Below are 72,089 nucleotides of genomic sequence, written 5' to 3' on the forward strand. Positions count from 1 at the left end.
TGCAGCATTGATTAAACTTGATATAATCAAACATTCAGCAGTGCTATTTAGTAGCTTTTCGTACATTTTGCAATATAAAATACATTTTTAGGCTTGCTTTATAGCGAATATAGTGGTCAAATGGGGTGTTCAAAAATATTATAATGTTTGCTTTCAAAACACACCTACAGTAATTAACCAGCTTTGAAACCAGACCTGTGCAGTCAATTGGCTTCCTAACAACATTCAATCAGCATAAATAGACTCCAAGGAACAGGGCACTTGAACACATGAGAGCGATTACTGTTACTCACCATGCCAAAGACAAAGGAAATCAGTCTGAAGGTCAGAAAGAAGATAGTAGAGGCTCATGATAAGGGGGAAGGCTACACTGCCATTTCCAAGCGATTCACAGTGTCTAGAACTGCTGTACTTTGCATCATTGCCAAGTACAAGGAGACGAATTCTGTAAGAAACAAATGTGGCCGTAAGTGCAAGATTTCTTGGAACACCGTTGTGAGGGCTCTTCATTGTACTGGGCTTCAGGGCCATCGTCCCAGAAGAACCCCTTTACTCAAAGAGCGGAACATCACAGCCCGACTGAGGTTTGCCTGTAAACATCTGAAAGGTAAAGATGAGATTTGGAAGTCTGTGCTTTGGTCTGATGAGACTAAACTGGGACTGTTGAATGTTGCTTATGTTTGGCGAAGAAAGGGACAGGCCTTCAACCCTAGGAACACAGTTGCCACAGTTAAACATGGTGGTGGGAGCATCATGCTGTGGGGCTGTTTTGCAGCCTCAGACACAGGGGGCCTCAGGCACAGGGAGCCTCAGACACAGGGGGCCTTGTGTGGGTGCATGGCCTCATGAAACAAGAACTATGTTGACATTGAGGGAGAATATGCAGAAATCTGCTCGTAATCTAGGCTGAGGTTGTCGCTGGGTCTTCCAATAAGACAATGATCCAAAGCATACATCAAAATTAGTCCAACAGTTCAAGGATAACAAAACCAAGATCCTGGAGTGGCCCACACAGAGCCAAGACCTCAATCCTATTGAGAATCTGTGGCGGGTACTCAAAGTGAATGTCCATGCTCAGAAACCATGCAATTTGGACCAGCTAACAATTTGCAATGGAAGAATGGGCCAAAATCCCTCAGACCTGTGCTCCCCCAACCTAGTAAAGAACTACTCTAAGAGATTGTCAGTTGTAGCTCAGAAAGGGTACATTACTGACTATTAATGGCCAGGGGGGATAATAATTCTGGATGTCTCATTTTTGCCCTTTCTTATTTCAACTCAGTCTATCAATAAAATATCCTAATTAAACTCAATGGACATTGTTTTTTTTTTTATATTGTATTTGTTTCCAATATAACAAACACTTCTTGCTAATGGTCATTTTCATGGAGAAATCAAGAGTTGTCTAATTCCATATGGGCGGCTAATAATTTTGGCCTCAACTGTAGGTGGTATGCAAGATGGATGGAACAGTGAATGGTTTATGACCTGGTTTAACTATATATATTTTGACAGAGGCAATGTATAAGTTTTCAGTAGATGTAATACACTATATTGCCAAAAGTATTGGGACACCCCTCCAAATCTTTGAACTCAGATGTTCCAGTCACTTCCATAGTCATAGGTGTATAAAGTCAAGCACCTAGGCATGCAGACTGCTTCTACAAACATTTGTGAAATAATGGGTCGCTTTCAGGAGCTCAGTGAATTCAAGCATGGTACCACGATTGGACTTATTGCACAGATGGCATCCTTTTGTGAAATTTCCTCGCTACTAAATATACCACGGTCAGCTGTTAGTGGTATAATAACAAAGTGGAAGCAATTGGAAACAACAGCATCTCAGCCATGAAGTGGTAGGTCACCTAAAATCACAGATCGGGGACAACACATGTTGAGGCACACAGTGCGCAAAAGTTGTCAACTGTCTTCAGAGTCAATAGCTACAGACCTCCAAACTTCATGTAGCCTTCAGATTAGCTCAATAACAGTGCGTAGAGAACTTCATGGAATAGGTGTCCATGGCTGAGCAGCTGCATCCAAGTCTTACATCACCAAGTGCAATGCAAAACATGGGATGCAGTGGTGTAAAGCACGCCACCACTGGGCTCCAGAGCAGTGGAGATGTGTTCTCCGGAGTGATGAATCACACTTCTGTGTTTGGCAATCCAATGGACGAATCTGGATTTGGCGGTTGCCAGGAGAATGGTACTTGGCTGACTGCTTTGTGCCAAGTGTAAAGTTGGGGTTGTTTTTCAGGGGTTGGGCTTAGTCCCTTAGTTCCAGTGAAGGAAACTCTTAATGCTGCCTGCGCAGCAATACACAAAGCAAGGTCCATACGGACATGGATGAGCAAGTCTGGTGTGGAAGAACTTGACTGACCTGCACGAAGCCCTGACCAATAGAAAACCTTTGGGATGAATTAGAGCAGAGACTGTGAAAATTCCCAGAAACACACTCTTAAACCTTGTGGACAACCTTCCCAGAAGAGCTGAAGCTGTTAATTGCAAAGGGTGGGCCAACTCCGTATTAAAGCATATGTATTAAGAATGGAATGTCATTAAAGTTCATGTGTGCTTAAAGGCAGGTGTCCCAATACTTTTGGCAATATAATGTATGTAATTGTTTGACATCATAATTTCTAGGTTGATCACAGTTCCTAAAAGTAAAAGTGGTTGTAAAATGCATTACAATGACTCAAAAATAAACCAATGGTTTATATATAATATTGACTGCAATTAATAGTGTGTAGCATAAAGAAAATGTGATTAAGCCAGAACCTTTCCATATATGGCAAAATGAATAGCCAGCCTTTTCAGCTAATCTAAAGATTACGGAAGGTCTGCCGCTACCGCGGGTAAGCTCCACAAGAAACAACGTCCCATCTGCTCCCAGTTCTAACTCAGAGATAGAAGATTAATGCTCACTAAGGTGGAATTCTTAAAGTATTCACAGCAAAATAATAATTATGATTATTATTACACTGAAACTGGATACAATTAATCAATAAATATTCATCTTCTCAGTCACAACATAATAATCCGGACCTCTATAAATGGTCTCTGATTTTACTGAAATTAGAACTCAGTATGACTGAAAATGGATTCCTACCAAAACAGCTGAACTTTACATGACACACTTAAATTCATATTATGGTGGCAAAAGCTCCACCTGCTGGAAAACATAAGAATTGTATTCACTCAGCAGACACAATATTCATTCTACAAAACTGTACTTGATTCGTAAAACAATAGAACAGAGTCAAAATGAAATAAATGTAAAATTCATTTTACATATTAAACAAATACAAACCTTTGAGAAATACATGTAAGGTTGTGATCATAACAATGCACCGACATTTAAATGAGCAACTTAGATAATATAGCAGTAATATATATCATATATCACACACACACACACACACACACACACACACACACACACACACACACACAAACATAGATATTTATTTATTTATTTTTAGTTCAAACAAGCATACACAGGCTACACAATCCTCTAAACACCTGTATAATAAATAAGCTTATTTTAGCCACAGGGATGCTGCAGGATGATTTTAAGCTGATGGTGGATCTATGTGAAATTACAGCCAGTGCATGAGGTTTTGTGTGCATGTGAGAACCCAGCAGGTTATCACATGAAACAGGACATCTGCCATCCTGTTTAAAACCAAGCATTAACCCACCATGAGTTATCTACATTTTTTATATTCTTTTAGCATTTTTCCTCAAGTAATGTCAAATAATGTGGCTACACCAGTCAATCTCTGATTGCCTTGAGTATAACTATCAGTTGGAACACCAACACATATGACAGACTGGGCGTTTATACTCCTTTTCTCTGGCCAGACACCGTACAGGAAAATTAATACATAGTCTTGCCAGACGTGTCTGTTTCTTGTAGATGACCTCAGTGGTGTAACACCTATTCTTGAGTGTAGCGGATAATCTCACTTAGGTCATAGCCGGTCACAGCGAAGGCATATCCTTCCCCATCGCAGAATTTAGCTCCACAGATCTGGGTGTCAGTGACACACTCGCTGTAGAGGTGCTGGATCTAAGGGGGGAGAAAGAGAGAGAGAGACTTAAAGTGATGGACACAGAGCAAGGAACAAGACATTGAGGGGCTACCAGAACACTGGAGGTGGTACAGCTGGGATTCACCTCCACACTGTTGGCCTCTGGGATGGTGGTTAGGTGCCAGACTTGCACCAGAGAATCCTCAGCAGCAGAGAGCAGCTTTGGAAAGAACCAAGGAGGAAGCGTCATACACTAAAATATTACAGCATAACATTACAAACAACATTAAAATTACTCAAAAATAAGTGCTGGTTGAAGGACTTATTGTTATTCTATGATGAGATAAAAATCTGTAGAACTTCTGCAGAGTCTACTTAGGCTTTGTGTACTATGGTATGCTGCTGTTTCATTTGTTTGCCGCTGTAAAAAAAAAAAAAAATTCCTTGTCGATGCCAATAAAGTCCATCCATCCATCTCTAAAATAACACAGATAAACATTTTATGTTGGTGCAAATGCTCAAAACTAATAAAAAAGTCTCGACTGTGGTGGATGTATGCAGAGGACTGAATCAGTACATTATTTTATTCCAGGCTGTCAGCGATTATGTGACAAGCTGCCTTACTAGGCCAGAGGAGGGCGCAATATCGAGGGAGTAGATCCAGCGGGCATGTGCGTTGACCTCAGCACGCACTATCCCAGTGACAGCCTCGTAGATGCGGATCTGGCCTGAGCCGTACCCAGCCACCACAGTGCCTTTCCACAACTTCACCGAAGAACAGCAGACACTGGAAAGTACACAATAGGGCAAGCGGCACGTTGGGAGGGTTTAATTGATATTCTTGCTTTGTTATAAGATGTTATGTAGCTCTTGCTCCTATACTGCTGATGCCAGTACTGGGACAAAATAAATGCAATGTAATGCAATATTCTAAATGCTAAAAATTAGAGTAAAAAATGTCACACACTTAATAACAACAAACACTGGTGCACAAATAAAGCAGACCCCAACCCACTGCCCCTCCTTCCGGTTTTTATCCACCTGCATTGTCCTATTCTTATTTTCTGCTTTAATTTCATTCCGAACATGCTTCCTCTATTTCCCTATTGGTCACTCACTCAAAACCTGGGATCTTGTTGAGCAGCTGGAAGTCTTCTCCAGACTTCCACACACAGAGCGTGCCTGAGTCGTCCGCCGTGACCAGGTCAGCAACACTATCCTGAGTGATCAGTTAAGGCAGATAGTATTCACCATGCTATACAGAACAGCAAGCAAGATGGTCATTAAGAATGTGGACTCCTTACCTTGCTCAAATCATAACTGGGTTTTGCCAATTATACCCTTAATTAAGCCATGCAAAACCTGAATTGCCCCAGTGAAATATGCCAATTTATTAATTGGTAAAAGACTAACTGCAATAAAATACTGTAATTACAAAATTACAATATATAACAACAGTGCTTACACAGGAAACAAATTTAAAATGCAGAACCGCTGTCATGGTCCTAAGATGTTTATTTAAATACTTTCAGGGTATTTGCTGCCTATGCTTACAGACACAATAACAGCTTTGTATGCTTCTTGTATAGTTCTTAAACTAACAAGTACTGTCCACTTTCTAGGGCAAGTAAACGAAAGACTGAGAAAGTTCTATAGCATCCCTGAAAAGTATTACAATCCTGGCGTCATTTGACCCAAGCCCAAGTTAAAGCTGAAGGTTATACCAGACTCCCGGAACATTCCGACGCCATATCTGTAATGGACTCCCTATGCTCCTCCAACACTTCTGACAGCATAATGTTGCTCCCTTTGCTGGGAATGTCAAACACCAGTATGAAGCCGGTTGATACTCCTGCCCAGAGAAGTGACAGAAAGTGAGGCAAGTCATAGTGCACAAAGGTAACTGTGGAGAGGGGAGATAGTTTGAGTAAGGTCTGTCCCATATTGAATTGGATGGAATTTTATGGCATAGTAAGATTTGGGCTTTGATGTTTGCTTTATATAAAACTTTATTTAGCAAAACAAAAAAAAATCACTTATTCATTTTATAGTGCAAGATGAATACAACTAATAATTCTTGATAAGATAGAGGTACTCACCGACACAGATAAAGTTTTCCTGTACAGCAGCGATTCCCCGAGCAAACACAGCCTGAGCTGGATGTGAAGAACTAATATTAAAACCTACAACTGAATTTAATGCAATTTATGCAAGGTCTATACTCTGTCTTTTATTGTAAAATCTTGCCATTAAAAAGACACTGATCTCTATGTCACTATTGTCACTCTACAGGCAGTTCCCAGGTTAAGAACGCCTGACCTATGGACAACTTATACTTACAAACAAGCTTATTATAATTAAAATTTGGGGAAAATACAATGGTTCATAACATGGAACACACACAATATTGTGACGCTTGTGAAAACATTGCATGGTTTTGCAGTTTGTCAGCTCGACATATAGTACAGTACCATATGTAGTTATTTTTATTACTGTATAATTATTACTATTATGTACTGCATCAATCTTTCCAATTTGCCTACAATTTTGACTTAAAGATAGACCTAGGGAAGGAATCTCTTTGGTAAGCTGGGGACTGCCTGTACTGATAATTGTAACAATTCTTTTTCATTTTTGTAATGTTATTTCAAAACACAATTACTCCATTGCACTTAACAAAAGTGTGCAGCAATACATTACAAGACATACCTGTTGGTGCCTCAGGTGTATCTAGGGCATGCCAGTACACCATGATGGATCCATCTGACTCATACATCTGGAAGCCAAATAAATCATTGACCCCATTGTCTAACTGTGCAATGGCTTTAACAGCACAATACAGGCCACAGCTCACACACCTGAATTCCCTTTTGAGAAGTGAGAACTAGCAGCTCACGGGAAGGAAGAACGCACCACGATGCCTGCAGCAGAAAAACAGATCACAACATCTCTTGTGACATTTATGTACCTTCTAACTCCAAGTGAGTTACAATTAAAATAATCCAATACAAAGAGTAGCTTCAGAGTATTTTTCTAGGTATTCAAGGGAGCAAAGTGTTTGAACATTGCTTCTTCGTGGTGCATCAAGGTCTTGTAAGTATCCAGATTTTAACTGGCAGTTAAAAACTGAATTTTAATAGCAGTATTTCCATTAGAGTTGACATAGTGGCTCCCTGGACACTACTGTTGCCTCACACATCCACAGTTGAGGGTTCAAATACCCGCTCTGTTCTGTGTCTGTGAAATTTGCATGTTCTCTCTATATTGCGTAAATTTCTTACAAATACTGCAGTTTTGTTCCGTTATTCAAAAATATGCAGTTAGGAGAACTAGCAGACCTAACTTGTTCTTAAAAGTGTGTGTCCTGTGATGGATGATGGCTCCATGGGGTTGGCTGCAGTACTGGATAAGTGGTTAGAGAGATAAGGGGGGATACACACATATTATTGTAGCTCCAAGTACCTGCATGATGAGTGAAGAACTAGAAGCAATGCTGCCCTCTTTAGACTGCAGCTGGCGATGGGAAAAGTTGAGGCCATCCCAGGAGGCACTGACCATGTTGACCACATTGGCATGCACCACGGTGAAGTAGGTGAGGCAGCGAGGGGCAATGCGGAGCACACTCAGATTGTTGTACAGAGCAGAGGCACTGCTCTTGATCTGGATGCTTTTATCCTTGTGATACATGTTTTCTTCCTGTTTATAAGGTCACAAAAATCAGAAAATGAAAAATAGTGCATGAACACTACAAACAAATTGCTTTCCAGTCAGAATATGTGATTTCATGTACACTACCGACCAGAAGTTTAGACCCACCCTCCGATTTTTTGAAAAATAAGACACACGGTCTTGTCAAACTAATATTACAAGAAAATATTAGAAATACAAACAAATGTAACAATGTTTTTCAATATTTTATAGCTTGTAGTAACACATTATTTAGCCACAAATGCTGAAACTATTGGTTTTGAAGAAGACCCATCTTTAATGCATTGACATTCACTTTGTGTTGGATTTGCTCTTGGCCTCTTGATTGTGTCTTAATAAACTAAATATCTAGTTAATGCACTGTCTGCTCCTAGTTTCAATCTTCTGGTGGATCTTCTTCAGTATCACAACTATTAAGTCAGAATTTTGATAAATATTTATTTTTATTTTTGTAATGGCTAGAAATGGACAGCAATCAATTGAACAGAAGGCTCAAATTGAAATTGAGTAAAGAAGGGTTCTCATCACCAAATGACCAGAAAATTAAATGTCTCTCAGCATAGAGTGACCTACTGTTGAAACAGAAACATGTTGACAGGAAGCAACAAACAGTTTGAGAAAAGAAAGTGACATTAAAGGCTGTACCATGCAAAAGATGACTGCAGAGGTCTGATGGCTGTGATTGATGTGAATAGAGGGAAACCTGTATCTCTTAATACAGTCCAGCAAAGACTGAGTGAGAGCAGCTGGACTGCATAGTCGAGTTGCTGCCAGAAAACCTTTACTTTGTGGTATTAACAAGTAAGAGACTACCATCAGCTAAACAACACAAACACTGGAGTATTCAGGACTGGATGAAAGTCCTTCAATGGAATGAGTGGGACCAACAAGTTCAAAGTCAGCATTTACAAATGAGACAGAACTGTTTGCATGTTTGAAAAGGTGCTGGGAGGGTTTGGATGCAAGTTATTTCCAAAAATGCTAGAAAGGATGTTGTGTGCTGCTGTGATAAATGCTAGCAGCTTTGTCATCTCCCCCCTGCTCCCTGGTTGTGTCTCAAATTTTAAGATTTGGACAGTATGATTCGGCACTTAACCATCTCTCCAATTTGACTCTCCCTACCGGCCCCTGGAGGATGGGCTTCCCCTTTGAGTCTGGTCCCTCCCAAGGTTTCCTTGCCACTTTCGCCTATAGCTTATTCACTGGGGGCTTTGGGTGGGGATGCTGTAAAGCGCTTTGAGACGATGTAATGTTGTGATAATGCACTATACAAAAATTAATTTGTTGTTGTTTTGAAAACCTTTGTCATAATTGTTTTAAAAAAGTATTTACTCAATAAAGATTTTATACTACATATACTTTGATGTGAAGCTCCTCAAGGACAATGCATTAATGTTTACAACGGTTTCCTATTGCAAAGGAATTTAGACCTTGTGATTAGTTATTCTGAGCCCAGGAACTGTTTTTGGTATTAAATATTGCAACACCAGTTTCATTTCACATGCTTTCTCTCATGAAGATTGAATATTCTGCCTGTGTCATCTTCCATTTGGGATCCACTGCCTTACTTCTGGTTGCCTGGCGATTGGAGGGAGTGTCAGCACCAGCTTGTCATCTCCCCCCTGCTCCCCGGTTGTGTCTCAAATTTTGTTGTTGTTGTTGAATATTATTTGGTGGTGGATCGGGATAATGAATGTCTAGGTATCTTTTTTGAATTTTAGAATCCAATATTTTCAGTCTCTTAAAAGAACAAGTAATTCATATTTTGGATGCCCTCCATCAGCATATTTTCTGCATTTAAATAGTCTTATAAGACGTCAACATTACCATTAAGAATATGCTTGTATAAATAATAACTTCTGGAAAATTAAATAAACTGGTATACTTTTACTTAAAATTATACTTCCATAGGCCGTTACTTTAGGAAGAAGATCTGTGATTCCCATGCTGAGAACATACAATTTAACTTCTAAGAACACCTTATTTTAAACGAGAAATTGCAATAATGTTCAATATCCAATGGGATACAGAGTTTGACGGCACGCGCACATTATACTTGGTACTTTTCAGGGATATAATCATTTTCATTCACCACTTATGTTACATGCTGGGTGCATGGCAAACCACAGGATTAATTTTACCAAACAGGATGTCATCCGTTAATATAGGTGCTGTCAATATTTCAGATAAATGATTTCGACTGAATCAGTTGCAACTGATATATACGTAGATTCCATTTTGTCTGGTAAAATCAACTACTACCAAGCCATAAGCATATACCAAAAAGATACACGTCTAGATATGCATGTTAACCAATACTGGTAGCTAGCTAGTTCGATTAACATTCTACTTACCCTCCCACTCTTGCAGTTGATAGCTAGCTATGCTAAGTAGATAGCAAAATTAGCAACGCTACCCACAAGTTTTCGTAGCAAAGAATAAAAATCGAATTTAGTCTCTTCTAATTTTCGTACGATCATGACGCCATGTATCACAAGCCAATAAAGCATTTTCTATAAATTAGCTAGTTAGCAGCATTTCACTGTTTTTTCCATGTTTCCGGATTAGCAAACACAGCACAAGGCTGCTATCCAGACTAATCTTCTTTCGCATCTTCGGGAACCATGACAACTGCTGCAGCTTTATGACGCCGGGGACTGAAGGCGTGTTTAAAAACGTCCGAGGATTGGAGCAGTAAACAGTGCAAGTTAAATGTTGATACCACGGGAATCTTCGAAAAACCTGCAGCACAACAGAGAGGTCCTGGAAATAAAATTGAATAATTTTCACCGGTTGACGTGACAGGCTTTAAAGGTGAGCTTTGAGGGAATTTTTAAATATTATTTTACTTGACGCAACGAGACCAGGTGAAAGACCATGGAAACGAGTTAATTGCAGGGTCCAAATGAACTATTTATATTATATTAAAACTTTGTTCAAAGGTATCGTAATATTTAGTGTACAATATCACAGTGGGCCTGCGTTCATAGTAGAATCAGTACTGTGTGAAACAAGGCATAATAGCTATATTCGTGCACCCCGGTTAGAGAATTTACATTGGCATGGTTTAGGTATTTACGTAGTTTAGGTAGATACAATGCCTTAAAAGCTAAAATGATAAAAACTAGAAGCCTTAATGAGAAAAATATACAAGACTGTTTATTCTTTATGAAACGTAAGCAGGTGGTCCCTAATTACATCTAGAATTGCTATGATACTATGTTTACAGATCTTTTAATTACAGTGATCCCCCGCCTATCGCGGAAGATGCGTTCCAGACCTATCAGCGATAGGTGAAAATCCGCGATACAGAAAGACCATATAAATAAACATTTTTTATAGTTTAAGCCTTAAAGTACCCCTCCCACACACTTTAAACACATGTAAACTTATTAAAACAACACATATGATATGTGGATGTCGGGCTAAGGATATGCGTAACATAATAATAATAATAATAATAATAATAATATTTAATGTATATGTATATATATCTCTCACTCTCTGTATACGTAATGGAATATATAAAAATAAACATTCATGGCTCTTATATTCTTTTCATCCTTCTTGATGTAGCGTGCCATCGATTCATTAAATGCATAATGGCGAGCGACGTCCGCGTAACACTTTCCTTCCCGAAGCATATCCGGATGTTTTACCTTCTCCTGAATGATCTAGGTCTTCCTCTGGCGCTTAGACTCACTACTACCAGAAGGCTTAGAAGTCATCGTAGCCATTGGGAGCCATCGTAGGGCTTAAAACAAAACGAAATTAAATCAGACCACAAGCAAGGTACGCTTTATGTAGAGAACTGTGACGCGTCGGTGAAAAATCCGCAATATAGCGGGGGCGCGATATAACGGGGGATCACTGTATGCGTTATTACAATATAATATTCCGTTTGTGCTTTGTAACTTTTATCCATAAACTCATTGCTTAAAATGTATTGTCAGTAAGCATAGCGGACCAGATCCTTAATCGAGTTATGTCGTTGCTCATTAATTTCATTCAGGATTTAGTCATTCGTAGTAGTGGCGGCAATTGCAAAATGCTGTATACCAGGGGCGTCAAAATGCAGTCCTGGAGGGCCGGAGCCTTGTGTAGCTTAGTTCTTTCCCTGTTCTTCTACAAATTATGTAGCTGTGTAGTAATGGGTCGTATTAAGTTGACGTCATTGTCCAAGGTACGCTTAAATGAAAACGAGGCGGTGGCCATTTTACCGGGGTGCGAGTGACAACAGCAGCAAGAAAACCCCGAATCTAAGTTTCTTCTGTAAACCTTCGGATCATAAAAATCAAGGCAAAGAGACCGAAGAGCTGCCGGAAAGGCTACAGAAAACGTAACTGAGATCCATCAATCGAAAGAACTTGAACGACCATACTGTCAAGAAGTGGCACGTTCTGTGTTCTGAGAATGGACAGTATCTCATTAAAATAAGCGTTAAATGTATTAAAAATGCATATTCGTTTCCTTTTGAGCACTTGGTAATTTGTATTTTGCTAGATGGAAAAAAATCAGATGGAGGCTAATTTGTAACAAAATAGAATGAGAGCCTGTCCTGGAGCCGGCATCTTATCGTGGTGGAGGGGTTTGCATGTTCCAATGATCCCAGGAGCTATGTTGCCCGGGGCTTTATGCTCCTGGTAGAGTCACCCAAGGCAAACAGGTCCTGGGTGAGGAAGCAGATGAAGTACGGCTCACAAGACCCCTAATGACGGACAACATTTTGAATCCGCGGTTTCCCTTGCCCGGACACGGGTCACCGGGGCCCCCCCTGGAGCCAGGCCTGGGGGTGGGACTCGATGGCGAGTGCCTGGTGGCCAGGCCTACACCCATGGGGCCTGGTCGGGCACAGCCCGAACAAGGCATGTGGGTTCCCCCTCCAATAGGCTCACCACCTATAGGAGAGGCCATAGGGGTCGGGTGCAATGTGAGTTGGGCAGCAGCCAAAGGCGGGAACCTTGGCCTTTGAGCTAGCTTCTGCAGCCGATCCTTGGCTGCAGAAGCTAGCTCTAGGGACATGGAATGTCACCTCTCTGATGAGGAAGGAGCCTGAGCTGGTGCGTGAGGTTATGAAGTTCCGGCTAGATATAGTTGGGCTCACCTCGTCGCATGGCTCTGGAACCATTTGTAGGGGGTTGGACCCTTTTCCACTTTGGAGTTGCCCATGGGGAGAGGCGCCGAGCGGGGGTGGGCATACTTATTGCCCCCTGGCTGGGCGCCTGTACATTGGGGTTTACCGCAGTGGACGAGAGGGTAGCCTCCCTTCGCCTTTGGGTGGGGGGAAGGGTCCTGACTGTTATTTGTGCTTATGCGCCAAACAGCAGTTCAGAATACCCACCCTTTTTGGAGTCCTTGGAAGGGGTGTTGGAGAGTGCTCCTCCTGGGGACTCTCTTGTTCTGCTGGGGGACTTCAATGCTCACTTGGGCAATGACAGTGAGACCTGGAGTGGCATGATCGGGAGGAACAGCCCCCCCCCAAATCTGAACCCGAGCGGTGCTTTATTATTGGACTTCTGTGCTCGTCACGGATTGTCCATAATGAACACCATGTTCAAGCATAAGGGTGTCCGTATGTGCACTTGGCACCAGGACACCCTAGGTCGCAGTTCGATGATCGACTTAGTAGTCGTGTCGTCAGACTTGCGGCCGCATGTCTTGGACACTCGGGTGAAGAGAGGGGCGGAGCTGTCAACTGATCAATATCTGGTGGTGGGTTGGCTCTGCTGGTGGGGGAGGAAGCCGGCAAGGCCTGGCAGGCCAAGTCTGGCGAATCCCCGTTAAGAGGAGTTTCAACTCCTACCTCCGGCAGAACTTCTCCCATATACCGAGGGAGGCGGGGGACATTGAGTCCGAATGGGCCATATTCCGCGCCTCCATTGTGGAGGCAGCTGATCGGAGCTGTGGCCGTAATCCCCGAACCCGCTGGTAGACACCGGTGGTGAGGGATGCCGTCAAGCTGAAGAAGGAGTCCTATCGGGCTTTTTTGGCCTGTGGGACTCCGGAGGCAGCTGATAGGTACTGGCGGGCCAAGCGGGATGTGGCTTCGGCGGTTGCTGAGGCAAAAACTTGGGTGTGGGAGGAATTTGGTGAGGCCATGGCAAACGACTTCTGGACGGCTTCAAGGAGATTCTGGTCCACCATCCGGCGGCTCAGGGCGGGAAAGCGGTGCAACATCAACACTGTTTATGGTGGGGATGGTGTGCTGCTGAGCTCAACTCGGAACGTTTTGGGTTGGTGGAAGGAATACTTTTAAGACCTCCTCAATCCCACCGACACGCCTTCCGATATGGAAGCAGAGCATGGGGACTTGGGGGTGGACTCGCCTATCTCTGGGGCGGAGGTTGCTGAGGTGGTTAAAAAGCTCCTCGGTGGCCGAGCCCCAGGGCTGGATGAGATTCGCCCGGAGTTCCTCAAGGCTCTGGATGTTGCGGGGCTGCCTTGGTTGACACGCATCTGCGGCATCGCGTGGACATCTGGGGCAGTGCCTCTGGACTGGCAGACCGGGGTGGTGGTCCCCCTCTTTAAGAAAGGGGACCAGAGGTTGTCCAGTTTGGTGACCTCAGGATTAGGTCTCTGCTTTTTGCAGATGATGTGGTTCTGTTGGCTTCATCGGACCGTGACCTTCGGCTCTCGCTGGGACAGTTCACAGCCGAGTGTGAAGCGGCTGGGATGAGAATCAGCACCTCCAAATCTGAGACCGTGGTCCTCAGCCGGAAAAGGGTAGAATGCTCTCTCTGGGTTGGGGATGGGGTCCTCTCCCAAGTGGAGGAGTTTAAGTATCTCGGGGTCTTGTTCACTAGTGAGGGAATGATGGAACGGGAGATCGACAGGCGGATCGGTGCGGCGTCAGCAGTGATGCGGGTGGAAAAGAGCTGATGGTGAAGAAAGAGCTGAGCCAAAAGGCAAAGCTCTCGATTTACCAGTCAATCTGCGTTCCTAACCTCATCTATGGTCACAAGCTATGGGTAGTGACTGAAAGAACAAGATCGCGAGTGCAAGCGGCCGAAATGGGTTTCCTCCGCAGGGTGGCTGGGCTCTCCCTTAGAGATAGGGTGAGGAGCTCAGTAATTCGGGAGGGACTCAGAGTAGAGCTGCTGCTCCTCCGCATTGAGAGGAGCCAGATGAGGTGTCATTCTAAATTATGTTAATTTCAACAGACATGTTCAGGCAGTGGCATCTTGGGGTTTATCATATATGGAAACCTTCCTTAGCGATAAATGAGACTAACTAGTTTTGTTCCTAAGGACAAAGTTAAATTCTATCATGTACTGTAATCGTGGGAGTTTTATAACCACTGAGCTCGTGTAAAAGGGAGAACCGACTGGTGAAATTGACGTTGCATATCATCTGCGTCACTGGTCACTGGTCCCGTTTGTATTTTTTGAGTGTATATCTAAATAATAGTTTCTTTGAGTTCATGTTCGGTACCCTACTTACTGTAAGACAAAGCTGACAATTCACGCATTATGACCATTTGTGACCTTCCAGCACAAAACTGTACGGAAGTCACATGGCGGTATTTTTAGATATTTTTTGAGGTTTTTTTTGTGCTCTCTCATTTGATACCATAATTATAATTTCTATATATTCATGGCCTATATTATAAATTTTTGACCCAAGTGCATGGTTTTGTGCTGGAGGGTCACATTTAAGAATGCGTTACAGTGCCTCATTGCGCCTGCATTTACACTTTATGCTTAACTAGATTACTTCTTTCAAATGATATGAAGTAATGCCTTAGTCCCATTTGCCTGAACAAAGTACAGCTTTTCATAGTCCTGAGCACTCGCTATATATTTAGTTTATATGAAACTTTCTTCAACATTGAAAAGAAATACAGAACTTTATGCATCTGTGCGACGGACGTCTCCGACATTCCCTGGTGAAATGGCCGCTACGCGCAAATCGTATTACGCATGTAACTTAATACAACCCATTAGCACAAGTAGTTGAATCTGGTGTGTTAGATGAAGGGAAGCCTAAAAATGTGTAGTGCTCCGGCCCTCCAGGACCGGATACGAATGAACACCGAACCGGTCCGTTGTGTGTAAAATAATGCATTTCTTTCAACGGGCGGGCATTTTTGTGATTATACATGTATTCTATGTGGTATTCATTCATTCATTAGGTACTATAATAACTTAATAACACTTAAGAGACACCTTCTCCATGCCAAATGTAAAATTAGTCGTAATAACAACAGCAAACAAAATGTAAATAGAAATTTTGGTCAGTATAAGTTCAAATAAATTCACAAGTACTTATAACTGGAAAATGTAACTATTATTGACAAGAGTATCTTTATATGTGTCTGTATTATTGCACATTTTAGTTATTCATATTTATTTCTAATTTAAAAAAAAATAAATTGGGGTATGGAGCCCCTAAAGCAAACTACAATGGGGTAAATGTATGAATACTATATGGGGACACTCATAAGATGACCGATTATAGTGGTTTATTTCTTGATTATAGTTTAGTAGTTTATTTTGTTGATGGCTAGTTACAAAGGATGAATCAGTGAGTAAACAGTAGAAAATCCTTTGCAGTGTAGTGTGTACAGTAATTGCATCATGTTCCTTAGAAGGAGCTCTTGCTCAGGTTTTGCTGCATTTATAATACTGAGGAACACAAAAACATATCATAAGTGTGTCATTGTAATCATTGTCAAATATGTTTTTTCCATTGCATTTTTTTTTTAATCTTCTGTGCACATTGAGATTATCTTGTCAGGTTTCTTCAAGTGACAATGCCTCGCTCGGTCAAGTCTCGAAAAATCAAAGGTCACCCCGTTCCAGTCCCCACCCCAAGTATTCCAGTTAAGAGCATCAAGGAACTGGATGTTATACGGGGTTCCCTCTTCATGCCCCAGTGGTGCAAACTGGTGGCGCAGGAGCAAGGAGAAGAAGTGGTGGTAGCAATTTTGGATAAACTGATAAACGATGTGATGGAGAAGTGCTATAAGATGCACCAGGAAAGGCAGGTGAGGACTATTCTGTGTATGTGTTAAGGTGTTTTGTTAATATGTTTTAAATATCCTACTTATGCATCCAAATTCATGTTGATGAAGGATCCAGTGCAATTTTTGAAAATCAAAATACACCTCTTGCTAGTATTCCATAAATTATTAGTAAAATTATATGTGTTTAATACATTTTTTAAAATTGATGTACTTATTAAAAATATTTCCCTTTAAAAAAGAGGGTATGTTTCACACTATTTTTTTCTGGTCTGTTGAAGTCCATGAATACAATTTTACTTTACATGTTTGACAGAACTTACCATCTTGAAACACCAAGAATAGAATTTATATGCTAGGTCAGTAAACCTTGAAATTGATTGTAACACTACTGGAAATAATAATATTTTTAATATGTACTGCATCTAGAAAAGTAAGTATTTGACAATGACAAATGTAGAATACAGAAACACTTCAGTTTAAATTATGCTAAATTGCCAGGTCTATAGCAGTCCTCCAGGTAGGTAATTATTAATGTTCTCTCTGTTTATCTCCCTCTATCTTTCTCTCTGTCTCTCTCTGTCACGTTGGTCAAGTTGGTACCCTTTGTAGGTTCCTTTGCGCGAAACATCCTAGTGAAGTTGGTGGAGGCTGTGTCCTTAAAAAAGGATGAGGGTGAGGACCCTGATGCTGGTCCTCTCTGGGAAGAGGATAGTGAGCCCCAGCCATGTCCTGGTGATTCTTGGGCACAGTTCAGTGTCCCTTTGGTTTATTCCAGACCACAGGTAAACTTTCTCTTTCCCTTTCTCTTTGAAAGGTAGAAAGGTAGTGAAAGTAAGAACATAAGACATTTACAAATAAGGGGAGGCCGTTCAGCCCATACAGCTCGTTTGGGAAAAACTTAACTAATAGCTCAGAGTTGTTAAAATCTTATCTAGGTTTGATCCAGGGTTTTAGCTTGTGCTACACTAGCAGGAAGATAATTCCATACTACATGCTATGTAAAGAAGTGCTTCCTCACATTCATTTAAAAATATTCTCCCGCTAATTTCCACTTATGGCCATGATTTCTAGTATTTAAACTAATATTGAAATAGCCATTTGGCTGAACAACATCCAGACCTGTTAGAATCTTATATACCTGGATCATATCCCCCCTTAGTCTCCTTTGCTCGTGGCTAAACAGATTCAGCTCTCCTCATAAGACATTCCTCTATGACCGGGAATCATTCTTGTTGCCCTACGTTGCACCATTTTCAAGGCAACAATGTCCTTCTTAAGGTATGAAGACCAAACCAGCACACAATATTCAAGGTGGGGTCTTACCAAGGAATTGTATAATCATAGCATCACCTCCCTTGACTTAAACTTCACACACCTACAAATGTAACCCAACATCCTATTGGCCTTTTTTATTGCTTCCCCACACTGGCGAGAGTGGGACATGGAAGTATCAACATACACACCGAGGTCTTTCTCCTAATCAGCTACCTTTATTTCAGTGGAACCCATAAAATATCTGTCCTTTATATTTCTGCTCCTTTACTTTACATTTATCTATGTTAAATATCATCTGCCAGGTATCAGCCCAGTCACTAATTAAATCAAGATACCGTTGTAGCCTTTCTGCTGCTAGACCAGTATCTGCTACACCACCCACCTTGGTGTCATCTGCAGATTTAACCAGTTTACTGTATGTATTGATGACAATATCATTAATGTAAATTAGGAACAATAGTGGTCCTAAAATTGAACCCTGCGGTACCCCACTATGAACGCAGGCCTACTGTGGCATTGTGGCTCTAATAACTACTCGCTGCTTCCTGTCTTGTTAACCAGTTTTCGATCCAAGCTGCTACAGTTCCTTTTTGAGTGGATTACATCTTGTGCAGTCTCATTCCGTTGATTATTACCATTCTGATCGGACTTCACCAGTGTGTGTCTCTTCTTCAAAGGTAACTGCGGGTGCACTACCCCAGAAGGAGTTTCAGGAAAGCTTGCCTTATGAAATTCTTCATAAGGAGCACCAAAACCATGAAAAATCAACAAAATCACAGAATAGCACAACCAGAGCTAGCAAGCCCGTAGCACTACAGCCAGAAACACCAAAAGCAGCATCACCACTGAAAAGAGAGCAAAGGAGGAAGAAACCACAGCACCTCAAAGTGGCACATCCAATTCCCAATGCTCCACAGTCAGCGCAGCTTGCTGCAGAATTGAGCAATCAAAAAGAAGACCTGGGTCACCTTAAAAACCAACTTATGGCTAAATGTTCACCTGAGCGTTTAAGGTTGCCCAAACTGAATGTCTACTACCCACGCAGGCAGGCAGTCTGGCCTGGGTTTGAGGTGCTGAACTTAAATACTTCACTCCCTCGTTCACAGAGGGTAAAGGGTCACTCAGCAGCAGAGAAACTGCTCATGCGCAGACCTGCAAGGCACAATGGCAACTCCTTCCCCACCCTGAAGAAGAACCCATTGAATGGAGGCCTGAATCACCCTTCCAGCAGTAGTCTGGTTAAGGAAACAAACCAACCCCAGCATTCCATACCCTCCTCATCAATAATGATGTTGGATTCAACGAGTCTCTCCCCTGGAGTGACCCAGAGGAACTAACATGACAGATCCTCTAAGCAGCACAGTTATGCACTGGGCCACAGGCAAAATCTCCAGCCAATCATAAACAGTGCTCCATTGCCACTGCACTCTGGGGATCAACTAACATTTCAGCACAGGGTAAACATCACCAGAACATAGAATTTAGTGATAAGTCATATACAGAATATTGTTAAAAATAACCATATAGCAATAATCATAATATTATTAGATTACTTAGAGAATGAGTTGCTCAAAATTATATGATTAACAAAAATAAGTTGGCTTTTGTGCTATAATTTCCTTCACTTTATATTTTACAATTATTTCCGCTTTGAACATTGCTAATTACTGCTGAATGGTATCCTATTCATTTATGTAATTCACTTTTATTGATTTGCCAGATGCTTTTGTTTAAAGAAATGTAAAATTGTTGCAGGTAATACACATCAAGGATGGAGCTGGTAAAGAGACAACTTTGGTCGAAATGCTCTGAGGCTAATCTTACAATGATTGACCAGAAACAAACATATTGCTTATATATTTTTGGCACATTGTAACACTTAATTTGGTATGTTATTATTGTATTGTGACATTACAAACCATTGATTTATTATTCAATGTATTATTATGATGTATTATTGCTTTTTTAAAACAAAAAAAATGCTTTAAAATATTCTGATTGTCACGATCACGGCGGAGGTATGTGGCGATCGTGCGGGTAAAGCGAGCAAGGAGCAGGCAGACAGGCGAATACGGGAAATACTGGGGATTTATTAGATAAACAGGGAGCGGGAAATATGGGACCACAGCTAACTACAATGACGGACAAGGGGAACAGGTCAGACCAGGACTTAAATACACAAAGAATAATCAAAGGAAGCGGACACAGCAGGAAACGATCAGGGTAGTACACGTGGGTAGTCAGGGGGCGTGGCACACACGAGGAGCGGACGAGCCGGGCATGACAGAACCCCCCCCCAAAGGCGCGCTTCTCCAGGCGCGCCAAGGAAGGGGGCGACGGACGGGACGAGGCAAAACAGGACCTGAAAAACAAAAACAGAATCAACAACGCGGGACCGGGAACAAGACAGAGGCACAGAACACAGCGAGGGACAAGACAAAGGACAAAACCTGACAGAGGGCCGGGAAAGCAGACAGACAGACGAGAAAGGGCGAAACAGAGGGCACAGGCGGGACACAAGGGCTAGGAGTGAACGGAGGGAACACAGGAGGACGAGGAGCAGAGACGGGAGGAACAAAGCGAGGGGGAGCATAGACAGGCGGGACAAAGACGGAAGGAGGAGAGGGGAACGAAGGGACAAAGGCAGGAGCGAAGGGAGACAAGGAGGGGGACGAGAGGGGAGCCCGAGGGAGCCCCAGCGGGCGACGGGAAGCGGCCGGAGGGGCCGCAGGCGGCCGGGAGGCCGGAGCCGGAGGGGACCCCGGAGGGGCAGAGGAGGCAGGGCGAGGGACCAGCGGAGGGGCCAGGAAGGGAGCAGGAGGGAGCACCGGGGAAGGGGACGAAGGAGCCGGAGGGGCCCCTGGCAAGGGCAAGGCGAGGGGGGGAGCCGCCACAGGCGGCGACGTCGTCCGCCGCACAAGAGCGGGTGGAGTCGCAGGCGACGGAGGAGCCGTCGTCGGGGAGTCCGCCGGCAACCGACCAGGCACCGGAGGGGGGAGCGAGGCCGGCCGACGAGGCCGCGGAGGGGGACCCGCAGGCAACGTCCGACCCGGAGGGCCAGGACCCGCAGGCGCCCCCCGAGCCCCAACGAGGGCGAGCCAGGGGGTAGGGCGGGAGGGACCCCAGTCTGTCGTCTGTGCCCCCTCCCCTTATGGGACACAGACAGATGTGGCCGGGGTCGGGCTCGCCGGGGCGCTGGGATCGGGGTTACCAATTCAGTCCCCGAGGGGTCCCATTCCAGCTCCTCTACCTCCAGAGAGGGAGGAGCTGCGGTAGAGTCTTCGGGGACCCTCTCGGGAACCGGGGCCAAGGGACTTGGAGCGGGAGTAGGAACGGGGCCAGGAATCAAAGTCACTCGGGGAGTCACAAGAAACGCCCTGGGCAAGGGCGTAGGCGCTGCTGCAGGCGGAGGGGGCGCCTCTGGAGCTGCTGCAGGCGCTCTCCGGAGTTGGATTAGCCTCCGGAGGTCCTCAGCCATTCTCTCCAGATCGGAGTGAGGGGATTCTGGAGAGAATGAGGCGAAATCCTGCCCCAGCTGCGCTGCGAGCATTTCCCCCTCCGGGGGGGCCTGTGGCGCCGGTTCTCCCATCACCCTCCAATACAGTCCCTGGAGGGTGAAGTATCGGTCAGCGAGGGCCGCGGGCGAAACGGGCGTGGCCCCTTTAAGAAAGCGGGGAACCCGCGGGATGGCGTCCCTCACTGCTCTACTTCCTCCCCACGTTGTCAGCCGCTCGGGCTGGTTATCGCTCCTCTCGGGGGGGCGGCAGCTATTCCGCGGGGAGGGGCTCTAGTTCCGGGAAGACGAAGGGCTCGTCCTCTTCATCGTCGCTCGGAGCCCAGAGCCTCGCCAGGGAGCAGGGTCCCAGACCGTACGGTCCCAGGTCGGGACCCAGGACGAGCTCCTCCTCCTCCTGAGGGAGCCAGGGGCTGGAGAGCGAGCAGGCGCCCAGACAGATCGGCTCTTCAGGGAGCTTCTTCCTCCTCCTCCGCTTCTTTTTGAGGTCCGCCATTCTGTCACGATCACGGCGGAGGTATGCGGCGATCGTGCGGGTAAAGCGAGCAAGGAGCAGGCAGACAGGCGAATACGGGAAATACTGGGGATTTATTAGATAAACAGGGACCACAGCTAACTACAATGACGGACAAGGGGAACAGGTCAGACCAGGACTTAAATACACAAAGACTAATCAAAGGAAGCGGACACAGCAGGAAACGATCAGGGTAGTACATTTGGGTAATCAGGGGGCGTGGCACACACGAGGAGCGGACGAGTCGGGCATGACACTGATCTAGTTAAAAATGTTTTTAGGAAAAAAATTGTGTAGCACATGACAGTAATTATCTGACAATTCTCGCAGTAATGCATAATTAATGTGGCTTGAAAATGAACTTGTGACACAGGAAGCTTAGAGTTCAGCTTAATTTTGATGGAGTAGTGAATATTGAAGGACAGATTTTTTTCCTTTAGGCTGGTGTTTACAACATACGCAAATTATGTATATTTATCAAATCAGTCCCATTTTCAGCATGACGCTTGATGATGATCAAGTCAAGGTCAATGGTCAAGTCACACTGCAGCAATAGTCAAGAAAGCCCAACAACGCATCTACTTCCTCAGGAGACTGAAGAAAGCCCAGATGTCCCCTACAACCCTGTGCAGATTCTACAGGTGTACTGTGGAATCCATCCTGACAGGATGCATCACATCCTGGTACAGTAACTGCTCAGTTCAGGACAACAGAGCTCTGCAGTGTGTGGTGAACTCAGCACGGAAGATCACAGGCACACAGCTCCCTGCGATCCATGCCATCCACTCTACACGCTGTCTCAGGAAAGTGAACTGTATCAGGCGAGATTCCAGCCACCCTGCACTGTCACTTTTCACCCTCCTCCCATCTGGGAAGTGACTAAAGTCCATTCGGGTGCACCTCTGGGTTTAGGAAGAGTTTCTACCCAACCGCAATCAGACTCATGAACAATCAATAACCTTGTGTCACCTCCAATTCAATTCAATTCAATTTTATTTATTTACAATAAACTGGAAGGCTCACACACGGTAGGGTAATTACACTAACAAACAAATTTATTTTTGTATAGCGCATTATCACAACATTACATTGTTTCAAAGCGCTTTACAGCATCTGCACCCAAAGCCCCAGGGAGTAAGCCATAGGCAACAGTGGCAAGGAAAAACTGCCAAGAAGGAAGAAACCTTGGGAGGGACCAGATTCAAAGGGGGAGCCCATCCTCCAGGGGCCGGCAGGGATTGTCAAATAGGAGAGATGGTTAAGTGCCAGAGATGGTTAAGTGCCAAGTCACACTGTCCCAATCATAAGATTTGAGAAATAACTGGAGAGCAGGGAGGAGATGACAAGCCAGTGCGGAGTCTTCTTCCAACCGCCAGGCAACTAGAGGTAAGGCAGTGGGTCATACATGGAAGATGACACAGGCAGAATGGCGAGCTGGATGGTGGGACATCCCTGGTAATGGCGACGTCACATGTAGCAGGGTGTGCTGGACATCTTGATAGATTGAGGTCTCCAGGCAGCATCCCCCAGGAGGAGTAGGGGAAATAAAATATACAATTAGTCAAAGTAGGGGAGACTATAGGCAGTGCTAACAGCTAGGTGAGTGCAATATGAAGTGCAATGTGCAAGCTCCGGCAGATATGGCTATGGCAGCATAAGTAGGAGGGAGAGGCAAGTGGGAATGCAGGCATGGGGAGTCCCTGAAATGTCAGCACTCCAGTTCCACAAGAGATTGCGAAGCTAGAGTGACAGCACTGACAGTCCAGTTTATCCAAAGCCAATGGTACCGATCCCCACCCAGCTCTACACCTCACAGTATAGGTTTGACTGGGAGTGAGGAGTTTTAAATTTAATTTATCCATCCATCCATCCATCCATCATCTCCCGCTTAATCCGGGGTCGGGTCGCGGGGGCAGCAGCCTCAGCAGGGAGACCCAGACTTCCCTCTCCCCGGCCACTTCATCCAGCTCCTCTGGGGGGATCCCGAGGCGTTCCCAGGCCAGCCGAGAGACATAGTCTCTCCAGCGTGTCCTGGGTCTTCCCCGGGGTCTCCTCCCAGTGGGACATGCCCGGAATACCTCCCCAGGGAGGCGTCCCGGAGGCATCCTGATCAGATGCCCAAGCCACCTCATCTGGCTCCTCTCGATGCGGAGGAGCAGCGGCTCTACTCTGAGTCCCTCCCGAATGACTGAGCTCCTCACCCTATCTCTAAGGGAGAGCCCAGCCACCCTGCGGAGGAAACTCATTTCGGCCGCTTGTACCCGCGATCTCGTTCTTTCGGTCACTACCCATAGCTCATGACCATAGGTGAGGGTAGGAACGTAGATCGACTGGTAAATCGAGAGCTTCGCCTTATGGCTCAGCTCTCTCTTCACCATGACAGACCGATGCAGCGCCCGCATGACTGCTGACGCCGCACCGATCCGCCTGTCGATCTCCCGCTCCATCGTTCCCCCACTCGTGAACAAGATCCCGAGATACTTAAACTCCTCCACTTGGGGGAGGACCCCATCCCCAACCCGGAGAGAGCATTCTACCCTTTTCCGGCTGAGAACCATGGTCTCGGATTTGGAGGTGCTGATTCTCATCCCAGCCGCTTCACACTCGGCTGCGAACTGCTCCAGTGAGAGCTGAAGGTCACGGTTCGATGAGGCCAACAGAACCACATCATCCGCAAAAAGCAGAGACCTAATCCTGAGGCCACCGAACCGGACGCCCTCAACGCCCCAGCTGCGCCTAGAAATTCTGTCCATAAAAACTATGAACAGAATCGGTGACAAAGGGCAGCCCTGACGGAGTCCAATCCTCACTGGAAACGAGTCCGACTTATTGCCGCCCATGCGGACCAAACTCTGGCACCGGTCATACAGGGACCGAACTGCCCTTAAAAGGGAGCCCGGTACCCCATACTCCCGGAGCACTCCCCACAGGACCCCCCGAGGGACACGGTCGAATGCCTTCTCCAAGTCTACAAAACACATGTAGACTGGTCGGGCAAACTCCCATGAACCCTCCAGAACCCTGCTGAGAGTATAGAGCTGGTCCACTGTTCCACGGCCAGGGCGAAAACCACACTGCTCCTCCTGAATCCGAGGTTCGACAATCCGGCGGACCCTCCTTTCCAGGACCCCCGAATAGACCTTGCCAGGGAGGCTGAGGAGTGTGATCCCCCTGTAGTTGGAGCACACCCTCCGGTCCCCCTTCTTAAAGAGGGGGACCACCACCCCGGTCTGCCAATCCAGAGGCACTGCCCCCGATGTCCACGCGATGCTGCAGATGCGTGTCAACCAGGACAGCCCCGCAGCATCCAGAGCCTTGAGGAACTCTGGGCGAATCTCGTCCACCCCTGGGGCCCGGCCACCGAGGAGCTTTTTGACCACCTCAGCGACCTCCACCCCCGAGATAGGCGAGTCCACCCCCAAGTCCCCACACTCTGCTTCCATATCGGAAGGCGTGTCGGTGGGATTGAGGAGGTCTTCGAAGTACTCCCTCCACTGACCCAAAACGTCCAGAGCTGAGGTCAGCAGCGCACCATCCCCACCATAAATAGTGTTGATGCTGCACCGCTTTCCCGCCCGGAGCCGCCGGATGGTGGACCAGAATCTCCTCGAAGCCGTCCAGAAGTCGTTCTCCATGGCCTCACCAAACTCCTCCCACACCCAAGTTTTTGCCTCAGCGACCGCCAAAGCCGCATCCCGCTTGGCCTGCCGGTAGCCGTCAGCTGCGTCTGGAGTCCCACAGGCCAGAAAGGCCCGATAAGACTCCTTCTTCAGCTTGACGGCATCCCTTACCACCGGTGTCCATCAGCGGGTTCGGGGATTGCCGCTGCGACAGGCACTGACCACCTTACAGCCGCAGCTCCGGTCAGCCGCCTACACAATGGAGGCACGGAACATGGCCCATTCGGACTCAATGTCCCCCGCCTCCCCCGGGATATGGGAGAAGTTCTGCTGGAGGTAGGAGTTGAAACTCTCCCTGACAGGGGATTCCGCCAGACGTTCCCAGCAGACCCTCACTATACGCTTGGGCCTGCCAGGCCTGGCCGGCTTCCTCCCCCACCAGCGGAGCCAACCCACCACCAGGTAGTGATCGGTTGACAGCTCCTCCCCTCTCTTCACCCGAGTGTCCAAAACATGCGGCTGCAAGTCCGACGACACGACTACAAAGTCGATCATCGAACTGCGGCCTAGGGTGTCCTGGTGCCAAGTGCACATATGGACACCCTTATGCTTGAACATGGTGTTCATTATGGACAGTCCGTGACGAGCACAGAAGTCCAATAACAAAACACCGCTCGGGTTCAGATCGGGGGGGCCGTTCCTCCCAATCATGCCCCTCCAGGTCTCACTGTCGTTGCCCACGTGAGCATTGAAGTCCCCCAGCAGAACAAGGGAGTCCCCAGGAGGAGCGCTCTCCAACACCCCTTCCAAGGACTCCAAAAAGGGTGGGTATTCTGAACTGCTGTTTGGCGCATAAGCGCAAACAACAGTCAGGACCCGTCCCCCCACCCGAAGGCGGAGGGAGGCTACCCTCTCGTCCACTGCGGTAAACCCCAATGTGCAGGCACCCAGCCTGGGGGCAATAAGTATGCCCACGCCCGCTCGGCGCCTCTCCCCGCGGGCAACTCCAGAGTGGGAAAGGGTCCAACCCCCCTCAAGGAGACTGGTTCCAGAGCCCAAGCCGTGCATCGAGGTGAGTCCAACTATATCAAGCCGGAACTTCACAACTTCGCGCACCAGCTCAGGCTCTTTCCCTATCAGAGAGGTGACATTCCATGTCCCTAGAGCTAGCTTCTGCAGCCAAGGATCGGACCGCCAAGGTCCCCGCCTTTGGCCGCCGCCCAGATCACCTCGCACCCGACCCCTATGGCCCCTCCCATGGGTGGTGAGCCCATTGGAGGGGGGACCCACGTGCCTTGTTCGGGCTGCGCCCGACCAGGCCCCATGGGTGCAGGCCTGGCCACCAGGTGCTCGCCATCGAGCCCCACCCCCAGGCCTGGCTCCAGGGGGGGGCCCCGTTGACCCGCGTCCGGGCAAGAGAAATCGTGTGTCCAAAATTTTCTTCATCATGAGGGGTCTTTTGAGCCGCACTTCATCTGGTTCCTCACCCAGGACCTGTTTGCCTTGGGTGACCCTACCAGGGGCATAAAGCCCCAGACAACATAGCTCCTGGGATCATTGTAACATGCAAACCCCTCCACCACGATAAGGTGTCGGCTCCAGGAGAGGAAAATTTAATTTAATTTAATTTAAATTAATTTTAATTAAATTTAATTAAACTAGGTCTGACTGGGAGTGAGGAGCTAGAACTAGTGTCCCTATACGCTAAACTAAACAGGTGTGTTTTTAGTCTAGACTTGAATATTGAGAGTGAGCCTGAAACCCGCATATCCGGCGGAAGACCATTCTTCTGCATCATGAAGTGAGAGCATCTTATGAAGCTTGGCTATGTTCCATAGATGATAAAACACAGTTCTAGTAATACTTCTTATGTGAGCATCAAAACATAGATCTGAATCAACAAGAACGCCAAGATTTCTATCCACTGTGATAGGCTGTGTAGGAAGGATACCAACATTGAGGTGGTGAAACTTATTTCTTGCAGCTGTGGGACCAATGACCAGAAGGAATTTTTTTGCCATTCAGCACCGGATATCTAATAGACTTCTAACCGAGATAGTAGTGATGTATCATCAGGGTTAAGAGATATGTACAACTGTGTATCATCTGCATAACAATGAAACCCAACACCATGATTTCTAATAATGTTACCAAGAGGTAGCATGTATAGGGTAAACAGTAGCGGGCCCAGGACTGATCCCTGTGGGACACCATATTTAACTTTGGTGACCTTGGATGATTCATTGTTCACATGGGCATACTGATAGCGATCAGTTAAATATGAGTGGAACCAAGAAAGTGCTGTCCCCGTAATGCCTACTGCACCTTCTAACCGGTCCAAGAGGATATTATGGTCCACAGTATCGAACGCTGCAGTTAAATCTAGCAATACCAACAGAGATACGGTCAGAAGCCACAAGTAAATCATTCATTACTTTGACTGGAGCAGTTTCTGTGCTATGGTTTGGTCTAAAGCCAGACTGATATAATTCATTGGTATTATTTTTTTGTAGGAAAGAGGACAACTGACGAACTCCAACCTTTTCCATGATCTTTGAAATGAAAGGAAGATTTGAGATAGGTCTAGTTTCCTAAAACACTAGGTTCAAGATTTGGTTTCTTTATCACAGCTCTAACAACAGCCATTTTAAAAGGTTTTACAACATATCCACCAGCCCCGTGAGGGGTGAATACCGTCCCTCTTCAAAAGTCCAGGCCTACCCCAGAACATCCGCTAGTTGTCTATATAACCCACACCATTTATCGGACACTATTCCGACAGCCAGCGATGTAGCGACGATAATCTGCTGTACATTTCAGCGCCACGCCTAGCAGGGATGGGGCCAGAGCATGTTACTGACGCACACATCTTCTTCGCAAGGTTGCACACCTCTTTAAAATTTGCCTTAGTGATCTCCGATTGCTTCAGTCGGATATCATTAGTGCCGGCGTGGATAACAATCTGAGAGTAATTACTTTTACTTTTAGCCAGCACTTTTAAATTTGTCGAGATGTCCGTCGCTCTGGCACCAGGGAGACAATTTACTATGGTCGCTGGAGTAGCTACTCTCACGTTTCTTAGAATAGAATCGCCAATTACTAGAGCACTTTCAACAGGTGTCTCAGAGGGAGTTTCACTGAGCGGGGAGAACCTGTTGGAAACGCGAATGGTGCCGGTGTGAGTTTGGTTTGGATTTACGACTATGCCGCCGGGTAGTCACCCACTCGCCTTGCTGCGAAGGCTCTGCTGCTGGAGCAGGGGGAGACTGACCAGCTATCACAGACATATCCAGAGCCGCTAACACTGAGTCGATAAAACTCTCATTCTCCTGAATGTTATGTAACGTCCGGATATGTCCCTCTAACACTATCAACTTCTCCGTCAGCCTAGCGACTAACTGACACCTCTCACATGTATAAGTACCGCTAATGACTGGAGAAGAATAGCTAAACATATTGCACACGGAATAGGAGACATGGCGTTGTACTTAAGGTAAACGGGAAAACTGAGGCTCTAAGGCTGGAAGCATCTTCTTGATTGAACGGAGATCGTGGGTCGGTGCTTGCGTAGGAGGTTAATCCGTCAGGGTTTGGAAATTTTTGGAGGATTATTAAGCTTGCGAAGCTTTTTTCCGATGACTTAATTCGAATTATTATTTAGGTGATATCTATAATTTCAAAGTTTGCGCTCTAGCAACCAGTATCCCTCTCGCAGGAAACAGCAGAAATGATGTCAACGGAAACCTCTAGGGTACATCACTACACTAGGGTATATCAGGATCACAGATACCACACAAGTAATGGCACACGTGACAGGAGAACAAGAATTTACTCTAGCAGAAACATACGAGAGCTACAGTACATACACAGGGCTGTCAGATCGCCAAGCCTTCCGTTTGCGCACCTAAGGGGGATCAGGTAGCCCTTCCAGTGGGTCCTCTTAGCCAGGGAACTCCACTTCTATGTACTCCTACAACCAGGCCCCCTTCTCTGGGGACAACTAGCTTACGCGGCTGCTGGATAGTGTAGGTGGTACAACCCCATATTCCCCAGATCTCACCAGTGGTACAATACATTGTAGGGAAGGACGAGGAAACTTATTTGCTGGGATGAAACAGGACTATAGGCATCTATGGAAACAAAATTACCTGGGAGAAAAATAGAAAAACAATAATTCACTGTTGGGTAAGATGATATGATCCCCTAAAGACAGTGAGGACGCTGCGGCCTGACAATTCTGTTTTCCCTATTTCTTTGTCAGTTCCTAGTTTCCCTGTTTACTTTCTGATTAATTATTAGTTTAATCTGTGGCCTGTTTACCCAACCCTTGTTAATTAATCTCACCTGCCCCTTGATAGTCTTGTTACCCCTCTGTATTTAAGTCCCTGCCTCTGTTTAGTTCGCTAGTAGTTCGTGGTTTGTATGATTGTGATAGTTGACTGTTCTGTTCATTGTGAAGTCTGTATGCTTACCTGACCTGTTTTTGTAATTAGTCTTTGTTTATCCCCATTTACTTTTGACCCCTTGTGGTCCTTTGTTTTCTTGTGTTTTTCAGTTCATTTAATAAACCCTTCTGTTGTCCCATGAAGCCGCCAGTGGGTCGTCCACCATTTCTGCCTGCATTTTGCCTCGGCTAACGCCAAATCTCCCTGGATCCTTGACAGTTTAGTACACACATAGAGCTGGAAATTAAGCATGCCCACTCACCTGAGGAAAGCAATTTAGACTAAGTGTCAACATAAAAAAAATAGAACACTAGGCTGCTGGTTAGTAAACAAAAAAGCATGTTAAAGTTAACATGTCAGCATTAATTTAAATGTCATGGTGCATTATTATTTTTTTGCGTTTCTCCATGTGTTAATTTTGAAACCCTAATTTTACCTTTCCCCCCGAAGTGACTAAAGTGGCTACATAATATCTTAATCAGAGTCAACTAATACAGAGACAATGCAAGAAATCACACAACAACCAACTTAGAAGGTATTAGCTGTTTTCTGTGCTGTGTCAATGTCCCTGCAAATGAATACATGTAAAACACAGACATGTCCAAGAGGTTCAGTTACTTTTCAACTCAACATTATAAGGTGCCCAAACTTTGAATGTGGTGTATTTGTTGTTGACAGACTTGGTAGTTAATCTCAGAAACAGCAACTTTCTTGGGATTTTCACCCATTACATTCCTAAAATGGTGCAATTAAAAAAATCCAGTCAGCAGCAGCATTTCTGTGGGCAAAATACTTTGTTAATGAGAGATGTCAGAAAAAAATGGTCAGACTTGTTAAAGCTAACAGGAAGGCCATAAATGCTAAAATAGATCTCGGTATAAATGCGGTATGAAGAAATGTCTTTCTGAATGCACAACACTTGAACCCTTGAAGCTGTTTTGTAGGAAAAATTAGGTCCTACCCAGTATTTGCTAAGTTTACTAAAGTTGCCACTGAGACAGATTGAATTGTTCTATGAAAAAAAATATCACTTTTCTCCACATGGTGTCAGCGTAAACTCCCCTGCAATACCAGGATGCTGCAGTACATTTCAGAAACGAGCAGGCTGGCATTATCATGAGCTCAAATATGATGCTTAATCTATCAGCACCATATATTATCTTTTCTAAATCCAAAAGTAAAGACCCAAGTTTTTGTTGTACTCTGTATTTTTAATGGCAACATAGGATACTTTTGACCTTTTGATAAAATCAAATTAATTATTAAATATATTGAAACAAGATTAATTTACAATATAACAGACTTACCTAGGTATGCGCTTAGACTTCCTATCTATCTGTCTATGTTATATGTATACAAATTTTTCTATGTCCATCCATCCATCCATTCATCTATCCAGTCATTTTCTATACCAGCTTGTCCTATGCAGGGTATCAGATTTACATACGTCAGGATTTCATTTTTTATTTAGGATTTTTTTCAAAATGAATGAAATGTGTCTTGCATCTTATAATCGAGACCTTGATGTAGAATCTGGGAATTCATTAGATGAAATATATAATGGCAGTATTTATTTGGTAAATATTACCATACAGTAGAATCTTTGGCTTAACATGACGATCTTAGGAAGAAGTGAAGAGGGTTACAATCATGCATGAAATTGCTATAAATGCTGAATAGCTGCTACATTTTGGGAAATGTGAAAAAGCAGCAGTTATATGAAGCAGTATTAGATAAAAAGATCATGCTGGCACCACACAGAAAACAATCAGGAACTCTGCCTACTACTGCCAAGTTATTTTATTTATGCAGGGTGTGCCCCAGCCTTGTATCCTATAGTGCCTAGCATCTCAACCTATCGTGCCCCCACCATCACTCAACCTGGATAAGCAGTTACTGTACATACATATATCTTGTATGTGTGCATGCATGTATGCAATTATGTATGTGTGTATGTATGTACGTATGTATGTATGTATGTATGTATGTGTAATTATGATTACTATTATTACATTTTAAAAACGATTTTTAGACTTTTGAAAAAAATCTATAATTAGCTTCCCAAAGGCATTATGGTCAACAAAATAAGTTATAGAGCTGTTCTTGTGCAGCAAGTTTTTGAATGTAAAATCATGTGAAATTGAGGGAATCCTCATTTTCATGCTTAAGAAATGCAGTGAAAATCGACTTTATTTAATTTGTTGTTACAGTATCATCATATCACATTCCTTCTGTGATACTCATGATTTAAAAACCATGCTTATGATCTTTTATACCCTGAGAAGGGTTCATTTGTATGGAAAAATGAAGTTAATCTTGGATTCTGTGGGGCATATAAAAAGCATTCTGCCACAGTTCAAACTTCCTTTGATAAGCCATAATTGCTCTGTCTCCACTCTCAGTCAAATGCTATTTAATTGGCTGGCTTTGATTTTGCTCATCTATTTCCTCAACCAGTATGGTCTGGTCTTGTCTTATCTTTGGTTGACGCAGATGACTGTCTCAAGAGAAATGACTGTTTTCCTCTTTGCTGCAATTCTAAGTCAAGCTAAAAGGAACTTGGCACAAATATATTTAATATGCTGGTGCTTTTGTTTATATATACATATATGTTTCTTTTTGTAGCATACATAATTTTTTTTTAAAAAAGTCAGACATTTAATAATTCTTAGGAAATGGCTTTGTTGGTACTGTCTGGAAGTCCATAAACTAATTTAGTTTCAGCTGTAACCTATTGCAAACATTTTATGCTCATTGGTAGTTTGCAACCTGTGAAGTTTTAGAAAAACAAATGCAGTGGAAATACTGTCATTTGACAAAGAAAGTACACCCTCTTTCAGTTCTATGGTTTTCTATGGTTCTATGGTATCTGGTCCTTAAATTCTAAAATTATAAAAATTTATGGGTATAAATCAATAGTCAAAAGATTGCATCCTGTGATGATTAATTTAACAAAAATGTTGTCAGACACGAGTTAACAGTGCTCCAGTACAGCAAGTCGTAAAGCCATTTAGCAATAGCAGGGACATGTTTCCAAAAGCAATATTTCTTGCTTATCGGATTAATTTATCCCGGTTTAAATTTAATATTACCTTAAATCCAACAAGTTGTCTGGCTAAGCAAGAAATCCTGCTTTGCAACCAGTTCTAGCCTGGTTAATTGTCAGCAATATTAATTGATAACACATTACATGGTATTTTACACATATAAACACTGTCCACAGACAGCAGTTGGACAGTACTGTGAATAGGACAGATTTAATGAGCTAAGCCATGCTGCCATGTTCTTTTTAGAGAGAAGAGGCTTATTCTGGGCAACCTTTACAAATAAGCCATACTTGTTCAGTCTTTTTATAATTATACTATCATGAACTTTAACATTTAACATGTTAACTGATGCTTGTAAAGTCTGAAATGTCGCTATTGAGAATTTTCCAATTCCTCCGAGCACTGCAGGGTCTGACCTTAGGGTAAATTTACTGGCATGTCCACTCCTGGGAAGATTGGCAACTGTCCACTTGTGAATCTTTCTCACTATAGATTGATGGACTTCAAATTCTTTGGAAAGAGTCTTATAATTGATGGGGAGCAACAATTGCTTCTCCAAGACCACACACTATTTTGCCACTAACAATCTGTCCATTATAACATTATAAGGTGGTGGTGAATTCATTTTTAAACAGTCTAGGGAAATAATTGTCTTGAAATAATGGGGTGTATGATTTGGCATTCACAGCACAATTTTCCACAGTGATGTTGTATGGTAAGCTAAATAATATTCAGTTATCTCATAAACTTTCCCTAAAAATTCCCATTAGAGGATATTAGCATTTGCACATTTAAAAGTCTAGAAGTTCTTGTGCCAGAGGCCAAATCTTTCTGTATTTTTGAACCTCTGCTAAAATTGACAGCATGGTTACACAAGCCATAATGAGCAAGAGACATGCTTCATCTGCCGAGAATTAGAGCCGGCTTTGACTTGTCTACTGTCTTCTATTTTTTGTGGTAGTAATTTAATAGTAATTTATGGGTGCCTTTAAAAGAGGCTGTATAGTGGAGACCTCACGCTACTTTTCTAAACCTCAGTCTCCACTATGTGAATTATCCATGTTGTTTTATTTAAGGGTACAGATTAGACATTTCTTTCTTTCGAGATTTTTGCTTGGCTGATGCTTTAAGGGAAACTTATCTTAAAGATTGCCCTTTTCATTTATTTTTTAACTTGTGCAATTCAGATTATATGCTTACTGAGGCATTAAACAACAGTCTTCTTTCAATCTTCTTTCTGTCACTACTTTCCATTCTTGTAATTTAGCTTTTCACCTCAGTTATAAATCTGTGACGTTTTCTATATTCATACATAGTCTAGACATACTTTGGGTGGGAAAAAGACGGAGTACTGAAATGCAATAATGTTTCTATGGAAAGAATGTTGTGTAATTCAAAAATTGCTGATTATATTCTTTTGCAAGGCATGGGTAGTTAACCTCCATTTATTTAGTACAAATATCCGGTAAAGAGGCACATTTTAAGTTATTTATATTACTAGGTGTGGCTGATTCCCAGTAGCCTCATGGGAGCAGCCTATAGATGGTTACCAGAGGATGCATATTGCCCAGATGGAATTGTTAGTCTGACAGCACTGGAACATCCCTTCCTGACATCTGTCCCACGAGGAAAAAGATTAGGCAAGAAGCCATTTTGCAGATAATCGCTGCGCTGCAACGGCAAATTGTTGTCAGAGTGAAGCCTGGGCAAGTTTAAACAGGATGTGTCCTGTATAATAACATCAGTCCCCTCCCACAAAAAAAACACTTGTAAAATAAAAAAAAAATGCACATGATATTATTTGCTTTTAAGTCCACAAATCAACACTAGAGTATCATTCTTAATAGAAATTGTATAATACAACTAATAGATTAATGCATTCGCAGAACATTGTACATAATACATTGCCCTTAGTACTTCATTTTTCCTTTTCTGCCTTCTTTTTCTGGCATTTTGTATTGTGTAGCAATAGTCCCCAAAAAGGGATATGAAATCAAAATGTTTTTGCTTTTCTTTCCACTGTACAATACAAAGCAAATTGTTTGCAGTTAAGCATGATAAACTGAGGAGAGGTGTTTCTGAAAATAAATTAAATCAGTAATTACAATTGGCTTTTCTTAATTATAAATATTTTTTTCATTATATTAAACTGAAGTGCCATATTTCCATTACAAAAAAATTCTTTCCTCCCATTGATCATGAAATATTTTTACAGAACAGGGCTATGGTGTGAGCCCGAAGCCTATCCCAGGAAGCGTATTGAGCAAGGCAGGGGTCACCACAAGAAGTCAGTCAAATATATGACACCTTCTCACACTATCGATGATTTAAAGACACCTAACCACATCTTTTTGGGTTGCAAGAGGAACCCAGACAAATATGTGCAGCCTCACACACACAAAGTAGGAGTGGGATTTGAACCCCCAACCCTGCATGGTTGAGGTGACATTATGATAAAATAAATCAGCATGCAGCTCTATGATCATAACTGAAACTAGTTTACATATATGTGTATGTGAGGTATGTAATGCGTGTACCACATTGGGGTGGGCTTCAGTTCAGGAATGAAATTACAGGGTAAAGTATAGGATATAACCGAGATCTCGCCCTGCAGCTGTTTCATGTATCTGCTGTTAAGGGCTTGACCGAAACTGAGTTTCTGTTCACAAAACCTAGACATGGTATGTGGAGATTACTGAAAGACAATATGTAGCTATTGTTATATAACCACGATATATTCTCACAAGACCCAACAGGTCATTCTGTTCCTCTGTAGGCGACATGAGTCTCTGTGTCTGTGTTTTAAGAATCATATATTCAGTCATGTTGAAACCTGTACTGTGTAGAGGACATCCCAGGCTTTTCAGTGAGAGAGTTGGGTCGTTACCCAAACAACTTAAGCCCTGTTTTTTCCAAAGGCCTTATAAAAATATTATAATCTTTTTTTTGTACTGGGTCTCAGGAGAATATCAGGTGCCAAGTTAGCTAATGGAACATTATAATACAGAGAAATATTTTCATAAACCACTGAAGCTGGTGGAAGAAAGTCAAACTAGGGTGCAGCGAGAGTCCCTTGAATCTACATGATGGGCAAAACCATGTGAATATTGTAATAATTACTTGTCTACATATGACCATATATGATTGTTTGCTTAATTTGTGTTTAATATAATTATAGTTAATATAACTCCTTTTAATGTGTGCCAGATGAACGCTTCCATTATTCTGAGCAACCTTCTATAAGCAGTGTTGTCTTAATGTACCGGAGCCATAAGGCAAATCAGTCAAGTTCATGTCTAAATGAAACATGCTGTTACTGGACTTTGATGTGCTAATGCCACCATGTGATACACATAACTCAGACTTAAGAGGAGCACCCTCAGATGTTCATTTCAAACCAGTGAAATCATGCCCCCAGATGAGTTGAAGGAGTTCTATGCTCACTTCGAGACCCTGATCACCAACACCAGGGCAGGATTCTGGCCACAGATGGCATGTTGAACATACCACTGTCTATGTCATCAGCGGAGGTGTGCATGGCTCTAAGGAGAAAAGACCCACGGAAGTCAGCTGGTCCAGATGGCATCCCAGGGTGTGCACTCAGGGTCTGCTCATCGGAGCTGGCTGATGTGTTCAGTCATCTTTAATCTGTCACTCGTTCATGCCTCAGTTCCCACCTGCTTTAGATCCACCATTATCGTGCCTCTTCCAAACAAAAATACTGTGACCTGCTAAAATGTTTATAGTCCCATAGCACTGGTGGTGAAATGTTCTGGACGGTTAGTCAAAACCCACATAAAAAGGACCATCCTACCCACCCTGGACCTGCACCTTTACAATCTGCATAAGGACAGAATTAGCCCACTGATGATGCTGTTAATGCTTCTATCTATACAGCCATCACACACTTTGAGGGTAAGGACATATTGTAGTGCAATGCAATGTGAGAAAGTTATTCATCGATTACAGCTCGGCATTCAACACAGTCATACCACACAGACTTTCTGAAAAGCTCCTTACCCTCAGACTGACACCCTCCCTCTGCAAATGGATGCTGAACTTTCTGACAGACAGACCCCAGTCAGTTAGACTTACAAAACTGGACATCAGGCATTAAAACCGTGAGTACAGGAATCCCCCAGAGCTGTATGCTAAGTCTGCTGCTATACACTCTCTTCCCCTATGACTGTGTGGCCTCCCAGACCAACACCAGCATCATAAAGTTTGCAGATGATACCACATTCATTGGACTGATCACTGGAGGAGAGGAGACTGCTTATAGAAGAGAGGTGGCAGGACTAGTCGCCTAGTCAGAAAAATAATCTCTCCTTAAATGCAGACAAGACCAAGGAGATGATTATTGATTCCAGGAGGAGGAAGGAGCAGTACACCCTAATATACAATGGTGAGACAGAGGCAGGAAGGGTGAAAACCTTTCAGTTTCTGGGAACCTATATCAATGAGGATCTCACTTGGTCTCATAACATTCGCCAGCTGCTAAAGAAATCACAGCAGGGGCTGTATTTCTTGAGAACGCTGAGGAAATGTGGTATGTCACGTTATTTGTATCAATGCACAGAACACTTTAATTTTACTTTTACTTTACTTATTATCATTGTGTAAAAGGAGACGACAAAGTTAGAATTTCATTGCATGGTCTGAATTTTGTGTTTTTACTGTGTATATGACAATAAACCTCTTGAAGTCCTGAACTCAAAATACTTTAGTGTTGTATGCTAAATGCAGGAAATGAGTTCAGTTCACCAAAACCCAGCAATATCTCACAGAAACACATGGTCAGCATATGTGTAAAACTGCACAGGTGTCTTTCTTGTGAAAAAAAAGCGTCCACATTACCAATGATCTGTGTAAAGTTATAGCTGTAAAAATAAAATAAGTGCCCCATTTACACATTCAGCATCCTGTTCCACAGGGGCACACACAGGACATTAACTGGAATCAACCATTTTAATGTAAAGAACTGCATGTCTTTAAACTCTTTTCTGCGGTCTTGAATATAACATGTACATCAACATGCATAACATAATTAACAATTTAGCTTGTGTTTTGAGTAACGCTTTCTATGAATATCATGTCTATAAGAATCTATAATCACATTCATGACACATTATAATGCATTCATAAAGCCTAATGTCTATATGTTGGGAATGCTTTAGGAAGCTCCATCATGCATCCATCATGTACTATAGATGCAGTACAAAGCATCCTTAATTCTTATATCGACCATTGTAATGCATTATGAAGATATATATACACACACACATGTAGGGTATACCTATCCTTATGGGGCCCGCTCATTGACTTCTATGGGAAAAATGCTAATGCTAACTATGACAACCTTAGCCCCCATCCTGGGCTAACTATAACCATAAGTAACCAAGCAGAATACAAGAGTTTTTGCATTTTTAACTTTTTCATAGCAGTCACTGATTTTTATAAAATAGAGTTTTCCCTTATAGGGACCAGGAAACTGGTCCCCATAAGGGAAAAAAATGGATATTTATCACGTTATGGGGACATTGTGTCCCCATAAGGATAGGTATACCCATTCACACACACAGACATATATCCATATATATGATACACACGTATATACAGAAATACAATGATAATGTGGAAGTTTCTTGTACAGATTTATGCCATGCATGAATGCCTTATTCTCTTGCATTTTAAATACTCTTCTTTATTCTGTATATCTCAAACCCTGAAGTAATTGCATCATGACTATATCTAATTGACTATTTACACAACAACTTTACTATCTCTTGAGGATGAGATAAGATTGTTATGTTTCCTGTTAAAAGAATGGGAGAAAAATGCCAAAACTTCACCGTTGCTAGTTTACTGCTCCATTTGCATCAAAATTAAAATGCTATTTTCTAAAAAAAAAAAGTGAGTAGTAGAGAGGGAGGGAGTGAGAGAGAAAGAAAGAAACTCTTCCTGGTGTTATGAGGCCTGTTCTGAAACCCAAACTGTCTCCCCAAACTCATCCTCGTGAAGCCGACTTGGTGGTTTGACACATTTTAGATTAGGTAATTAAAAAATAAAAGTAGAAACTGAAGAAGAGATATTAAGAATGGAAACCTGAGAAGACTTGTGAGTGAAGACGAGCAGTCTTTCCAGTATGTTTGATTTTTTTTTTATCTGATTTTTGTAGTGCAATGCAATGCAGAATTACTTCTCATTTCCCAAAAAAAGAATTACCTTCACAGACAGGAGTTTTAATGATCATTAAAAATACAAACGAATTGTTTTATGAGTGTATTTGGGTTTCACAAATGAATACTGTTTTGCTCAAAATCCGGTCTCATAGAATTGCGTGCATAACAAGAAAACTCCCTTTAGTTTTATCCCTGAGAACATTTTGGAGCTTATTTTTATTTGGGTTGGAGTAATTGTCATATTTTACACTTTTGGCAATATAAAATATTGGCAATTCTGGAGCAAGAACCATCCAACTAATGTCATAGGTCATATCATATTATTTACTGTGACAGCTTCTGCACTGCATTTAGTTTAAGAATCCAAATTAAATGAAAATACATATTAAAATTCCCTGAAAAAAGCCATGTCTCTTATCCTCATAAACGTTACACATACCCATCATATTATCTAACTGTAGTCTGCAGTAAATGTGTTCATGCTGCTTGAGCATTGCATTAACTCAATGCAGTAGAGCATTGCATTGACAACGTAGATGTTGCTGGTTTGACTCCAAGGGAAACACATAATCATAACCCTTCCCTCTTCTTTAAGTCATTTTGGATAACTGTGTGAAATGAATGAGTCACATGCACATGTGTAGTCTTGTAAATGTCGGTAATACCCAGCAAAACCTCTGCAAAACAATACACTGTTACATAAAATTAATAAACAGCAAATAGTCCATCTTATGTAGGACATTTCTTGGCATTAATTCTTGTTAGCACATGTTCACTATGTTCATACTGTAACTGTGAGGGTATAGCAAACATTTTATGAGTATAACAAATAATGAGAATACAGACTAAAGAAAACGTGACTGATCCATTATGACCATGGAACATAACAGTGGAAGTGTTTAAGTCATCTTTCTTTGACTACTGGATTCTAGGGAGTTAATCTTTTGAAATTAATATTCTTGATTAAGTTTTATAGGTCAAAATTAATCACTTGATTTGTAATTATTTAATCAAATCTGAATTTCACAAGATCCTGCTTAGTTTAATTCCCTCCAAGTGAGTTTCATGGCCTGAATGGGCCTTCTCTCACATTCCACCTGGGCTGCTGTGACTATTCAACGCAGTCGATGACGTCAACACTGAACATCAATATTGTAAATGGACGCACCATTTTACAATTATTGTAATAAATTAGCTTTTTTATTTAGAAAATGCTTCAATTCATTCTAAAAAAGTTTTCCTTTAATATCACTTTATGCAATATGGGTAATTATGGGAATTCTTCAAATTATCTGAAAACAAAAACACTGCACAAAGTTTGAATGGCATTACCACTGCAGCACCAGAGCTATGCACAAGGACCTGAAGAGGAATTTATGGGCGCTATTCTGGATTATAGACTGCCAGAAGAGGTAAAACCACCTTGTTGTCTATTAATTTTTATTAAATTACAATTAGTACAAGGAGCTTTTAACATTGTTTGTCCTTATAAAAACACTCATTATTTAAAACCATTTAGTTGTCTGACTGCTACCTTAGAACCTCCACTGATAAGTGTTTGAGAAAATGTTTAGGCTACAATCTGGGTTTATTCTGCATGTATTGATGGTGCTGGTGTAACACCGATGTGTATGTGGTCATGCACCTTGGCGGGAACAATGTTGTTATCATAAACTAAAGGTTACGAAATGAAAACTGACAATAATTTAAAAATAATTATTTGTGAACTGAAATATAATTGAAAACTATATGTACCAAATAATGGGCTTTAAACTGCAAAAAGTACCGCTGCCCACCAGTGTCTTTTTACCTAGTTTACCCACAATATCTCCTCTTTTAAAAAATGTTGTGGTTGCTGAGCTGTCCGTTTCTTGAGTTCAGTGCTTATGGCTTCCATGGTTTATCAAAACAGTCACATGTGGCATGCTCCGCTAGCCGAATTTAATAAGCATAAGGATACACCGAATTTATACATATTACTATAATTTTTGGATGTCACAAAACTCCTCTCATTAATATTTTATGCATACTACTAGTCTTGTTATTTAATTGTGGGTGTAAGTAAGGTATGCATAATGCTGAAAAACCGGTGTCCATCATCTAAAGCCCTGCAATGACAAAGAGTTTGTTCTTGTTAAAGTAAAATTTACTTAAATGAAATTGTCAATTGTATTTTCAGGAATAAAATCATTTAAATTAATCGCCGAATCTGTAAAATAGTCAATGGATTAATTGATGGAAAAATACATTCAACTATATTTTTCTGACATTATTTTTGCAAGGCTGGAAAGCACATGGAGCTTAAAAGTATCAGTAGACAATATATTGTATTACTCTTCATCTGGTTGGAACTGTGGTTAACATGTCTCAACATGATCAATGGAAGTCAATTGGTACAAAATTAATATATGTGTTTGGATTCAGCACAAGCCTTTCACCATGGAATTCTAAGTCAGTAGCAGTCATGAGTAAATGTGGAAGTATCTTGATTAGTCAGTATGTGGTGCTTGTATGGGCAAGTTCAACATCATGGAACTTGTTCTGTAGGCCTAGAAGCCACTCTGGTCTAGTAGCAGGTTTAGTCTTTCTAAAACTGTTAATAATCTGTATAATAAAGTTATAATATTTATTTGCCTTTTTATTATCCATCCATCCATCCATCCATCCATCCATCCTTTTTCCAAACCGCTTATCCTACTGGGACGCGGAGCCTTTTTATTATAATAAAAAAAAAATACACTTTATTACATAAGGTGTTTTTGCATATGCATAGGTACTTCTCAGCATTCTGGCTGAGAGACCAGGAACAAAAAGACCTAATGGTTAGGATTGTGTAATAAAATTAATTTTACCTCTCTAAAAGTATGCTGGAGTGCAACATAATTATTTTATGGTTAAAAATAAAAAAAAATGTGCATCAGGACAAAACTAGTTGTGCAATAGGTGTTCAAGTTAAAATGTAACTGTGCTGAAAATTTCATAAATTGAATTTTTGGGTAAATGCGATATACTCCATTTTAGATATATAGTCGGTCAGGTGTTCCATTTATAATTTATTATTACCAGCATTCACAGAAGACTTCGTACAGTACGAATGAACTAGTTAAGCTGGAAATTTGTAAGTATTAAGTTGATACAACCAACGTGCACTGCATTACCAAAGAAAAAAACACAAGAGAATTGAGATAAATTTTTTTGGCATATTATGCAAAACAGTTTAATTAGTAACTAATTTTAAATGTAGGCACTTTAATATGAAAGATATAAAAACCTAAAATAAAAAAGAATATGAAATGACAACAAGCAATAAAATGCATGGATTGTAAAATTTACAGACATCCATCTGTTCATAATTCATAACTGCATACAGCAAAAGCTTTAGACATCAGATCCCCTACTGAAACCAGGCTACAACAAACTGCAGTTAGGATAAAGGCAACAATAAGGCAAGAACTCGTGGCCATAGGTGGAAATTAGCGGGAGAACATTTTCAACTGAATTTGAGAAAAACATTTCTTTACACAGCGTATAGTTAAAGTATGGAATAGTCTTCCTGCTAATGTAGTGCAAGCTAAAACCCTGGGTTCCTTTAAATCAGAGCTAGATAACATTTTAACAACTCTGAGCTGTTAGTTAAGTTCTCCCCAAACGAGCTTTATTGGTTGAATGGCCTGCTCTCATTTGCAAATTTCTTATGTTCTTAAGCCAGAGTACACATGAACATGCTTAATATCTCCCCATTAGATCACCAGCACTTTATGAGCATAGTAGCCCTCCAGGTCTTCAGTTAATGAGCGGTGGTTGGTTTACTATTAAAGTAACATTGCAATTTGAATGAAGCACAGATGGCAAACTGTGTTAGTTAGGCAAGTGCATTTTCACACAAATGTTTCTACTTCGGGAGACCTTAAAGTTCAATGAAGTTTTTTTTTTTCTCTACCAGTTTCAATGAACGTACCACATTAAGGGATAATACCAGGATAGACAGTTATTTGAGTTATTGTGACGATGGCCAGAATATAAGGTACAAGGGTGCCTCACGCCATTTCCTTGGAGTTCATGTTGGACAGGTTCACTCTCTCTGCTTCGTTCTGTGCCTTCTCTCGGGCCTCTACCTCTACATGGAAGCCCACCATGAACTGATAAACCAGAACTCCAAATATTGTCCCCAGGAAAGGTGCAAATATCGGTACAAGGAACCAGTAAGACTGAGCCCTATAAAGCAAAAAGAAACCAGGGTTTACTGTCTTTTAAGACAGAGCTCAAGAAAATGTGTCTGCAGCCACAAGATTTCATGGATATACATCAGCAAAGCAGCACAAATTCAGTAAAAAAGCGTTTGAAATATTGTCAATTGTCAGCAAATATTGTCAGTACCGTCCAAAAATTATAGTTTTCTAATCATGCTAATTACTATTTTCCCTAAAGTTTTTAGTCATATGTGGAATTACTCACGTAAAGACCTCTGCACCCCAGCCAGCCATTGCAGTGAAGAGACGAGGACCCAGGTCTCTGGCAGGATTGACGGCATACCCAGAGTTGAAACCCATGGACAAGCCGATGACAAGCACTACAAAGCCCACCGTAAAGGCCTCTAGCCCATGAGGAATAGGGTTGTTGTATGGATCCACAATGGCCAGAATACACACAATGAGGGCGGCAGTTCCAATCATCTATGGAACAAGGAACATCACAAGTGCTGTCACTCAGCAAATGTGCTTGCACTCAGCATATTTTGTAATATGTGCTATATTTCAATTGAATGGAAATGCTCAAAGTTAATGCTAATAGTGTTACTGTGACATGACAATAATATTAGCTTCAACAGACATACATCAAAGAGGAGAGGTGGGTCTGCATAGGCCCAGACTTGAAGTGTCCACGGGTCCACTTAGGACTAACCTGGTCAAAGAAGCCGTTGATCATCGTCAGGTGTGTGGAGGGGTATGTAGCAAAGATTCCTGCAGTGGCATTGTCTCCTTCAACCCTGAGCATACCTGGGTTAAATTCCCACAATGCATCTGGAAAGAATACATTAAAAATGAGGAACTGGGAAATGACACAACTGACACTTCCTCAATAAAAACATAGTCTAGCTTTGCCACAAACTGAATAAATATGATAAACATTTTTACACATAAACATTGCACTTGCACTTATTATTTTTGCTCTATGTGAATAATCACTTACCATGGTACATTCCATAAACTATTCCTGAACCCAGGAAGGCACCTATAGTCTGAAATAAGAAATATATTGGAAACTTCCTCCAAGGTTCTCTCCCAAGTATGCACAAGGCAAATGTCACAGCAGGGTTTATATGTCCTCCTGTGGAAGAAAGGTATCAACTGATAACTGAGACAGAAAAGCTGAAAATTATCCATTGCAACATGATTTTCCTTCTTCATTCAGGTTATAGTTAGTAACTTAAATCAGGGAAAACTTCATTTCTATAGACGTTCAGAAAATTATATCTCAGATTGTCTATCAGTATATGTATTGCATTTCAACAATTACAGCAACAGACAAAATTTGGAGTCTTCAGACATTTCTGCTTCTATGTCTTGCTGGAATCTAATAGTGATCACTAGATAAAAGTATTATGATTAGACTCTCACCTGAAACCTGTCCACATACCAAGATCCCAAGAGTAGCAGCAAAGCCGAAGGCGAAGTTTACGGTAATGAACAGCCCATGGGACCCATTGCTGAGCACCAGCTGGGCCAGAGAGCCACAACCAAACATCTACAAACACAGAAGTATTTGTGAGTATTACCAACATTACTCAGAGAAACCCAAATACACTCACGCAACAATTAGTTTGTATTTTTAATAATCACTAGAACTCCTGTCTGCAAAGGTAACAATTTCTTTGTCTAGATAAGTTACTTTTATAGTGTGCCAGTTTCAGCTGTAGTTTATATATTTCAATAAAACTGATGCTTTATACATTTTATAGATAGATAGATAGATAGATAGATAGATGCCCCTCTAAAGTATTCTTAAACAATGATTTCCAGTAGTATAACACGAATTGTGATGTTCAATAGTGTCAGCCAAAGCCACGTCTTTCACAACCATCAATACTGCACACATTGCGAAAGCAGAAAATAAATAAAAATTCACAATGTCTGATTTCAATACCAGCAGGAGAAAATTAGAAAATATACCAAATTAAGTGTACAATAACGTTGTGGAAAGTTTTAAATTCACATGTGTTTTTTGTTCCGGGGACATATAATTAGAGGTCGTAAGTGTGCATATTTGTGGAATTTGTAAATCAGAGACACATTGTAGAAAAACAGGATTGCGATTAAAACTTTTATATAAAACAGCAGTTATCTCAGACTCTGGCCTTCTAAAACTATGACATACTAAGGATCAGTTTTCATAAGGACTGTCAATACATGGAAATGTAAAAGTGAGATGCAGGGATGCAGTGAGATGCAGGGATGCAGTGAGATGCTGAACATGAGCAACTGTATGCCTTAGCAATATTTTTGGTAAATTTCTACAATTGAAGAAGTTTGGAGTTTTCTCACCTTTTCCATTAATGTTGTAATAACAATTACAGTGTTATGTTGATTCACCAAGGTGATAGCAGCAGTACTTAAAAATATATTCTAAGATTATTATTTTCCTGCCCAGGGACACAGCCAGACCTTGTACTGTACAATGCGGTGGCTTCAGTATATATTGCCGATCGAATGTGTTGGGAAGCTCTGGATGAATGTGACATGTTTCATTTTTATGCTTTTGTGAAGGGTGGCAACTGGGCTGGGCGACAAACTTGCTGTGAGGGACATGGCTAACCCTGGCTACCCCTTAGATCTGCTCCTGTTCCTGTTATATTTCCTGAAACAATCTTGAGCTGAAGTTTTGTTAGCGGCCCATGGCCCCGTACCAGATTGAGAGTTGGAACATGGATGGATGAGTTTTATTTTCACTGTTGGCAATGGATTAAATTGGAAAGCCATCTTCTTTATGGTACCTTGCATGCCAAAGATCTTAAGTGTTCTTAAAAGTGTTTTAATTTAATGTTTGAGGATACCATAATAAAACTAGAAACCAAAAACTTCTTGTCAAAGTTACCGTCATTAAATAAATATCTATTTGTTTTCCAACTGTTAATCCAGTACAGAGTCATTCAACACCTGCAGGGGATCTCCCTAGATTGGATGGCAGTACATCACACAGCAAACACATGCACATATTAACACAAATCACTCCATGGGCAACTCAGAGAGTCTAGTTTTCAATTCAATTCAATTCAGTTTTATTTGTATGGTGCATTTCACAAACTTACATTGTCTCAAAGTGCTTTACAGCATCCCTGCCCAAAGCCCCCAGTGAGCAAACCAGAGGCGACAGTGGAAAGGAAAAAACCTTAGGAGGAACCAGACTCAGAGGGGGAGTTCATCCTCCTGGGGCTGGCAGGGAAAGTCAGTTGATCAAGTCCCAATCTTAACATTTGAGTCACAAAGTGGGGGGCAGGGGGGCGATGACAGAGGAGGGGTGGGATTTCAAATCCCACTTTGCAGGTGAGGCAATATGCTGATCCCTGCAAATACTTAAATATTGGAATTTACTGACTTATTGTCTCACCAACTATTTCAAAGAAAATCGTGGTTAATTTTGTATTGCATCATTGTTATCTGCCTAGTGAAAATACTAACTTACCCTTTGACTTACTGGGCATATATGACAAAGCATTTCTTTACCTGAGTAGGTATTTGCTGGGTGCTCAAAAAGAAATGTAAGTTGGATTAACTCATTCATGAGTAGCTATTCAGCTGAACACAGACAGAACCAATGATAATGTAAAAACTTGGAACATACAGTGGGATGGGATTGGAATTGTTGATCCTGAAGATATTAGTGGCAACTGTTCACACCCTCTTTCACTTAAAATTGAAGCAGATGCAATTTTGCAATGGGTGTAGTCTTTGAAAAGAACCTTTTCAAACATGTTTATCAGCAATGTCAATCATTTCCTTTTTGTCATAATAATACTGTCTTTCATGTGCCCCTCTCTACATAGATACGAGTGTGAGGATAAGGGATAGTTACTCTCTTTCAACATTAAAAGTCAAATCAGTTAGTGGAGACGATTGATGTGAGGCAAACAAGTTGGAGGCATGCACATTTTTGATACCCTGAGGCCACTGGTAGTTGCAAAATATATTGCAGGATTAATTTAACTTAGTTTTGCCAAATTTATTTTCAAGACAAAAACAAGATGTTTATCAGCAGTAGCAAGCACGGGCAAGCAAATCTCAGCTTTTGTGTATTTTCATGGCTGTCATTTCTAGCCAGGGACGGATTACGGACCGGGCCAGCGGGGCCGCTGCCCAGGGGCCCTTGGGGTGCAGGGGGCCCGTGGGGCCCCTAGCCCAAAACAATTTGCAACGCTTATCAACAATGTATTTTCATTTGTCTATTTTAGAGGGCCTACATTCTTTGATCCTCTGCCTACAAGGGCCCCTGACCCTATAGGGAGGGCATTTGGCTGCCAAGGGCCCTTGAATTGTGGTGGTTGTGGTGGCGCGAACGTTTTGCCCAGGGGCCCACACAACCCATAATCCGTCCCTGTTTCTAGCCAGTGAGCCTTGCAGGGACACAGGACAGTGTTACACAAAATATTCTTCACTGTGTTCATATTTCCTGAATTTTGGTCTATAATTGATAACATACAGCAATCCAAGGACAAACTTTTTAAATATTTTTACTATGTTTTAAACTGTGAAAGAAGTAAATATATAACTGCCTGTTCATCTTCTTTTGTTAACCTACATAAGCCTTGAGGTCACACTCATTGATTTAGTGATTTTTTCTAATAAAATGTACATTTACATTAACATTCACATTTACATATTCAGCACATGCTTTCGTCCAAAGTGACATACAAGTGAGGCAAACAGCACATAGTTAAATGCAAAAATAAAATACTAGCTGCAATGCTTTAAACATACATAGTGTATGTCACTTTGTGCAAAAGTCAGGCAATTAAAGAAAATGATGATCTTTAAATGATCTTTATGTTATGTTATACCAAAATTAGTTAGCTTAGCCATTTTAAAATCTCTCCTATAGTCACCCCAGTATTTGCAGCAACCGTCTATAATGCCTATGTATTCTTTTGACTCAACCACTCTCCTACTTTGTTTGACTAATCAAATATACATTGTTTTAACTAATTAACTTAATGAATGAATGGGTTTAATTAATTAAAGTGGTAGTGAAATTTAACAAATATGGGGAATGGCTGAGATGCCCCTGAGGAGAGGTTTAGCAACAGAAGTAGTGTTCTTCCAGCCATCCAGCTGAACATCAGTAACTTTTTGGAAAATAGAAGAAATTCTTCTTAATTTTTTCTATGTTACTCGTAAGTTCTAATGTTAAATTATGTTCTTGTCTGCACCAGTATACACTTACTACCCGGATAAGTACCTTTAACTATGTTCTTTGACTAGCTAAGACTTTTGCACGGTACTGATGTATCAAAGTTTTTTCAGCCTTCGTTGTTTAAACTGAACATTCAACTAAATGCATATGGTTCACAATTTTCCAAAATTAAATGGGACAGAACATACCACCAAGATCAGTGTTCCCAGGCATTCAGCCAGAGCCTGACGTATCAGCAAGTTGCGGATATGGCAGGTGTGTAAAAGCTTGTCCAGGAAGACCTTCTGTTTTCCCATGATGAGACTTTAAGAGGCGTCCTCAGAGAGTCGGGTAAACTCCAGCAGCTGAATGTTACTAAGGAGGGTCACGGGAGACCTCTGTCTCTTAAAACCTCAAGGCCTTCCCCCTAAAAGTCTTCCAACCACACCCTCCCCATTGCTCCCTTTCGTCAAACGGTTCACTTCAATTTGGTGCAATTGTCTTACCCCCCCCCTCCTCCTGACACTTACCACTTCTCTGTGCAATCCCATTATTCCTAGGCATTTCCTTTTTCTTACCATTTGTGCTTTGTAAAACCACCACAATACTTTCTGCACACTTCAAACAATGTATTTTTTTTGTATTGTAAAATTTGTTTTATAAATGTCACTTTAAAAAAAAAAAAAAAAAAACAGTGAAAATTTACCATATACAAACTGTGGGAAGTAAGGAAGTAACAAGGTGTAAAATTACATTTAAAATACATTTAAAACTGTCTGCTCATAACGGACAAAGTTTAAGCTCACAATGTACAACATTCTATATTCTATATTTTTTACATGAAAACTACAGTAGTAGTTATATAATATTAATATTAAAAACAGTTTTAAGTGTACTTTCTTGGGGGGTGAAAATGGATCATTTTTACTATTGTGGTTAAAAATACAAAAATGTATAATACATGAGAAAAGTTTATAATAAAAATAATAATTATAAAGAAGCAAATTTAATTTACAAAACATGCAAAAAGAAGTTAGTCATTTATTTCTGTTTTTTATTTCGTCAAAAGGAAGGCATTCCGGAGTCTAGGTAATGGACTTGAGAGAGATCTTGGATTAATTTAACAGAAACCTTTGCTTGTTGATGTGACAATATGCTATCAATAGAAGTCTCGATCATGCTAGTCCAGTTCATTTTAAAATAATTTGTCAAAAGCGACTGTTTACCAGTAGATACTCAATGTGACATATAGCCCTTTGGTTATTTCTTTAAAGATAGTTGATTGAAGTGACTGATTTAGATTCTAATAAAAGAACTTTTAATAGAATAAACAGAAATTTCAAGGCTCTTACAAACATTAAAGAATAGTTTGCACACATGAATGAGTTATTGCAATAAACATCCTCCACAGAAAAGTGAAATGTTATTATAAGATGACACATTCTTTTTCCTGGCACAATCCAAATTGATTATTAGACAGATGACTGCTATGATTTTTCTCTGGGCATTGTTTTCGTCACTAACCCATCCATCAGTTAACTGCCCATAACTGTTGTAGGATTCCAGTGAGCTAAATGTTAACTGGATCAACCATCTCACCTTTAGGAGTAACCATATGTTGAATATACATCCGAATAGGAGAGAATCTGGCCAAACTATTTAAAAATTTTTAAACTTGTGATCCTGCACTTGTCCAGGCAGGTATTCATAACTGCATACATGTGGAGCTGAACTTGAACTTAAATTAACTTATGATAAAACTATTAATTCAAAACTAGAACATTTTTGTCCTGACAAAGGAATGTTTTCCCCAATCTCAATGCTGGACTGGTTCCCCAGGAGTTCTTGGCTCTGTACTATAAATATAGGCCCAACAAATTACTACTACTAATAAAATTACTAATAACCATATGCTTCTGTCGACATTATAGTATAATTTCATGCAATGTAAGTATGACACTGCATAAAAATTGACATAGTTGATCCTTATATACTTGACTTGGCTTGTGCGACAATGGATAGCATCCAATACATACAATACATAGAACAAACTGCTCTGCCCAGTACATAGTTTGGGAGATTGCCGGAACTCAGCTCGAGGACCTCTGGTTTGGAGCAGTCTGCTCCCCACCACTAAACCCAATATAAATAAATGTAAAATGAATTTGAGTTAAACTTTGTAACTGTCACGATCGAGGAAGAGCGGACAGGCGATCGTGCGGGCAGGTGGTCACAGACCGGGCAGACAAGGCGAAATCGGGATATCTGGGGTTTTAATCAGGGAACTAGGCAAAGGAAACATAGAAATCACACCTAACCACAACAGATCCACAATGACGGAGGACAGAAACAGGTAAGACCAGGACTTAAATAGGACGTGACTAATCAAAATAAGCAGACACAGATGGAGACGATCAGGGAAGCACACGTGGGTAATCAGGGGGCGTGGCACACACGAGGAGCGGACGAGCCGGGCATGACAGTAACAAGTACAAATTAAACTAAAGAAATGTTTAAGTATCAAATTATTTGTGTTGTATGTTTTGTTTTTTTTATATATATACGGTCACCTAAATTTGTCAGATTTTTTTATTTGAAAGGGAAATAACCACACCACTCGCACAGAAAAATCCCCTTTTTGGCCACTAAAATAGATGAGGTTGCATGACAAGTTGTTGCTGCAAAATATTTAAAAGAAAATGTCTAAAAGTCAGAGTAATAATTCACTTTCTTTTGCCAAGCAACAAAGTCATCCAAGCAGAGCGAAAATTAAGCAAAAAACCTGATGGAAAAAAAGCAGAAACTAAAGAGGAGCAGTGTTTGTGGATGCGTGGAAGACAAAGAGGAGCAAGGAAAATGCAGTGCGGATGAAAAGTTTGATGTAACTAATAGGTGTCAATAGAAATTTTTGCATTGTTACATGTTAAGGTAATTAATAGTTTACAAATTAAGCACTGACTCTAACTGAACTGTGATCTTTACCAATGGCATCCTTGTGGATATACTAACAAAAATGAGATAAAAGTCTAGGGTGACCACTCCAGCCCTCTCTACACTGCTCTTAGCTGTTCTCCTTTTAGCCCCCTTGTCCTCCTGTTTCCCTCCCAACTACCTGCCACCCCCGCAGCAACTGGCACCACTCTTCCCTACCCTTGCACCCACACACACACATACTACAGAAGCCAAAAACGGCTGCTCTATGTTATTATCTCAAGATAATCATCCCGATAGATACACTGTTGTTTTCTCTCCCCACTCAACAACTTAGTCCTCCTTTTTGGACGTAGGTGACCTTCTTTTTAGAGTCATGCTAGTGGTCACCAAATACAGGTCTGACTCTTTTTTTCATTTGCTCTGATTTGCTGCAGGGTTTATTATTTTAAGAGATTACCAAATAAAGGTATGGGATCTGGTTAATGTGCATGAATTAAGCCATAAGTTAAGTTTTAATTTCTGAAAATGCAGCATCTGCAGCTGACGAGGAACAGACAGTTGAACAAATGATGTTGTGCAAGGACTTAGAAAGTTATTACAAGTTCTGACTCAGATTTTAAGCCAAAAATTCTTTCAGTAAGCAATAATGTACTTGAATCTCTTAATTTCCTTCTGTTGTTCTGCATGGAGCCATCTACCCATGGGCTATTTCTCCTAGTTTAAAAATACTTAGGCTTTGGGCAACACATGTACAGCATTGTTATAGTTTAAAATGTGGTTTTTTTATGAGAGCATATAGTTGTGGGTCAGGAAAGGTAGTTAAAATGAAAAATGCCTATCAGATCCTTCTTATATAAATTGTTTCCAAAACAACACAGATGAAGCAGTGGTTTAGCACTAGCATAGTTTCCTCATAACTATATGGCTGTGGTTTCAAATATGGACTCTATGACACTTGAATATTCACCCTTAATTATCTATAACTAAAAAAGTTATCTCTGTGTTTATCTAGGTTTATTTAGGTATTTAAAGATATCTGAAAGACATATACAGTATATTTGAAATATTTATTTCCAACAAATTCAACAAGCTAGTTAGCCCTGCAGAGTCAATCAATTTAACAATTCCAGTCCCTGCAAGAGTCTAAATTGACCTTGGCATATATGTGAGTGTCAGGAACCCAGAGACAACCAGAGAATCTAAAATGTGTTGAAAGATCTGTTTTAGTAACTCAGACACCCATTACAGGCCCCTAGAAGGTCTGACAAGGTGATGTAAGGTGACCTATAGCCCAACAGAGTAAACAGTAGGCTGAGCACAGAAGAAACTCATCACAGGTGCCAGCCTGAGGCTGCATGTTGAAACACAAGATCTTTCTTTTCCCTAGGATGCATTCCTGCCAAAAATATGCCAGTTGGCATGTAGAGCACTGGAACAAGATCTTTCTTGCATTACTTACTGTATTAAAGTACAAAGGCAAGCATCTGTACTGTTGGGAGTCTTCGTCTGGTTTATAAGTGTCTGTTAGTAGCTGTTTCTGCATTATGTCTGGGGATCTGAGTAAGATAGTGGAAGAATTCAGGGGTTTTAGTTCTAGGAAGAGTAGTTAGCACCTCTACTCAAATGAATTTGTCACATTGGGTGGGGAGTGGGGAAGAGGTTTGCTAGCTTCTGATGTCTGGAAATTGACCCCCTCTCCCCTCCTTATAGCTACTCCACATTTGAGTACAACATTCATACCATCATCAACCCTGCCAAACTGCATATTGTTATTTATCACCCACCAGGGGCCTATATCATGAAGCCAGATTTCTTGCTTAGCCGGATAACTTTGAGGCTAAACAGAAGTAACGCTACTTAGTTACCTCTATGTTCAGGCTCATGGATCTGAAACAGTGCTTGGACTAATCAAAGAGAAGAATTTGGTACGTTACCTGACATAACAAATGTGCTGTCCCAAACTATTGAAATGATTTGTCCATGAGAATACTGTGACTGTGGTAAAGTTAGCTGTATATTTGCCATTCAGCCTTCTGGTTCTTTAAACAAGCAAGCCAGGCAGTTTTTAATCACAGACCTTTGATGTTCACAGACAAAGATGCACACCAATCATTTTTGCATTTTGAACTCTTTCTCTATGGGGCGGCATGGTGGTGGCAGTGGTTAGCACTGTTGCCTCATACCTCTGGGACTAGTGTTCGATTCTCCACCGGGGTTACATGTATGTGGAGTTTGAATGTTCTCCCCATGTTGTTATGGGGTTTCTTCGGGGTACTGCAGTTTCCCCCCACAGTTCAAAGACATGCTGAGGCTAATTGGAGTTACTAAATTGGCCATAGGTATGCATGTGTGAGTGAATGGTGTGTGAGTGTGTCCTGTGATTGGGTGGCCCCCCATCCTGGGTTGTTCCCCACCTAACATGCCTGTAGCCTCCAGGATAGACTCTGGACCCCGCCATGACCCAGAAGGATAACCGGTTTGGAAAACAGGTGGAACTCTTTCTCTACGTGCACTGATTTTTGTTAGTATTGTAGCACCAGTGGGATTAGAGTATCCTGGCATGCTTTGCAAGCGTGTGTATATAGCCTTCTGTATGTCTTGTATAAAGCCCCTATTTGTATTTGTTAGTATTGATTCTTGTTGTGCTGTATACCCGACTGTCACCTGTACTCGTATGTGTGTTTGTTCTTGGTCTTTGCCTGATCCTGAGTATGAGTGTGCTCTGTGATGTGCTGGTCCCCTGTCCTGGGTTGTTCCCCTCCTCATGCATGTAGTTTCCAGGACAGTCTCCGGACCCCTTGCAACCCAGAAGGATAGCATGAAGACATGTCTTCACCATTGTGTAATAATCTGCTGTGTGTGCACCTTACTGTCCTTAGTGGAATTTCCCTGTGTTTCCCTGCCATTCATTGTAGTTGTATTGCTGCTTGAGTGCACTCTTTTTAAGAACTTCATTCAAAGAACAACTTTATGTCAGTCTGTGTTTTGTGTTTGTTCACCTCCATCATGAGGTTTCGCTCTGACCAGTGCCACAATATCTACAAGAAAAGGTTATCTCTGCTGTAACAAGATATTGGTTTAGCATTTTGAACTGATACCCCATGTCCTGCTAAATTTCGTTCCAACGCCTCCGGACCAGCATATTCGAAACCCTTACATTAGTGGCCCTCCAGCATGATCCATGCCCAACAGACAAAGCTCAGGACAGTGGAGAGGAAATAGTGCTGAATACTATGGACCTGATAAAGTTCCAATGACTTCTATCGCCATTCTCTGCTACCATCTCCGACACCAAGATCGCCTAATACCATAAGAGAATCGCCAACATTACAGACACACACCTGTTATTTTCGACTTTCAATGCCCTCCTTAACCCCCTTCCTACCCTTCCACCCACCACCCTGGCTGCTGATGATTTTGCTACTTTCAAGTTGGTAACCATCGGCAGGCATATCTCCACACCCACTACCCACTTTTCCCTCATTCCCCCTGCCCTTTACCTGCCAGGATATTTCTAACCTACTCACCCACCAGCCTCCACCTGTGCCCTGGACCCTATCCCCTCACATCAGGCCATGTCTCATGGCCCATAGGGGCGCTTGGGCGCCACCCTCCCAGATGTAGGGGGGCGGGGGGAATATAAAATATTTAAAAAAATATATATATATATATTTATATTTATCAATGTCAGTTTTACTTAATAGTGTGTGCCTACATGCAATCTGAATTATTTGAACAACATTTCCATCAACTGACTCTCATTCAACAATGAATTTCCACCGACAGATTTCCATCAGTTCTCTTCTTGGGCGCTCATTAGAGCACCCCAGAAGTGCAGCGAAATAGCTAATCGTGTATGGTTGCTAGGCAAATATAATGAAGATTTCGTCTATCAGCATCGCCGATTTAAATGGTCTTGGGGTGCTGGAAATTTCGCCCCTGCTACAGAAAATGCAGGAAAGTTTTGGATCGCTCTCAGGTCAGTCAGTCAGAGAGAGATGATGGCAATGACATCCTTACATCCTACTTGTTAACTCATGACTGGACTATTACAACACTCTATTAGCAGGTCTACCAGCTTGTGCTATCAGACCACTGCAGATGGCTCCAAACGTGGCAGCATGTCTATTATCCATTCAGTCTAAACATGCTAATGTCACACCCATCCTTGTCTCTCTTCACTGGCTCCCTACTGACACTCGCTTCAAGTTCAAGTCCCTGGTGCTGGTTTACAGATCCATCAATAGGCAGGTACCCACGTCCATGAAAAGGTTTTTCACCCATCCCATTCAGCAAACCAGCACCTCTTAGAGCTTCCTCCACCATGCAAGAAGTGTCACTCCAGGCGGTTCTCTGGTATGGCTCCCCGATGGTGGAATGAGTTGATGAACCATGTCCAGTCAGACTTCCCTCTCCACCTTCAAGAAATGTCTCAAGACCCATCTGTTCCATGAATTCCTCTACTAGCCTGATACCTCTTTACATTCCCTGAATGTTGCGCTTCTGGTCTTGAATAGTCACATTAGGTTATTGCTTTGTTAAAAGTTGTTATATAGCTCTTGCTCCAATAATGCATATATTTTTACTTGGACATTCATTGACAGCTCAGCCTAGCTGCACGTACAGATGCAGCCACCTCAATTTTCCCCTCCCAGCCGGCTGCCTGCCGGTTGCCAGCCAACTGGCAGCCGGCTGCCTGCCGGTTGCCTGCCAAAAGCCAGCCAAAGGGACTGACCCCCCTCCTTCTGGGGGTGTGCCTAAATTATCGTCTAAACCCGCCCATTTATTCACTTGCAGGGTGTTACTATGAGATGGGGCTTTCTTTACAAAAACACATTTTAGTTGTGGTCATTTAATAGCTCAGCGACTAATAGCTAACTAATTTGTTGTTCTAATATTCATTTATTGTTTTGTATTATTCCTGTAATATAATGTGATTGCACATTTTATACATCAACGTTTAATCTGTTGCATGTTATAAACTGTAAAAAGGCTAGTATTGTGTGTTTTCTTACAGTTTTTTTTCAATTGCTAAGACAGTACCATAGATTCTACTCTGTCTCTTCACACACATGATCCATCCTTGGCATTGCTCTGGAGAAATATCTTGGCATACAGCATTCCTTGTTTGATCTTGTGTCAATTAACAATTTCTTTATTTTATGTGTTTTTTACAATCTATTTTAGAAAGGATCTTGATAGTAACTTAGCAAAATGACATATTTCAGTTTTGACTGTTTTACTAGCAGTTTTAGGGTCAGTATGTACTCATGTGCAAAATGGCCTCTGAAAATTTAATGTTGTGAGACAGGAATCCATGATTTTTGAAGCATTTAGTTATTGATTGCATTTTGTATGAAAGCAAAGCAAAATGCTTAACAGTTTAGCCCACATAAGCTAATGCCTTTCTAAACTGATTAGTGTGAGGAGCTGTGACAGACTTTCCAGACTGATGGGCCATTGACAGTATGCAAAGGTGCGGTGATTCCAAAGTCACTTCAAAGTTGTAACATTTTAGTAATAAAACTTCATACAATTCTTTGAATGTCTCATTCACCTTTGTGTAGCCAGCCCCCCTATGTCTATAAGCTTCAGAGCTCAAAAGTCTTGGTTAGAAATGTTTATAATGTGATTTTTTTACAATTTGTCAGCACCACTGAAAAGGTTTTTGAAATGTGTATGTTTAAAGTAGATAAACAAAATAGAATAATCACATTCAAAATTCTCAGATTATTGGTGCTGAGTTTGTGCTGAATAAAATCATTTGTAGCACTTTGGGATAAATATTGTTTAGATAAGTGCGTCACGAAACGCTCGCGATTGCTGGGTGAGCGTGCAGGTAGGCGAGCGAGCAGGAACAGGCAAGCAGGCAAAGTACGGGAAAACGGGGTTTAATTGCAGAACTCAGTGCAGGAAACAGACACTGAGTAACATCAATGACAGACAAGGGAAACAGGTAAGACGTAAAATAGGACGTAAAGGATGTAAAATAGGACAGGACTAATCAAAGTAATCGGACACAGCTGGGTACGATCAGGGAAGCACACGTGGATAATCAGGGGGTGTGGCACACACGAGGAGCGGACGAGCCGGGCATGACAAAGTGAAATATTTAAAGTTTTTTCTGAATTGCCGAAATATTAAAAATCATTTTGGGAATAAAACTGAATGCCAGTTGCCAAAATTCATTTATTGAATCAGTCACTTGGCAAAACTTTAAACCATGCTCACCTAGTTAGACACAATTTGCAGATCTCAGTCACCCTTTTTGCAAAACTCGAAACTCATTCTCATTTATCAAAACACATTTTGAGTTATGGTGAACTTTGATGTAAAATAGAAAACACAGGCCACACAGGTTAAAAGACTATTTGCCTCCAAATGCAGAACCGAACGCCACAGGAAATCCTTTCTACCGGTGGCAATAAGACTGTATAACTCTTCCTCATTCTGTAGATGACTTTTTCAGAATCTGTCATCAAGACTCATTTGGATCGGGCAATATTACTCCTCTGTTCGTTATCGAATGTGTGTTTTATCCATCATCACATGCTGCTATTGCAATTATTCAAGGCACAAACACTTAGTCACTTTTCATTACACATGCACTAATAATCTGTTATTTTATTATGTTTGTTATAGCTTAGTTATAGTTTTTTTTTTCTTTTTTAACTTTCTACAGAGTATGAGTATTTATGTGTATTTATATAGTTACAATACAGTATCACTCATAGCTATTTTGCACTATTATTTTCTTCACCTTACCTTTACTCCTATTGTTGCACTGAGCATGTAAAGGACAAAAGAATTTCCCTCGGGATAAATAAAGTTTTTCTTATCTTATCTTATCTTATCTTATCTTAAGTGCAGCCAGCACACAGTAGTCATTTAAACACAATGACTCAAAACTGTTCATACACATTTCAAAACATTTTAAGAAGCCAAGGAGTGACTAGAACATAGAACATGTGCCATAGGTGAATAGGAGCTGAATTTCGACATCAAGGTACAAATGGGTCTTTCCGTGAATCTGGCTTGGCAGTTGCACAACGTTTTACTGTAATATGCCCCTCATTTGTTTATTTCTTGGCTTTATTTCTTTACAGTAACTCTTCTGGAGTACTGAATACGGGAAACGTTACATATTAGTTATCAGTCATAACTGTACAGTATACAGATATTTTTGGTAGACAATCATACTTTGTTTTTTTTACTATAGTCTTACGGTTTCTAATTTACATGCCAACAACTATTTTGACTGGTAGTGTTTTCATTTTTTTGTGAGTTTAGCTTGAATTTTAGGGTTTGTGCTTAGTGGATTGATTAAAGGTGAGGAGATTTTAGGATATGTGTTTTAGCAATTCAGAAAAACTGTAAAATGTCAAGGCATGTCAGACTACTTTGAAAGTGGGTTAGAGGCCTCAGACTCCAAAGGGTTACAGTAAATACTTATTATGCTATGTTTCTTTTATGTTCCTCTTTTTGAGTCTGGTACTATGACAACAAATTCTCAATCTATCTATCCAGTGCTACTTTATCATTCCATCCTCTTTGTGCAATGTAGTGATGTAAAGTGCTGTCAGCAAAACAGCATGATACTACCACCACCCTGCTTGACCATTGGTTCAGTGTTCTTAGGTTAAGAAAGCAACCTCACCTTGATCCCCTGCAAACATATCTCTTTCCATTGTGGCCAAGCCGAGAAGTTAATGACACATTCACACGTCATTGTGACTGCCCTCCACCCCCACTCTGTGAATATGCAGCCATCAGCAGCCTTCCAGACTGTTAAGCCAGACAGAACACACTAAGGAATGTGTCTGTTTTATTCAAGCACAGTACAGAACCATACGTTTGTCTATTTTTCATTTTCCACTCTGTCCACCTTTATTCTCCACAATCAACCTTATTACTTTGTTTAGGCCTGTAATTAGTCTGTTACACAAATCTTGGGTCACTCTCCTCTCCCAAAATAATTCTATTGCTTGGACACGCTGCTACTTTGTACCTGGCTTGGCCTCCTTGCAGATGAAGTATTTCATCATGTGCCAAACAAGCTCACTGTCCCTCATTGCTTGACAATATCAATCTTATTACTTTGTTTAGGTCTGTAATTATAATACTACACACATCATAGGTCCGCCTCATCTCCAAAAGATGAAATAAAATACAAAATTCTAATTTCATCAATAAACTGACTGAAAACACATTTTGCTAGTTTGAGGCCATCTTTGCCTCACAACAGAAACAATTTCTTAAATTTCACAGGCCATTTATTGCAGTGTAGTCAGTTTATTAATGAAATTGGAATTTTGTCTAAATATAAGAAAATTATACTTGCTTAGATTTTCATTTCTTGTGAAATTAAGATACCTGAAATCAGGTATTGTACCTGATTTCAGGTAAGTCACTTCAGCTTTCATAATCACTGCTCTCCCTGGTGGATGGATAAATCATTGCGAGTACTTTACAAACAGAGAGTCAAGGGGCGGATCATGCCGGCCCCATTGTCCATTACATCATCGTGGGGGATCTCATTACAGTCAAGGTCCCACCCAGAACCCAGCAGGGGCCAGCCAAGGACCAGCCAAGGCCCTGTTTTATGATGAGCTTTTAAATAAAACAGACGACCATGGGTTCTATGTAGCCTTTACTGTGCACTGGGGTTCTTCCATTAACACGTTTTTACCGGGACTCATTTCCATACCACAATTCCCTTCGACATGCGGATTAATCTAATTATTCTAATATCATGACAGGCCCCATCATGGAAACAGGGGAAAATTCAAGTGGCTACATCTGTATGCCTAGTTGAGTCATTGACAGCATGTATGTCTGCATAGTGCTATTTATTTCACTTGCACATTGCTGTGGACAAAAACATAAATGAACTGTAACTTTAGCTTCCACTGAAAGCATGCTATTTCAGACAACAGCATTTCCAGTACTTGGGAAAAAAATGTCATTTTTACGGGTTCTTGTAAACCTCAAGTCCAGCTCATTTTAGTTGGGCCCTAAAGTGCTTTGTTGGCAGGTGCAACTCAGAGAAGAAACCTCAGCTCCTCACTCGCAAAGATAACAAGTTTAGACATATGTAACGCAGTGAGTATCATTAAAATATCTATCAAATAGTCATGCAAGTTATTCTGTTGTCCTTCTACATCAATGTGAGGAACAAAAATAAATTATCTGAGGACTAGTTAGCATTGAAGAAATGTATTTTAGCTTTGATGAAATGTAGTTCATAGTTCATATAACTCGTTTGACAATGGTAAATTTTCGTAGGTGCAGGCTATGACTATTGGCAGTACATGCAAAAACATGTTTCATGACATCGTTGGCAAGACTCTTAAAATTGACAGTAACACTAGATGCTTGGTAGGTTACACCCAAATTCATACGCCCACTTTGCACTACCATCCGTCACTTTAATGCTAATTGCACATTATTTATGATTATTGCCTATGTTTAATGCTTTATCACTTTCATACTTATATTCCTGTTAACAGAATCCTGGAGTGAGGCAACCAAGCATTTAACTACACATTGTGCTGAGAATATCTGTGTGTGTGACAAACAGAACTTAGATTTTACTTAATTTTTTGTCAGTGAATACATATTAAGTAAAATTGTTAGCATTATTATATTTTATTAAAAAATAAATTTTCTTCATTGTTCTGTTAATATTTCAACAGATCTGTCTGCCATTTATTTACTTGTAAATTTTAGTGCCTGTTTCGAATAAAGCTCATTAAGGCAGCAATTGCTTCCTTCTATAGCCATACTGAGACACTTCACAGGATTAACGTAAAAGAGCATTCACAACCACATTTCAGTAAATATTTCAGTATGGATGTATTCTTTCATATACATACATTTAATTCAATTAATTTTTAAATATTTATTATTATTTTATCTATATAATTATTATTTATTATAAATATTTGTATATATTTTTTTCAATTCAATTTATTTTTATATAGTGCCTTTCACACCAGTCACCCAAAGGCGTGTCACATAGGTGTGTTGTGATACATTTCTGGGTCATTTATAGAGAATAATTCAAAAACAGGAAAAAAGGAAGACAAAGAAATTAAACAAAGAAAGCCAAATGACAACAGAGGAGAGGAACCAAAAACTCCTGGGGGTCCAGAGTGAACTGGCTGCCAAGCAGGCTAATATTACAGTAAAAGAAAGAATGGGCTTACTTGCTAAAAGCTGCAAACTGTAGTTAAGGTCAAATTCCATCAAAGAGCCAGTTCACACATGCCAGCCTGAGTACTTGAACTGAAGCAGATTGAAGGCTGCACCCATGATGTTACAGATTTTGAATCCACAATGTCATCCTTCCATAGGATTGAACCAGGACTCACCAGGACCCTCCCTGTTTACCATCCAGACATGTGGGAAGGATGGCAGAGCGCATGGGTTTCCAGATCATACACAGACATATTGCTGGACGAGCACAGTAGATCAAAATGGCATGTACAGCAGCACCAGCAGCCATGGTCACAGTGTGCTGTGGGTGAAGTTGCAGGTAAGCTAAAGACCTCAGGCTTTTTAGTTCTTTTATAGATCCATCTGTCTTACAATTTTTATGTATATTTCTAATAGCCACCTTTAAGTATAAACATGAAACACATAGACACTCTTAGTAAATACCTGTATTAGTTATTCTGTGCTGTCATACTAGTTGGCAGGGCTGCCTTTCATTTGGCATGTGCACCCTTCCTAAATTGTGCAAGTAACTCCACACCCAGCTAGTGTTGTTACTGTTTTGTCCTACCTATTTTGTTGCTTTTTATTCACCTCTCCCCCTAAAAAAATAGTTCTCTTTCCATTGAAATGTTTTAATGATAAAGGGACAACATTAAACATTACTGGCTGTGAATGACTACCTGTTTAGCTTATGAACACCTGGGCGGTCGTAATTTATTTTTGCTACCTTACAGCTGGACACCAGATGGCAAGCAAAAAAGAAAAGATTTCCTTTTGTTCTAGGGAAGAATGCAAGAACAGCAAGCACACAAGAAATGTCCACAGTTTAAATGTAATGTAGAACTCATCAGAAGAATTCAATTCAACTGATAAAAAAAGATGCAACAATACAAAAATGTCATTATTATAACATTTAAGCAACTTTTTCTTTATAGCTGGCGTATTTTTGCATGGCTGATCTTACAGTTTTCAATAATAAAGCCTCAATATACTGCCAGCTATCTTTTATCTCAGAGGTGAAGTTTACACTATAAATGCAAAAGCCATTGTGCCATTGTCACAAAGATAATAATGCATAAAACGTTACTGAAATGTTAAATTTGGAAAATGTTCAATTTGGAAATGTACTGAGTAGTAAACCTATGAGTGAATTATATTTTATAATGCTGGGGGTCCCATTGGGCAATATGGCAGTAGGGAATTGGAAAACTGCTGCGTCCCGTATTATACGGGAAGATCCTGTATTATATGAGATGGGTTGCAACCTTATATGGCAGCTTGCTGGACCACTGCCAACAGTCTACAGGAAACATGAAGGGAGCAGCTTGTGAACCGGCAGCAGCATGCCGACAAAAGTCTGGGGACATCTGCAGCCAACTTGGAGGACTGCACTTAGTGGGGCTACCCTAAGATTCTCTAGGCAGTGCAGGATGAGTTGGCTCTCCACACTTTCTTGCTGGTGCTTCACCATAAGTGACTGTGCTAGCATATGCACCCCCTGAAACCATCCATGCTGATAGTGACCATGCAACAAGCAGAGAAGACCAAAAAAGTTCTGGCTACAGCTACTCAGCCAACTCAGAGCCAAGCCTCAGCAAGAATGTGTGCGCCTCCGATCCTGCGCCTCGCCAACAACCTCATCCCTGGTGCCAAACAGCAACCGGAAAACCCCAGGTGGATGACGTGGAATTGGTGGCACTACCTGCGGCTGCCCAGCCAGCTCCAGCCTGCCTGCTGACTGCCTGCGTGCCTGTGGCCATCTCACCAGCCTTCCTCTGCTCGCCTGTGGCTTCTTTGTAGGCTACAGTCCACTCAGCCCTAGTATGGCACACTCACTATGAGGCATCTGTGCTCCCTCTCTGGTCCCAGAAACACCTAAAAGGGGAGGGGTACGGCGGGATCCTGTGAGGTGAGATCTACTTTGTCACCTGGCCTCTTGCTAGCATACAGCTCGCCTCGACCAGACTCCAGACCTGTGCCCAATGCGAGGCTACTAGTGGTTGTCTGGATCCCCACCTTGCCGTCGCTGCCTGGAGACCACTGCCAATTCAACACCTGATGTTCCAGCTGCCGCTAGCCATACGCTTGGCTCTCTAGCAGGTGCTGCCCCCATGCCTGATTCTACAGCTGTTACCAGTCCAGATGAGGATGTTCCCCTGGAGGAACTAAAGTGGGACCCTCTGGACATTGCCCTGAGTTCCACTCCTTGAGCCCCTGTCCAGACCCCACAGCACACCAGTTCTGGGTTTAGGGAGAGGCACCAGCATTGAGGAAGGTGCAAAAGGAGGGCGGGCCGAGTGTCCATCTCACAAAAAGAGAGGTAGGGACACACCATCTGTACCAGCCGTGCCACGTCCGGTTGCTGTCCTGCAGGCCCCTTGGGGCCATCCTGTCCCAGTTCCTGTCCAGGTCTCTGCTCTGGCCCAGTAGTTTCCCCATTGTTCCTGTATACTGACCAGGCCGTCCCAGCGGCACCCCCCTGTCTTGCAGTCCCAGCAGCAATTACACATAAGAACAAAACAAATACACAGTGGATACCCCACACATACTGGAAAACTGGACATGGACATATGAGAAATGGAACCTAGGCTGGGGAAGGTCTGACCCCAGCCAATCTACACATCAATAGACAAATTAATGCAATACAGCACCAAAAACACTCTTCATCCCACACACTATACACTGCTTCCAATGCGAAGATATTGCATGAAACAGTATTAATGTCAGGGATCACTCATTTGCAAGGTGTGATATGGCTGAAAAAAGTTGTTACCGTACTTGTTGTTCCCAAAGGTAAGTGCTCAAAATAGATCTTGGGTTGTTGTCTCAAAGGGAGCTTTTCTGAAAGTCACTCCAAGCTGAGAATACCTCCTACTTTAAAGCTGGTGAAATTAGGAAACCATAATGAATGCGGTGACATTGAAAATTTTGCATGCAACACTGTTCATACCAAGTAGTAAAAAGTAAACATGTGATAAACATGAATAAAACACTCATAATGATACAAAATATAGCAGTAAAACCAGAATTTCTTGGGTAAGGACTGTGTTACAGTATGTGCTTTATCTCAATCAAACCGAAGTTGTAATTATATCTATATTTCTATTTTATATGTTTATTGTACATTGTGCACTGAAAAAGGTGGAGCATTGTATTTTGACCTTTTTTTGCAATTTCTTGGATACATAGTTAATTGCGGAATAACAATGAATACATACATACATGCATAAAACCTTGCATTCAGTTCACAAGCTTGTATATTTGGACTGTCTTGCCTTTTAAAATGTCTTTAGAAGCTCAAATTGTGCTTCAATAACCTCAAGGAGACATATTACTTTAGGACAAGCACAATTTCTGATTATAAGAGATGTAGAGGGACGGGGCGCGTGCTGATTACAGTGCATTGCCACACCCACCACATGACAAACTACCTCAGGGATGAGAACCTGAGTCAGTGGGTGATTCCTCAGCACCTCACTAGTCCAAATGGACCAGTGTGAGTCTTTTTCCAGTGGTGGATTATAATGCAGAAAATGAGTGAGACATTTAGAGTGTGAAAAAAGACTATGCACCTTTATGACAGATCATGAGATACAGCTTGCATATCCTGTTCATATGCATAAGACAGAGACTGTAAACAGAACAGGCAATAAAAGCAGCCAGCACAATGTCAATAGCAACTGAATGTATTTTAATACTAAACAGTGAATAAAAAATAAAACAGAGAAGGAAGTAGAAAACAGTCTTATGCGTACATTTTCAAGTTCTAAATATGAAGGTAGTAATTTGATGACTTTAAAGACTACAAAAACACAAAAGATTAAAATCTGAGCATTGTGACAACCATGGTACACTGGGCAACCAGCACGGTACCAGCAGGGGGCAGACCAGCCATTCCACCACAAGCTGACAGACATTCTTCACCCCCACTAATAGCATCTGGCAGTCTACCTACACAATGCTGTCATCCATGCTGAGATCAGGGCAGAGTACCTTGATCATCTCTTCAGGGTTTTGGACTCCATTAGGCAGATAAATCTCAGCCAACTTGGCTAAGAGCTGATATGGGTGTTAGAGAAATATGTACTTTTTTTATTGTCATTTTGCTAGATGCCATTTCTTAGAAATAACACCCTGCAGCAGCCTGATCTTAATTGAGCAATAACACGTCTTAAGAACTGTCGCTTGAATATTTCCACCCCATACATGGGGATAAACAATGTTGAATGTTATTTGCATATCCTGTTTGTGTACTTCGATAAAAGATACTGCGGGGGAAGTCCCCCTTTGAAGTTGGCTGAGTTCGACTGAGAGGCTGACACCTCGAAGTCAGGACCGGACTTCCCTTGCAGCAAGTAAAAAGTCATCACAGCTGTCTGTGTTGTACTGTGTTCAGAGACTGGCATATCTTCAGAAGGAGATAACCCTAACAATGGGACTCACCAATACACAATACCTGGGGGCCGTCATCAGATGGGGTGTGCTCTGATCACAAGTGAGGAAGTTCAAACCATCTGCACTTTCCCTGACACTATCACCCAGAGCCAGTTATGTTCTGCACCGCTCTCAAATCTGATGTTTGGTGAAATAAGGATGTTAAACTCACCTTCCAGGAGTTGAAAAAGGCCCTCACCACTGAATTAGAGGCCCAAGTGAGCCCTTGGTACTTCATCCCCGAAGACTTCAGTTTTACAGTAGACCATACTGGTATAGCCCATGGGAATGCTAACAGTCTCTACCTCATACACAGTTTATGGTCCACTACAGTGGGTGCCCAGCTATCCATTTCCCTTGTGCCCAGCAGCCCAAATCCATGGCATGTCAACTAGGAATCCACCACGCACTGGTAGGCAGTGATCAACACCATGCAGATAGACAGTAATGAATGTTTCCCCACTGTCAGGTACTAGTATAAATGAACTAGAAATTCTGCAAATAAGAGTGGTCAAATATGCAGCCAGAATTATGTCAGAGGCTTGCTAATGGCTACCAAAAGATTCTGGTTGATACCTGTTGTATGTAAACTTGTGACCACAACTAAAATGTGTTTTTGTAAAGGAAGCGCCATCTCATGGTAACACCCTGCAAGTGAATAAATGGGCAGGTTTAGACGAGAATTTAGGTACACGCCCAAAGGAGGGGGGTCAGTCCCTTTGGCTGGCTTTTGGCAGGCAGCCGGCTTGGAGGGGAAAATTGAGGTGGCTGCATCTGTACAGCAGTGACAGGCAGTGAGCTCCAGCTACCCAGAGTGAAATATGCTTCCATCTCCCAGGGTTAATTCTGCATTAAGAGAGCTTTTGAACTACTGCAGGTGATATGAACACTGCTTGAAGACACAGGACACAGTAGCTGTGTAATTACAAAGGGGAGGGGGGATGTTTGGCACCCAGAGATAAATGGAAAATAAAGGCAAAAAGCAGAAGCAACTGGTGTTCATCTGCCAGTGTGTCTGGGGAGCCTGCCCCCCCACCAGGAGGATGGCGGGGGGCGGCGGCAGCTTTGTCCAGCATGGCGTGCTTATTGGCCGAAAGAAATAAATGAGGACAGCATGGCTTCATGAACAGGGGAGGGGTGCTTTTAAAAACAACGGGAGGCCTAATCAGTCGACGAAGACTCTGTTGGGACCAGCTGTCAGGCTGAAGTACATCGCACACCAGTTCTCCGTGGGTCGGGTTCGAGAGGAAAACCTCAGGCCCAGCTGACAGGAGCATGAATCACTGGCCAGTGGCAGTAGAGCTTCCAAAAGTAAGAAGTAAAAACCCTGAGAGTTTCAGGCACCCTTCATTATTAGGCAAGTACTGAAGGTCAGTGTCCAGAGGCGCCAGTGCCTAGAAGTGTCATGAAATCAGGCAAAGTGAAGGTCTCAACTGGAAGGTCTAAGATGGAGCACAAACAGGTGGTGGCCTTGGCAATGTTCTTCAAGAGCCTCTCCCTGTCTACAGTCCAGAAAGAGAGCCAACAACACACTATATGGCCTCGTAGACCAAACTGTAGATGTTATATTTACATTTGCTTAACAGGCAAATTTTGTCCAAAATTATAAACAGGTGGTACACGATAAGTATACTGCAGTCAAGGAGATGGCTAGGTGTAAGTGTTACAAGGCCAAGCTTCCAATGAATGCAAATTAGCAATGGAGTTACAGCTATATTAGAATTAGAATTTAGTATTGTAGTATTGTCTATAGACTGATGAGGAAGAAAAACCTAAACAATTTTAGCACAAGGCTGCAAGAAAAAATGTGAAAAAAGGTGGCGGAGCCTGAGCAATGTCTGAATGCACTGCATGTATCAAAAGTTTTCGTGCATTGAAAAGGAAGCGTCTGAGCTGAAATAGGTTCCTGTATTGTTTCCTGTATTTCTGTTAACATTGCTCCCATTCATCATCATTTTTTTTTTCAATCAAATGTATGCCACTTGTTTACTGATAAGCTTAAGGGTTAGATAATCATATAATTATTGCCAGCAGGTGGCAGCAACTCCAAATTTAATGAAGGGCCTGAAAATGGAGAGCAAAATGATGAGATGGTACAGTTGTCATCATTAAACACTGACTGCATATTTACATTGTCATTATGCAAAAAGAAGAATTTACCAAAAAAACATACATGACCTTGGCAGAGAATGGTGACTTTTACGCACCATCTGCTTTGGCACTGGGCAGCCCCACTCTGTTACTTTACATGCTACGCCATTTCATGGCTGAGTTTCTATTTCTCCTAAACGCTTCCACTTTGCAATAATCCCACTTACAGTTGACAGGGAAGAAACTTCACGGACTGACATCCAAAGGTGGCATCCTATGACAGCACCATTCATGAATTCACTGCGCTCTTCAGAACGACTCATTCTTTCACAAATGTCTCTAATCCTGACTGCATGGCTACATTCTTGATTTTATACACCTGTGGAAATGGGTCTGAATGAAGCACCCAAATTCAATGGTTACGAAATGTGTCCTAATACTATTGTACATATAGTGCATGTGTCAAGAAATATCTCAACTCCGTCTTGGTGTAGAAAGCCGGAGAACAAAGTGTAAGAGGATCTATTTAGGAAAGACCATACATGGTGTAGCAGCTTCCAGGAGACTTTGGCTTGGCTGCCTGGTAGTTAGCTAAGCCCCATTCTGAAAAGGCTGGCCACAACCAGAGCTATGCGATATTTGTAGGGGGGGGTGACGGACGGACGGACGGACAGACAGACAGACAGACAGACCGACCGACCTCGTAGAAATCATTTAAGACACCTTATTGTATGTGTACTGGCACCTTCAGAACTTTTATTAAAAAGCTTCTAATACAGTTTTAAATGTTTCTGTGTCACTATAGTGAAACACATTGATTGGCTGCAGGCTTCTCATTCATACAGCAATGCACTGCTGGCTCCCTGAGGACAGCTAACTCTGATCTGTTAAGCCCAATCGCTCCAAGGAAGGCCCAAACTATCATTTACTGACACACTGCCTGATGACACATTCAGTCTGATCTGACAGGTTTTTGGTCAGCTACACTGAAGAATAGGCCCGGCTGAATAAAGGCCTCATTTGACTTGAGTATGAAAAACATCTCTCACCACCAATTTTGCTTCTGTACACTGGTGTTGTGAGAAACAATTTCTGAGGTTTAACTTGTACAGCTTTACTTTAGCTTTGCTGCTATGGAAGACAAACGGCGGTGGATGGGGGCAGCTGAAACCATAGAGCTGAGTGATCTTCTGCTTCTTGAGACATCCCCGTGAAGCCTCCTTACAAACCTTTTTTCAGCAGTGCACCGGTATAGGGGTCTCCCCGGAAACACTGACTCAACCTTAGGTTTGCCAATGAACACAGGTTTTTCTCTCTGCCCCCTACAGGTTTGGAGGCTTGGAGCAGTTTCCACGAGGGCTCATATTTTGCATGGGTTTGACACAACAGTGATACATCAGGTTGTTAGAAAGTAGAAAATATGCTACTAAAGCATGCTAATCTGTGGTTCTTATCCTATGGGGGACAAGACTAGTAAAAAACCCAAGTTGATGCCTGAAAATGACATATTTTTTCCAACCATAACCCTAGCTTCAGTTCGCTAACCCTAATTTGGGGCCTTAGGGTGATACATCAGGTTGTTGGAAAGTAGGAAATATGCTACTAAAGCATGTTAATCTGTGGTTTCCTATCCTATGCGGGACAAGACCAGTCATAAAAACCCAAGTTGATGCCTGAAAATGACATAATTTTTCTCACCCTACGGCTAGCCTCAGTTTGCTAACTCTAATTTTGGACTTTAGGGTGATACATCAGGTTGTTGGACAGTAGGAAATGTGCTCCTAAAGCATGCTAATCTGTTGTTTACTATCCGTCAGGGGCCCAGATCTACCATTAAAAAACATTTTGATGACTGGAAATGCCATTCTATTTGTAACCCTAACTCCAAGCCTAGCCTTAGTTTCCGATCCCTAATCTCTGTCTCTAGTGTGACATAACTGGCTCTTGGACAGTAGGAAATATACTTTTGATGCCTAAAAATGTCCTACGTGCTGCTTGAAGTTCAGGATTTGTCTTGGGTGTTGAAGTCTTCTTCATTTCCTGAATAACACAGAGCGTAATTAGTACTCAAACTGACTCATTTTGGACTCTGGAGAAATTAATAATTGTTAATAATTCATTTGACTATTTGAAAATAACAGAACATATAATGCAGCAGTGGACTCAGGCCCCATACCCAAAGTCTGGGTATCGGTTTCAGGAGAGAAAAAGTGGAATCCTTAGTATGTTCATATATTATACACCAAGAATGAGTTCCCAGTTTGTTCCTTATTAGAGAAAAGGGTGAGGTCAAAACCCTCATCTCCTAGGTTTGGGGTGATGATGTTATCCTCCCTTGCCACCACCCATTTCCCTTTTCTCAGTTAAATTATATATGATTACTATATCATCCATGTGTCTTAATCCAAAGGAAGGAAATAAATCCAAATTCAGACAACAATACAGTTAACGATTCCTAAATGCTTTATTAAGTAAATGAAAGAACATCAAACCACATAACATATTTTACAGTTTTATTTGAATATTCTATGTTTCCTCTCCTATAAGATAAAAAAAGTCCATGGTTGCTCCACCAGGGGGCACCATAACCATAAATAATCCACCTTTCCTGCTAGTTTCAAAATAAGATCTAAATGTTTTCGCAACCCCATTCATCCATGACTGATACCTACACAGACACATCTATCAGTTTATACACTGATAGATATTTCTGTGTATGTGTCTGTGTAGGTATTAGTCATGGATGAATGGAGCAAAAATTAATAAACAGTAAAAACTATTCAGTTTATAACCTGATGAAATGAGGCTGGATATTTATTTATAATGCTAAATCAGGGTTAGATTTTGAGTCTCCTGCAAATAATGGACAAATAAATAGAACCACTGAATACCGACATTTAATTTAATTCAGGGCTATAATGATTTCCAGCTGGACACTTTAAAGGAATAGGATTCAGGCTAGGGGATCTGAGATCAGCCTTGATTAGAAAATTAGGTCCCAAATTGGGTTCAGGGTAGGGATCCAGTTGTATTCAGGTTTGGGATCCCTCCAGGATAAAGGAAAAAAGGTGAGGGGGGTTGGGGGAAAGGTGTTAATTCGTTTTTCTTATGAATTTGAAATGAACTGAAACAAGTTGTCACACAGACATGCATGCAGTGGCCTGGAACCTGCTGGTTTGCACAGCCAACAGAACAGAGGAGGCACTGTGCCTACACACTGGCAGGCTTTTAAAGTGGAGTTAGGGCTGGGTGGTATGACTGAGTGGATGGACAGAGGAGGCACTGTGCCCACAGACTGGCAGGCCTGCTCAAGTGAGGTTAGGGCTCGGTGGTATGACTGAGTGGATGGACAGAGGAGGCACTGTGCCCACAGACTGGCAGGCCTGCTCAAGTGAGGTTAGGGCTCGGTGGTATGACTGAGTGGATGGACAGAGGAGGCACTGTGCCCACAGACTGGCAGGCCTGCTCAAGTGAGGTTAGGGCTCGGTGGTATGACTGAGTGGATGGACAGAGGAGGCACTGTGTCCACAGACTGGCAGGCCTGCTCAAGTGTGGTTAGGGCTCAGTGGTATGACTGAGTGGATGGACAGAGGAGGCACTGTGTCCACAGACTGGCAGGCCTGCTCAAGTGTGGTTAGGGATGGACTAAGTGGATGGACAGAGGAGACACTATACCCACAGACTGGCGGGCCTGCTTGTGTGGGGTTAGAACTGGGTGGTGT

General features: G+C 41.9%; 3 protein-coding genes across 5 annotated transcripts; 1 reads left to right on the plus strand and 2 right to left on the minus strand.

The window, feature by feature from the left end:
- Positions 1-2,960: 2,960 nt before the first annotated feature.
- On the minus strand, positions 2,961-10,379 carry wdr54 (WD repeat domain 54). Its single transcript, XM_049020573.1, has 10 exons — positions 10,099-10,379; positions 7,499-7,732; positions 6,895-6,957; positions 6,746-6,812; positions 6,136-6,192; positions 5,761-5,888; positions 5,155-5,255; positions 4,661-4,823; positions 4,182-4,256; positions 2,961-4,074 (listed from the first exon to the last, which is right to left on the minus strand). Exons 2-10 carry the CDS (start codon positions 7,721-7,723, stop codon positions 3,943-3,945), a joined length of 1,011 nt encoding a protein of 336 aa, XP_048876530.1. The 5' UTR covers positions 7,724-7,732; positions 10,099-10,379; the 3' UTR covers positions 2,961-3,942.
- LOC125746517 (uncharacterized protein C2orf81 homolog) lies at positions 10,363-19,977 on the plus strand. Of its 3 annotated transcripts, none has more exons than XM_049020570.1 (4): positions 10,363-10,558; positions 16,468-16,730; positions 17,303-17,491; positions 18,662-19,977. In XM_049020570.1, exons 2-4 carry the CDS (start codon positions 16,497-16,499, stop codon positions 19,319-19,321), a joined length of 1,083 nt encoding a protein of 360 aa, XP_048876527.1. In that variant the 5' UTR covers positions 10,363-10,558; positions 16,468-16,496; the 3' UTR covers positions 19,322-19,977. The 3 variants fall into 3 exon arrangements, with proteins under 3 accessions (XP_048876527.1, XP_048876528.1, XP_048876529.1); XM_049020571.1 differs by having other exon boundaries at positions 16,481-16,730; XM_049020572.1 differs by lacking the exon at positions 10,363-10,558 and having other exon boundaries at positions 10,574-16,730.
- Positions 19,978-42,492: 22,515 nt separating this feature from the next.
- On the minus strand, positions 42,493-49,092 carry aqp3b (aquaporin 3b). Its single transcript, XM_049020248.1, has 6 exons — positions 48,900-49,092; positions 44,925-45,051; positions 44,497-44,634; positions 44,209-44,327; positions 43,762-43,979; positions 42,493-43,521 (listed from the first exon to the last, which is right to left on the minus strand). Exons 1-6 carry the CDS (start codon positions 49,005-49,007, stop codon positions 43,344-43,346), a joined length of 888 nt encoding a protein of 295 aa, XP_048876205.1. The 5' UTR covers positions 49,008-49,092; the 3' UTR covers positions 42,493-43,343.
- Between the last annotated feature and the right edge of the window lie 22,997 nt (positions 49,093-72,089).

Source organism: Brienomyrus brachyistius, chromosome 7 (assembly GCF_023856365.1).
Source record: "Brienomyrus brachyistius isolate T26 chromosome 7, BBRACH_0.4, whole genome shotgun sequence".
Lineage (NCBI taxonomy): Eukaryota > Metazoa > Chordata > Actinopteri > Osteoglossiformes > Mormyridae > Brienomyrus > Brienomyrus brachyistius.

Coding starts and splice junctions, on each gene's coding strand:
- wdr54 (XM_049020573.1), bottom strand. CDS start 7,723: ATGTATCACAAGGATAAAAGCATCCAGATCAAGAGCAGTGCCTCTGCT. Junction 5,889..6,135: donor GGAAAACTTTATCTGTGTCG/GTGAGTACCTCT, acceptor TTCTCTGGGCAG/GAGTATCAACCGGCTTCATA. Junction 4,075..4,181: donor CAGAGGCCAACAGTGTGGAG/GTGAATCCCAGC, acceptor CTCCCCCCTTAG/ATCCAGCACCTCTACAGCGA.
- LOC125746517 (XM_049020570.1), top strand. CDS start 16,497: ATGCCTCGCTCGGTCAAGTCTCGAAAAATCAAAGGTCACCCCGTTCCA. Junction 16,731..17,302: donor AGATGCACCAGGAAAGGCAG/GTGAGGACTATT, acceptor ACGTTGGTCAAG/TTGGTACCCTTTGTAGGTTC. Junction 17,492..18,661: donor TGGTTTATTCCAGACCACAG/GTAAACTTTCTC, acceptor TCTTCTTCAAAG/GTAACTGCGGGTGCACTACC.
- aqp3b (XM_049020248.1), bottom strand. CDS start 49,007: ATGGGAAAACAGAAGGTCTTCCTGGACAAGCTTTTACACACCTGCCAT. Junction 45,052..48,899: donor TGGGAACACTGATCTTGGTG/GTATGTTCTGTC, acceptor CTGTGTTTGTAG/ATGTTTGGTTGTGGCTCTCT. Junction 44,328..44,496: donor AGTTTATGGAATGTACCATG/GTAAGTGATTAT, acceptor TATTCTTTCCAG/ATGCATTGTGGGAATTTAAC.